The sequence below is a fragment of the Bufo bufo genome, chromosome 7 (assembly GCF_905171765.1).
Source record: "Bufo bufo chromosome 7, aBufBuf1.1, whole genome shotgun sequence".
NCBI lineage: Eukaryota > Metazoa > Chordata > Amphibia > Anura > Bufonidae > Bufo > Bufo bufo.
The window spans coordinates 214,096,762-214,165,572 of NC_053395.1; the positions used below are offsets into that span (position 1 = coordinate 214,096,762).

At 46.7% G+C, this 68,811-nt stretch overlaps 1 protein-coding gene across 1 annotated transcript; it reads right to left on the reverse strand.

The window, feature by feature from the left end:
- Positions 1–30,878: 30,878 nt before the first annotated feature.
- ARPC2 (actin related protein 2/3 complex subunit 2) lies at positions 30,879–49,826 on the reverse strand. The gene is made up of 10 exons (XM_040439350.1): positions 49,640–49,826; positions 47,232–47,266; positions 43,308–43,420; positions 38,731–38,776; positions 38,282–38,468; positions 36,659–36,752; positions 35,943–36,069; positions 33,501–33,601; positions 31,875–31,975; positions 30,879–31,214 (listed from the first exon to the last, which is right to left on the reverse strand). Exons 1-10 carry the CDS (start codon positions 49,711–49,713, stop codon positions 31,190–31,192), a joined length of 903 nt encoding a protein of 300 aa, XP_040295284.1. The 5' UTR covers positions 49,714–49,826; the 3' UTR covers positions 30,879–31,189.
- Between the last annotated feature and the right edge of the window lie 18,985 nt (positions 49,827–68,811).

Consider the following 68,811-nt stretch of genomic DNA (forward strand, 5'->3'; position numbering starts at 1 on the left):
CAGATAATACTGTGATAATTCTCTGAGTACAGAAAATGTAGTAGATGGGTGTGAGGCCCAAGAATTCAGAACACGCACAGTGTGACCTGAAGTCTGGGCCAGGATGTGGCAGGGTGGCCCAAATTCTCAATCCACCCCTCAACCCTACTGTAAAACAAATATGTGTCTAGCCATTACATACATCACTACAAAATATACAGGAGAATACAGCAGCACATACCTCATCCATCCAGTGACATCTCCAGTGATGTAGACTTTCCTCAGCGTCTTCATTCAGAGATAAGACCGCCATGACACCTTCTTTCAGCCGCGTCTCATCTCTGCAGAGTTTTATTATTATTAGTTATTATTATTATTATTATTATTTATAATGGCCCCCTCTGTATAATGGCCCCTCTGTAATATTAGGATATATAATGGGCCATTATATATCACAATAATACAAAGTAGGCCATTATATACTATAATAATACTGGGGGGTCTTTATATATAATGATTATACAGAGGCGCCATTATATACAGTTGCAAGAAAAAGTATGTGAACCCTTTGGAATGATATGGATTTCTGTGCAAATTGGTCATAAAATGTGATCTGATCTTCATCTAAGTCACAACAATAGACAATCACAGTCTGCTTAAACTAATAACACACAAAGAATTAAATGTTACCATGTTTTTATTGAACATGCAGCACGCCAGACCTGCAGGGTATTGCGATTGTGAGGTCACGGTTATGCGCAATCGAGGGTTACTCACTGTTCATAGGAGAACCCTGGGCAGGCATGCGACAGTGAAGGAGAGACTGACACAAAGTTCCTCTGGGGCACACTCTGTATGTAGAGACCTGGCCTGATGGTGGATGAGGTGCCCTGGGTGTTGCAGGTGTTTTGAGTGCCTGAGGCAAGGTCCCTTTAAGAATCGTGACGCCAGTGCCTGTAACGGTGGCACACTGGTTTCCAGTAGTAATAAGTAAGGTACACAGGTGGTATAGTGAACCAAACGTTGCTTTACTTAAAACAGTCCAACGTTGTACATCAAGATGGTAATACAGTCCCTTACATCAAGCGCTTCACAAGCAGGCTTATTTCAATACTGGCAGGTATAATCTTGGCAAGATACTCAGAGGGCAATAATAATACACACTCAGACCAGGTTGTACCTTCTCCTTAGAAATAGCGTACACTGTTCCTAGAACTCCTGGCTGGCTTTCATTCCAAGGCCCGGATGCCTAAATGCTGGCTTTTATCTTTGGTAACAATAATCTTCCTCCCGTATTTATCCTTGCATTATATTTATAATTCTTCTGCCCATCAGCTTACTTGCGTCTAGCTGGATACACTGTCTCTGCTTGGCTTGAGGGTAGTGCAGGTTTCTCCCAGGAGGCACATCTCTTCTACTGGGGTGACTTCTTCTTGTGCTATCATCTCAATAATACTTCAGGCAGGCTATGGTCCTTCACTAGCCTCCTGGTGGCAACTAGAAGCCTGGACTATCTAGCTGCATGTCAGGAGGAGGCCCTCAACATATCTCTGGCTAAGATGCCCTCTCACTTCTGTGTCCACAGACTCCTGACTACAGACTGACTCCTCCCTGTCTGGGCCTGAACATTTATACTAGGGGCTCCCTATCTCCCTCTAGTGTCTAGGATGCCTAACTACACCCTAATAGGCCTGCTATGCATGTCACAGGGGAAATATACATGAAAAAGCACATAGAAAATACATTACCATACATGGTCAAATATAATATTACTGTCCCTTAGGAGTAGGAGTAACACGTGACCCAATTGACCCTTGTGTAGTGCCCACCCCTAAGTAGTGAGACACTACATACACACCATCTAAACATTCACAGTGCAGGTGGAAAAAGTATGTGAACCCCTAGACTAATGACATCTCCAAGAGCTAATTGGAGTGAGGTGTCAGCCAACTGGAGTCCAATCAATGAGATGAGATTGGAGGTGTTGGTTACAGTTTCCCTGCCCTATAAAAAAAAACACACACCAGTTCTGGGTTTGCTTTTCACAAGAAGCATTGCCTGATGTGAATGATGCCTCGCACAAAAGAGCTCACAGAAGACCTACGATTAAGAATTGTTGACTTCATAAAGCTGGAAAGGGTTATAAAAGTATCTCCAAAAGCCTTGCTGTTCATCAGTCCACAGTAAGACAAATTGTCTATAAATAGAGAAAGTTCAGCACTGCTGCTACTCTCCCTAGGAGTGGCCGTCCTGTAAAGATGACTGCAAAAGCACAGCGCAGACTGCTCAATGAGGTGAAGAAGAATCCTAGAGTGTCAGCTAAAGACTTACAAAAGTCTCTGGCATATGCTAACATCCCTGTTAGCGAATCTACGATACGTAAAACACTAAACAATAATGGATTTCATGGGAGGATACCACAGAGGAAGCCACTGCTGTCCCAAAAAACCCATTGCTGCACGTTTACAGTTTGCACAAGAGCACCTGGATGTTCCACAGCAGTACTGGCAAAATATTCTGTGGACAGGTGAAACCAAAGTTGAGTTGTTTGGAAAGAACACACAACACTATGTGTGGAGAAAAAGAGGCACAGCACACCAACATCAAAACCTCATCCCAACTGTGAAGTATAGTGGTGGGGGCATCATGGTTTGGGGCTTCTTTGCTGCGTCAGGGCCTGGAGGGATTGCTATCATCGAAGGAAAAATTAATTCCCAAGTTTATCAAGACATTTTGCAGGATAACTTAAGGCCATCTGTCCACCAGCTGAAGCTCAACAGAAGATGGGTGTTGCAACAGGACAACGACCCAAAACATAGAAGTAAATCAACAACAGAATGGCTTAAACAGAAGAAAATAAGCCTTCTGGAGTGGCCCTGTCAGAGTCCTGACCTCAACCCGATTGAGATGCTGTGGCATGACCTCAAGAAAGCGATTCACACCAGACATCCCAAGAATATTGCTGAACTGAAACAGTTCTGTAAAGAGGAATGGTCAAGAATTACTCCTGACCGTTGTGCACGTCTGATCTGCAACTACAGGAAACGTTTAGTTGAAGTTATTGCTGCCAAAGGAGGTTCAACCTGTTATTAAATCCAAGGGTTCACATACTTTTTCCACCTGCACTGTGAATGTTTACATGGTGTGTTCAATAAAAACATGGTAACATTTAATTCTTTGTGTGTTATTAGTTTAAGCAGACTGTGATTGTCTATTGTTGTGACTTAGATGAAGATCAGATCACATTTTATGACCAATTTGTGCAGAAATCCGTATCATTCCAAAGGGTTCACATACTTTTTCTTGCAACTGCATATATGTAATAATAATACAGAGGGGGCCATTATATATCCTAATATTACAGAGGGGTCATATATAATAATTATACAGAGGGGCCATTATATATTATAATTAGAGTTGAGCGGAAACCTGGCTGTTCGGGTTCGACGGGTTCGGCCGAACTTCGGAAAAAAGTTTGAGTTCGGGACCCGAACTTGACCCCGAACCCGAACCCTGTTGAAGTCAATGGGGACCCGAACTTTTGAGCACTAAAATGGCTGTAAAAATGTCATGGAAAGGGCTAGAGGACTGCAAATGTCATCAAAATGTGGTTAAGAGCATGGCAAGTGCTCTGCAAACAAATGTGGATAGGGAAATTACTTTAAAAAATAATAATCTTGATCTAGGAGGACCAGGTCCATATGGAGTAGGAGGATGAGAAGGCGGTGGATGTGGCAGTGTAGGTGGAAGTGGCAGTGGAGGAGGAGGAGGTAGCCTACACTGCTTTTTGTTTTAAAATTTATTTTTATTTTTTTAAATTAGGGTACACCCCAAAACATTGGGAAATATAACCCTCCAGTCATGCTAAACACACGTTCAGACAATACACCGGCTGCAGTGCAGGCCAGCACCTCCAAGGCGTAAAGGGTAAGCTCAGGCCATGTGCCCAATTTGGAGACCCAGAAGTTGCAGGGTCTGACCCCTGTCAGTCAGTTCATGTAGGCGTGTGCATACTTACTGTCCCACTATGTCGCACGTCCCCGTGATGTTCACGATCCAATTTGATATCTGCTCTATCAACTTTCGATGTTCTTTTATGCTCCTACCATTGTGATTACGGATAGCGGGGAATCAGGGTTCCAGGCCGGAGAGGGAGCGTGAGAAAAAGAGACCAAATTTAAGGGAGAAAAATTTATTTTAAAAAATTAGAATCGAGAAGAAATGTGGGAAAAGTTATTGAGGCGCAAATGTTGGCCAAAAGAGTATAGCGGAAATGTGGGACAAAGTATTTAAGCTTAAATGTGGTACAACTTGTTTAAGTTTAAGCATTGCATCAAAGCGCGCATCAATTAAAGAAGCATTTCAGAAATGTTATTCCCTGTCACCTATGCAGAGCAGGGGTTTATTCACGTCTAAAATTGTATAATGTCAACCCAAGAATGTAACAGAAAAATTACAGAAATGAATTAACCTGTCTACTTGGTAGAGCAGGGGTCTATGACAGAAAACAATTGTTTATTGTCACCCGAAAATGTAAAATAAAAATTATTGAAATTGATGAATTTGACCTTGAAATGTAACAAATGTTTTTATTTTTTTTACAGGTCTACTAGGTATAGCAGTGGTATTTCACACCAAAAAATTGCTGAATTTCACTAGAAAATGTAACTGACAATTTATTTTTTGTTGCTAACCGGCCTACTAGGTAAAGCAGTGGTACTATATACCTAAAAATTGGTTAATTTCACCAGAAAATGTTAATGACAATTTTTTATTTTTTTTTAACCAGCATACTAGGTATAGCAGTGGTACTATACACCCAAAAATTGGTTAATTTCACCTGAAAATGTAAATGACTATTTTATTTTATTTTTTAACGGGCCTACTAGGTATAGCAGTGGTACTATACACCCAAAAATTGGTTAATTTCACCAGAAAATCTTAATGACGAAGTAGTGAAATGATATAAAATAAAACACGTACAAAAAAAATAAATGGATTTATGAGGTGGAGTTCCATATGGAGTAGGAGTTTGAGGAGGCGGTGGACGTAGAAGAGTAGGTGGAAGCGGCGGTGGAGGAGGACGAGATAGCCAACACAGGTTTTTGGTTTTAATTTAATTTTGTAAAATTAAGGTACACTCCAAAAGAGTGTGAAATATCCAAAATACAAACATGAGCAATTGTGCTGCAGTATAACAATGGCTGTTTAGTGCCGGTATACATGTCTATTCTGCACAAGGTACGGACAAGTCCTGAGGGATCCATGCCTGGTTCATTTTAATGAACGTGAGCTTGTCCACATTGGCTGTGGACAGGCGGCTGCGCTTGTCTGTGATGACGGCCCCTGCCGTGCTGAACACACGTTCAGATAATACACTGGCTGCAGGGCAGGCCAGCACCTCCAAGGCGTAAAGGGCAAGCTCAGGCCATGTGCCCAATTTGGAGACCCAGAAGTTGAAGGGGACAGACCCGTCATTCAGTACGTGTAGGCGTGTGCACACATACTGCTCCACCATGTAGTTAAATGCTGCCTCCTGCTAAGACGTTCCATATCAGCTGGTGGTGCTGGTTGTTGTGGCGTGCTGACAAAGCTTTTCCACATTTCGGCCATGCTAACCCTGCCTTCTAAGGTGCTGGCGGTGCCCCAGCTGCGTTGGCGACCTCTTCCTCGTCCTCTGCCTTCGCCTTGTGCTTCCACTGTGCCCCCGCTGTCAGGTGGGAATGCCACCAGCAGCGCATCTACCAGCGTGCGCTTGTACTCGCGCATCTTACGATCACGCTCCAGTAAGGGAATTAAGGACGGTACGTTGTCCTTGTAACGGGGATCCAGCAGCGTGTCCACCCAGTAATCAGCACAAGTTAGAATGTGGGCAAGAATGTGGGTAATCTCTCATGTGTGCCAGGCCGCCCAGAGGCAACGAAAAGCTGTCCTCTGTGGTAGGTGTATCGTCTTTGTCCTCTGTATCCCCCCATCCACGCACCTGTGATGGCCATGAGCTGGTCTGGGTGCCACCCTGCTGTGAACATGGTTCCTCCTCCTCCATCTCCTCCTCCTCATCCTCCACATCCTCCAGAACTGTGGCCTGGCTGGACAATTGTGTACCTTGGGTTTGTGGGTGCAGGAACCCACCCTCGGAGCCACTTGGGAATGACTGGCCGGAAACCCTACAAAATAATCCCTCTTCCTCCTCCTCCTCCTCCTGTGCCACATCCTCTTCCATCATCGCCAGGAGCGTTTTTTCAAGGGGGCATAGAAATGGGATAGTAACGCTGAGAACGGCGTTATCGGCACTGGCCATGTTAGTGGAGTACTCGAAACAGCGCAATAAGGAACACAAGTCTCGCATGGTGGCCCAGTCATTGGTGGTGAAGTGGTGCTGTTCCGCTGATGAGACGGTGAGCGGGAAGGCCGAAGTTACGCTGCAGCGCTGAACGGCGGGCAGGAGCAGGATGAGAATGCCGAAAGCCCGCACAGACGGCCCGCACTTTATGCAGCAGCTCTGACATATCGGGGTAATTTTTAAGGAATCTCTGCACCACCAAATTCAGCACATGAGCCAGGCAAGGGATGTGCGTCAAACCGAGCTGCTACTAGATTTCGCCCATTATCGCACACCACCAGGCCGGGCTTGAGGCTGACTGGCACAAACCACTCATCGGTCTGTCGTTCAAGGCCCGTCCACAGCTCCTGCGCGGTGTGGGGTTTGTCCCCCAAACAGATACGTTTTAAAACTGATAGATCATACCAGTGTACTACTGTACTGCGGCGGCAGCAGGAAGCGCACGGCGTCATAGCAACCAATGACGCCGTGCGCTCCTGCTCTCAGCAGGAATTCAGCCCGTGTTACCACGGACCGCTCACGGCCGTGAAACACGACCGTGTGCATTCAGCCTAATCCAGATGTTGTAGTTTGCCAAAAAAAATTGTGATTTGCAATGTCCCAAAAGCTCAGATGCAGTGCTGGTGCACTGAGCTTGCATAAAATGTCCGCCGCTGCCGCCACCACCCACCTAACTAACAGAATTATAAAAGTTATTTTTTTTTTGGTCAATGGCCTCAGGGCAGGGTAAAACGATTGTGCCCTGCACCCACACAGCTATTTCTAGGTAGATCGCTGAGTTAGATTCTCTCCTATGCTCTCCCTGAAATCACAAGTCCAGCAGCATCCTCTCCCTACACTTGTAACAGCAGAGTGAAGTGCAGCGCTACGTGACCCAAGCTTATATAGAGGCTGGGTCACATGCTGCTCTGGCCAATCACAGCCATGCAGGGGCGTAACTAGAAGTGACTGGGCCCCACAGCAAATATTTGTAAGGGCCCCCCCAGCGCGCTTCGCACCTCCCTCCTCCTGTGTAAACCCCACGCCTTTGGCACAGTGTAGCGGTATACTGTATATTGTGTGGCACAGTGTAGAGGTATACTGTATATTGTGTGGCACAGTGTAGCGGTATACTGTAAATTGTGTGGCACAGTGTAGAGGTATACTGTATATTGTGTGGCACAGTGTAGAGGTATACTGTATATTGTGGGGCACAGTGTAGCGGTATACTGTATATTGTGTGGCACAGTGTAGCGGTATACTGTATATTGTGTGGCACAGTGTAGCGGTATACTGTAAATTGTGTGGCACAGTGTAGAGGTATACTGTATATTGTGTGGCACAATGTAGAGGTATACTGTATATTGTGGGGCACAGTGTAGCGGTATACTGTATATTGTGTGGCACAGTGTAGAGGTATACTGTATATTGTGTGGCACAGTGTAGAGGTATACTGTATATTGTGTGGCACAGTGTAGAGGTATACTGTATATTGTGGGGCACAGTGTAGCGGTATACTGTATATTGTGTGGCACAGTGGATGCTATATGTGTATAACATAAACATATTTCATATGAAAACTTACAGTTACTTGACCCTTGGGGATCTCGGACACCACTTCCACACTTGGCCGGGGGCTCGGCAGAGCTGATGTTGTGTTTTATCCTAATGAGAAAGATTTCATAATAAGGATTTGGAGAAGAGGCAGAGGGATAGCAGAGCAGGGGGAGGCTGGTGCTGCTACTAGGGGGTCATACCATGGGGGAGTAATAAAGCCCACCATAATGCCCCCCCCCCCAGTAGTAATAATTCTCCTTATAATGTGACAGTGCAAAAATACCCCCTTGTAATGCCCCCAGTTGAGCTAATGTCCCCATAGTGCCCCCATAATGTCCCAGTATAAAATACCCCTATATAGTGCCCCCAGTAAATTCCCCCATAGTGCTCCTCTCCCCCCTTCCTGCTAGTGCCCCCCAAAATATACCAGTATAAAATGCCCCATATATAGTGCCCCAGTAGATGCCCCTCAGTGTCCGGCCTCTGATAGGCTGCCGGCCTAGTGTCCCCCATAATGCCCCCCAATAATGTGCCAGTAAGTGTCCCCATAGATGCCCCCCCCATCATGTGCCAGTATCAAGTGCCTCTCTCTCCCCCCCCCCACATGTCCCAGTATCATAGTGCCATCTCCCCCCCCCCCCAATGTGCCAGTATCAAGTGCCTGTCTCCTTCCCACCCCCCATGTGCCAGTATCATAGTGCCAAACCCCCCATGTGCCAGTATCAAGTGCCTCTCTCTTCCCCCCCCCCATGTCCCAGTATCATAGTGCCATCTCCCCCCCCAAAAAAAGTGCCAGTATCAAGTGCCTCTCTCCCCCCCCATGTGCCAGTATCATAGTGCCAAACCCACCCATGTACCAGTATCAAGTGCCAACCCCCCCCCCCACATGCCAGTATCAAGTGCCTCTCTCCTCCCCCCATGTCCCAGTATCATAGTGCCATCTCCCCCCACACAAAAAAGTGCCAGTATCAAGTGCCTCTCTCCCTCCCCCCCATGTGCCAGTTTCAGGTGCCAACCCCTCTCCCCCCCCCCCCATGTGCCAGTATTAGGTGCCTCTCCCCCCCAGGTGCCAGTATCAGGTGCCAACCCCCCTCCCCCCCCCAGGTGCCAGTATCAGGTGCCTCTCTCCCCCCATGTGCCAGTATCAGGTGCCTCTCTCCCCCCCATGTGCCAGTATCAGGTGCCAACCCCCCCTCCCCCCCAGGTGCCAGTATCAGGTGCCAACCCCTCTCCCCCCCATGTGCCAGTATCAGGTGCCTCTCTCCCCCCCCATGTGCCAGTATCAGGTGCCAACCCCCCTCCCCCCATGTGCCAGTATCAAGTGCCCCCCGCTCCCCCCATGGCAGTAACAGTCGGGTATTAAAAAAATAAAATAAACACTTCTACTTACCTCCATGTCAGCGATGCGATGCAGCCTCTTCCTGTGTCCCGCCCTGTATGTCCATATATGGAGTCAGCGCTTGTATTTCAGAAAAGTTTCTGCTGGGATTGGAACCCACGACCTTCTGTATCAGAGGCAAAGCACCTAACCACAAGACCATAAGAGATGCCTTGCTGCTGACTGAAAAAATATGAGACTTCTACTGTTATAGCTGGCTATGTGTACATCTATACACATGACAGCTGCTCATATATAGAGATATAGCAGAGCTGAGTGTGCTGGGACAGCTGTCATATAGAGATATAGCAGTGCTGGGTGTGTTGGGGCAGCTGTCATGTGTATAGATGAACACTTAGCCAGCTATAACTGTAGAAGTCTCATATTTTTTCAATCAGTTGTATTGCAGCCTTTATGGTTGTGAGGGTAAATGCTTTGCCTCTGATACATTGGAGGTTGTGGGTTTGAATCCCAGACACATCAGAAGACTTTAGGAGACAGTAAGATTAGATCACATTAGCGAGGGGGCCTGGTCAGCCGCTGCTGCTGTGAAGGGGCCCTGAACATTAAGACAAGAATCGATATTTAACTAACTTGAAAATAAACTGTCACACTTGACAGCCCTGGCCCCGAAGCAGCTGCTTCCCCGGTAGTTACGCCACTGCAGCCATGCCATTAGTAGGCATGGCTGTGATGGCCTCTTGGGGCAAGTAGTATGACGCTTGTTGATTGGCTACTGTGCAGCCTTTCAAAAAGCACCAAGAAAGCGCCGAACTTTACCGAAAATGTTCGGGTTCGGGTTCGGGTTCGGGTCCGGGGTCCAAAAATCCTAAAGTTCGGTACAACCCTAATTATAATTATACAGGGGGGCCATTAAATATAATAATTATACAGAGGGCCATTATATATTATACAGAGGGGCCATTATATATTATGATAATACTGGGGAGTCATTATATATTATACAGAGGGGCCATTATATATAATAATTATACAGGGGGGCCATTATATATTATACAGAGGGGCCATTATATATTTTAATTATGCCGAGGGGCCATTATTAATAGGCCCTCTGTATAATTATTATATATAATGGCCCCCCTGTATAATTATAATATATAATGGCCCCTCTATATAATTATTATATATAATGGTCCTCCTGTATAATTATAATATATAATGGCCCCTCTGTATAATTATTATATATAATGACCCCTCTGTATAATATAAAATGGTCCCTCTGTATAATATGTAATGGCCCCTCTGTATAATATGTAATGGCCCCCATTCTTTCCCCCACCTCCATAATGCCCCCAGTATGGCCCCTACTACTTACATAAAAAAAAATATATAATACTCACCTCTCTTCATCGCCTCTTGTAGCCTTTGCTTGGGCGTCCCGGCGCAGGCGGTCAGGAACATATCACCGTGCCCTCCTGCGCCGCGTCATTACATCATCTCGCGAGACCCGATGCAGGAGGTCACGGTGATGTAATCACGATCTCCTGCGCTATTCTACTGCTTCATAGGCTTCAGGCCTGGACTGAAGCTTATGAGGCAGAACGGAGGGGATGGGAGCCATAGGCTTCCATCACCCTCATTATACTGCCTGCTGTCCCCTACAATTTGGCGCCCGGGGCAATGGCCCCCCTGGCCCCCCCACTTTACACCACTGTATATACTATATATCTGTACACACTACATCTATTATACCTCGTACCTCACGTATTTGTACACTGCTGTATACACTATATATCTATACACACTGCATCTATTATACCACATACCTCACATTTCAGTAAACTGCTGTATATACTATATATCTGTACATATTGCATATATAATGCTGTGTAATATATGCAGTGTGTGTATATACAGTACAGACCAAAAGTTTGGACACACCTTCTCATTCAAAGAGTTTTCTTTATTTTCATGACTATGAAAATTGTAGATTCACACTGAAGGCATCAAAACTATGAATTAACAGATGTGGAATTACAGTATATACATAACAAACAAGTGTGAAACAACTGAAAAGATGTCATATTCTAGGTTCTTCAAAGTAGCCACCTTTTGCTTTGATTACTGCTTTGCACACTCTTGGCATTCTCTTGATGAGCTTCAAGAGGTAGTCACCTGAAATGGTTTTCACTTCACAGGTGTGCCCTGTCAGGTTTAATAAGTGGGATTTCTTGCCTTATAAATAGGGTTGGGACCATCAGTTGCGTTGAGGAGAAGTCAGGTGGATACACAGCTGATAGTCCTACTGAATAGACTGTTAGAATTGGTATTATGGCAAGAGAAAAGCAGCTAAGTAAAGAAAAACGAGTGGCCATCATTACTTTAAGAAATGAAGGTCAGTCAGTCAGCCGAAAAATTGGGAAAACTTTGAAAGTAAGGGCTATTTGACCATGAAGGAGAGTGATGGGGTGCTGCGCCAGATGACCTGGCCTCCACAGTCACCGGACCTGAACCAAATCGGGATGGTTTGGGGTGAGCTGGACCGCAGAGTGAAGGCAAAAGGGCCAACAAGTGCCAAGCATCTCTGGGAACTCCTTCAAGACTGTTGGAAGACCATTTCAGGGGACTACCTCTTGAAGCTCATCAAGAGAATGCCAAGAGTGTGCAAAGCAGTAAACAAAGCAAAAGGTGGCTACTTTGAAGAACCTAGAATATGACATATTTTCAGTTGTTTCACACTTGTTTGTTATGTATATAATTCCACATGTGTTAATTCATAGTTTTGATGCCGTCATAGTCATGAAAATAAAGAAAACTCTTTGAATGAGAAGGTGTGTCCAAACTTTTGGTCTGTACTGTATATATGCAGGTCCTTCTCAAAAAATTAGTATATTGTGATAAAGTTCATTTTTTTCTGTAATGTTCTGATAAACATTAGACTTTCATATATTTTAGATTCATTACACACAACTGAAGTAGTTCAAGCCTTTTCTTGTTTTAATATTGATGATTTTGGCATACAGCTCATGAAAACCCAAAATTCTTATCTCAAAAAATTAGCATATTTCATCCGACCAATATAAGAAAAGTGTTTTTAATACAAAAAAAGTCAACCTTCAAATAATTAAGTTCAGTTATGCACTCAATACTTGGTCGGGAATCCTTTTGCAGAAATGACTGCTTCAATGCGGCGTGGCATGGAGGCAATCAGCCTGTGGCACTGCTGAGGTGTTATGGAGGCCCAGGATGCTTCGATAGCGGCCTTAAGCTCATCCAGTGTGTTGGGTCTTGCGTCTCTCAACTTTCTCTTCCCAATATCCCACAGATTCTCTATAGGGTTCAGGTCAGGAGAGTTGGCAGGCCAATTGAGCACAGTAATACCATGGTCAGTAAACCATTTACCAGTGGTTTTGGCACTGTGAGCAGGTGCCAGGTCGTGCTGAAAAATAAAATCTTCATCTCCATAAATCTTTTCAGCAGATGGAAGCATGAAGTGCTCCAAAATCTCCTGATAACTAGCTGCATTGACCCTGCCCTTGATAAAACACAGTGGACCAACACCAGCAGCTGACATGGCACCCCAGACCATCACTGACTGTGGGTACTTGACACTGGACTTCAGGCATTTTGGCATTTCCCTCTCCCCAGTCTTCCTCCAGACTCTGGCACCTTGATTTCCGGATGACATGCAAAATTTGCTTTCATCCGAAAAAAGTACTTTGGACCACTGAGCAACAGTCCAGTGCTGCTTCTCTGTAGCCCAGGTCAGGCGCTTCTGCCGCTGTTTCTGGTTCAAAAGTGGCTTGACCTGGGGAATGCGGCACCTGTAGCCCATTTCCTGCACACGCCTGTACACGGTGGCTCTGGATGTTTCTACTCCAGACTCAGTCCACTGCTTCCACAGGTCCCCCAAGGTCTGGAATCGGTCCTTCTCCACAATCTTCCTCAGGGTCCGGTCACCTCTTCTCGTTGTGCAGCGTTTTCTGCCACACTTTTTCCTTCCCACTGAGGTGCCTTGATACAGCACTCTGGAAACAGCCTATTCGTTCAGAAATTTCTTTCTGTGTCTTACCCTCTTGCTTGAGGGTGTCAATGATGGCCTTCTGGACAGCAGTCAGGTCGGCAGTCTTACCCATGATTGCGGTTTTGAGTAATGAACCAGGCTGAGAGTTTTTAAAAGCCTCAGGAATCTTTTGCAGGTGTTTAGAGTTAATTAGTTGATTCAGATGATTAGGTTAATAGCTCGTTTAGAGAACCTTTTCATGATATGCTAATTTTTTGAGATAGGAATTTTGGGTTTTCATGAGCTGTATGCCAAAATCATCAATATTAAAACAAGAAAAGGCTTGAACTACTTCAGTTGTGTGTAATGAATCTAAAATATATGAAAGTCTAATGTTTATCAGTACATTACAGAAAATAATGAACTTTATCACAATATGCTAATTTTTTGAGAAGGACCTGTATATATAGAGAGAGAGCAATAATAGGTATAATAGATGCAGTGTGTACAGATATATGTGGTCAGTTATACATTATGGTCACTGTGTGTCAGGTAGGTATTGGTCACTGTAACTGTCTGAAGTATTATATATAAGTGAGCAATGAGTAAAAACAGAGCATGTGTGGGGGGAAAATGAAGAGAAAAGTGGAGGACTTCCTCTTACCACTCCATTCCAGTCTGTATGGATCAATGCAGAGCTGATGGTGAACTTCTAATACTTGCTATTAGGGGTTGAAGGACCTGTGATGATGTCATCACAGGTCCTGACAGATGCTCTGTTCTAAGCTGGGAACTACACTTTACACTGTGCAGTTCCCCTACAGGACCTGTGATTACATCATAAAAGGTCCTTTAGCTTTAGGAAGATAGACAGGAGCAATTAGGGGGCGGGGCCTCTCCTCCACTGCGGACCCCCCTTCCTCACGGGCCCCATAGCAGCTGCGTGGTCTGCCTATATGGTAGGTACGCCACTGCATGGAGGGTCTTAGTTATGAAGAAAGATTAAAAGAATTGAATTTATTTAGTCTTGAAAAGAGACGTGTAAGGGGGGACATGATTAACCTATACAAATATATTAATGGGCTATACCAAAAATACGGTGAAAAACTGTTCCATGTAAAATGCCCTCAAAAGACAAGGAGGCGCTGCCTCCGACTGGAGAGGAAAAAGTTCAGTCTCCAGAAGCGTCAAAGCTTCTTTACTGTAAGAACTGTGAAGCTGTGGAATAGACTTCCTCAGGACGTGGTCACAGCAGGAACAGGGGACAGCTTTAAAAAGGGTTTAGATGAATTCTTAAAAGTAAACAACATTAATGCTTATGAAAATGTGTAGAAATCTGAGTCTCATTTCCTTCTGGGATTCGCGCCCCCACCTATCCCTTGATTGAACTTGATGGACTTATGTCTTTTTTCAACCGTATCAACTATATAGATTAGCTTTCTGAGCAGATCTCAGTGTGGTGAAGCTATAGTACATAGTGTATATGATATGTAGATGCTAGGACACAGCTCTGCCCTCATCATGTCTAGCCCTGTCAATCAAGGGGAGGGGGAGTGTGCAGAGCACAGGGGGTGTTACAAAGCAGTACTCCAAGGATTGAGCCCCGCCTCCTAGTGCTCGAACTTCTCATTTGCATATGAATAAAAACACATATCTCTGCAGCTGTTTAGCATACAGACAAAAAAGTATGGTTTTAATCAGCATGATGAGCCCTACCAGGCAGTCTGTCTGGTTTAATAGGGTTGATCGTGGTGACAGAGCCAGTCCATTAAAGAGGTGCAATACACTTATAGGGGTTATCTGGGATTTTGATATTGAAGGCTTATTGTCACGGGGTTCCGAAGGTGCACTCGGTCCCCCATTGCCCGCAGAACTGTTGCTTAGCTTTTGGAATGAGGTTCTGTGTTTGACCTCATTCCCAGGGCGGCTTTACTAGCTGGGTGGCTCCTTGCTCCTAAGTCTGCCTTGAGCGCCGAGCTGATCACTCGGTGCTCGACTGGTTGGTCTGTCGGTCATGTGACGCTGGCCACGTCACATGACCCTCACTCCCCACTATAAATACAGGCAGCCTGCTGGCCACAGGTTGCCTGTTAATTTCTAGGTTCCTGGTATTTGTTGGACTGCTGAATACTTACCTGATCCTGTTCCTTGACCATCCTTTTGCCTGATCCTCCTGTACTGCGCATCCGTCCTGGTATTGTGTCCTCGGCTCCCACCTGACTACTCTCTTAGGACTCCTCTTGTACTTCTCTGCTCTCCTGGTATTTATGACCCCGGCTTCTCCTGACAATTCTCTGCTTGCTCCATTTGTACTTTGCAGCTTTCCTGGTATTGACTCGGTCCGTTCACGTCCTGTTGTTTGTCTGTCTGTCATCCCTGCACTTGCTCCAAGTTAGGGATTGCCGTCCAGTTGTCCCCTGTCATTAGGACTCGCGAGGCAAGTAGGCAGGGCAGGGGTAAGGGTGGAGCGCAGTGGTCACTTCCCTCCCCCCTGTGTGTGTGTGTACGCGACCGTTACAGATTAACAGGCCCAATAACCACTGTATTATGAATCCTCTGGTGACCCTGACTGACTATGTCTCTAATCTGACGCAGATGGTGCAGGAGTTAGGGGAAAAACTCAGCTCTTTTGAGTTAGGGCAAGGCTCTTCCACTCCTCAGGCCTCCAGTCCGCATTTTGAGCCCCAGATTAAGCTCCCAGAAACCTTTTCTGGAGACCGGAAGAAGTTTCTCTCTTTTAAGGAGAGTTGCAAACTTTACTTCCATTTGCGCCCCGTGTCCTCTGGCCCCGAGAGTCAATGCGTGGGCATTATCATTTCCCGATTACAGGGTGATCCCCAGGACTGGGCGTTCTCTTTACCTGCTGGCGCCAGTTGTTTGTATTCTGTGGAGGGGTTCTTTCAGGCCCTAGGTACCCTCTATGATGAACCAGACAGGGCTCTAGTAGCCGAGACGGCTCTAAAGGCACTGGTTCAGGGCAATTTACCAGCGGAGGATTATTGCACCCAATTCAGAAAGTGGTGTGTCCCCTCAGGATGGAACGAACCAGCCCTGAAGAGTCAGTTCAGGTCAGGTCTGTCTGATAAATTAAAGGATCTTCTGGTCAGTTATCAACTTCCAGAGACCTTAGAGGAGATGATGACCCTTGTTGTCCGACTTGACCGACGGGTTAGAGAGAGACGACAGGAACAACAGTTCTCTTCCCAGATGGTGGTCCAGCCAGAGGCCTATCCCAGAGACAATGCTGAGGTCTCCACCGAGGAACCCATGCAGGTTGGCATGACCCGAGGGAATCTTCGCCGCAGACGTGGAGAATGCTTTTACTGTGGAGATTCTGACCATTGGATCAACCAGTGTCCTAAGAAGGTCCTCTCTGTCAAGTCTCCTAAGGCAAGGCAACCTAAAGACCAGGTACACCCTGAATTTTCTAAATGTAAGCTTTCGGTATCCATTACGATTTTTCTGGGAGTAGATAAATGGCCGGGTAAAGCCTTTATTGATTCTGGCTCAGCGGCTAGCTTTATTGACTCTGAGTATGCTGTTAGATTGGGTATTCCTATGTTTGCCTTACCAACTCCTATCCATGTCATGGCTATTGATGCTACTCCTCTTATTGGTGGTACGGTGAGCTTATGTACCTCGGAGATTTCTCTAACCGTGGGTGTGTGCCACTCAGAGAGATGTTCACTTCTAGTCCTGGAGAACCTACCTGCTGAGGTGGTACTAGGGTTGCCTTGGCTCCGACTACATAACCCCACTATAGATTGGTCCAATGGGGAGTTGGTGAGATGGGGGCCTAAGTGTGACTCGTGCCTGTCCGTGGTACAGGCTGGGGTCTCAGTAAAGTCTGATACTTTACCCTCTGTTGTTAGAGAATATTCTGATGTATTCTCATCACCAACCCCGGAGGTTCTACCCCCCCATAGACCTTATGATTGTACCATAGAGCTAGTAGAGGGGGCCAAGTTTCCTAAAGGACGAATATATAATCTTTCTATGCCCGAACGCAAGGCCATGGAAGATTATATTAAGGAGAGCCTTGGTAAAGGGCATATTAGACCTTCTGTCTCTCCTATGGGGGCGGGGTTTTTCTTCGTTAAGAAAAAAGATGGTGGTCTTAGGCCATGTATCGATTACCGGAGATTAAATAAAATCACTGTCCAGAATAGATACTCCCTCCCATTGATTCCGGATTTATTTAACCAGGTCCTTGGGGCAACCTGGTTTTCCAAAATTGACCTGAAAGGGGCATACAATCTAATCCGAATCAAGGAGGGAGACGAATGGAAGACGGCGTTCAATACTCCGGTAGGACACTTTGAATATCAGGTGATGCCTTTTGGACTCAGCAATGCCCCAGCTGTGTTCCAAAACTTCATGAATGACATTCTTAGGGAGTTCTTAGGTAAATTTGTTATTGTCTATCTTGACGACATTTTGATATTCTCTCCTGACTTCGAATCCCATGTGTCTCATGTTAGACAAGTATTAGAGGTGTTGAGGGAGAATCAGCTATCCGCTAAACAAGAGAAATGTGTCTTTGGTGTGCAGGAGATTCTGTTTCTAGGGCATGTTCTGACTCCTCACGCCTTCAAGATGGATCCTGGTAAGGTACTAGCAATTAAGGAATGGGTAAGACCTTCATCCTTAAAGGCCTTACAACGGTTCTTAGGTTTCGCCAATTACTATCGTAAATTTATTATGAATTTTTCCGTAATTGCTAAACCGTTGACCGACCTTACTAAGAAAGGGGCGGATTTGGAGAATTGGTCTACTGAGGCCATTTCTTCATTTGAAAAATTAAAAAAGGCATTCAGTAGCGCTCCCATTCTGATCCAGCCTGATCAGGAGAAACCTTTTATTGTGGAGGTGGATGCGTCCGAGGACGGCGCAGGAGCAGTCCTTTCACAAGGTCCTGCCAGCCTCACTAATCTGAGACCATGTGCCTTCTTCTCCAGGAAATTCTCTCCCACGGAGAGAAACTACGACATAGGGAATAGGGAGCTGCTGGCCATTAAATGGGCATTTGAGGAGTGGAGGCATTTTCTGGAGGGGGCAAGGCATTGTGTAACTGTTGTCACTGACGATAAAAACCTTATGTTTCTCGAGTCTGCTAAGAGGTTGAATCCCCGTCAAGCCAGATGGGCTCTGTTTTTTACTCGTTTTGATTTTTCCATCCCGTTCAGGCCGGGAAGTAAAAATGTGAAGGCGGACGCATTATCTCGGAGCTTCCAGGCTTTTCAACCTACTGAGGTACCACCTGAATCCATCCTACCAGCAAAAATCTTCTTAGCAGCTCTTACCCAGGATATCTCGGCTCGCATTAGGTCGGAACAACATCTGGCACCGGTATCCACCCCAACAGATAAGTTGTTTGTTCCCGTACAATTTCGTCTCCAGCTGTTGGGTGAGTGTCACGATTCTGCCTTTTGTGGACATCCGGGTGTTGAGGGCACTAAGGATCTGGTTTCTAGATCTTATTGGTGGCCCACTCTAACTAGGGATGTCAAGTCCTATGTGTCAGCCTGTGAGGTTTGTGCCAGGTCCAAGACACCTAGGACTCGCCCTGCTGGTAACCTACGACCCCTACCCATTCCCAGTAGACCCTGGTCCCATATCTCGATGGACTTTATAACTGACCTACCGCTGGCGGAGGGTAAGACTGTAGTGTGGGTAGTGGTGGATAGGTTTAGCAAGATGGTCCATTTCATTCCCCTGTCTAAACTCCCGAATGCCAAAACCCTGGTGTCTATTTTTGTGAAAGAAATTGTTCGATTGCATGGTATCCCGGAAAATATTGTTTCGGACAGGGGTGTGCAGTTTGTGTCCAAATTCTGGAGGGCCTTCTGTCAAAGATGTAAAATTTTGTTGTCTTTTTCTTCCGCCTACCATCCTGAGAGTAATGGGCAGACTGAACGCCTTAATCAGTCTGTGGAACAATTCCTGAGGTTGTATGTTGCTGATGACCAGCAATTATGGGTCAAATTCCTTCCGTTGGCTGAATTTGCTCTGAATAACCATGTCAATTCTTCTGCTGGGGTCTCCCCTTTCTTTTGTAACCATGGTTTTCATCCCCGTTTTCATTCTGGGTCGTCCGTCTCCTCCTCTAACCCTGAAGCTGATAAACTCTCCTCCGAACTGTGCACAGTTTGGGCCCGGGTTCAATCGAACCTAGAAAAGGCTCAATGTTCTCAAAAACTCAAGGCCGATAGGAGACGTTCAAGGGGGGTAAACTTTCAGGTTGGGGATAAAGTATGGTTGTCCTCCAAGAATCTATCTCTCAAGGTAACTTCTAAAAAATTTGCTCCTCGATTTATTGGACCATATAAGATCACGGAAGTGATTAACCCGGTATCTTTTAGGTTGGAGCTGCCTGAGTCATTCCACATTCATAATGTGTTCCATAAATCTCTGCTTAAAAAATATTTTGAACCGGTAGTACCATCAAAAGCCTCGCCTCCGCCAGTTCTTGTTAATGATGCTGTCGAGTATGTGGTGTCTAAAATAGTGGATGTCAGGAAGGTGCGTAATTCCTTGCAGTACCTGATTCACTGGAAGGGGTATGGACCTGAAGAGAGATCTTGGGTACCTGCCAGGGAGGTTCATGCTCCTAGACTTGTTCGTAAATTTCATTTAGAACACCCTGAAAAGCCATCGCCTGAAGTCCGGTGGCCCCTCGTAAAAGGGGGGGTACTGTCACGGGGTTCCAAAGGTGCACTCGGTCCCCCATTGCCCGCAGAACTGTTGCTTAGCTTTTGGAATGAGGTTCTGTGTTTGAACTCATTCCCAGGGCGGCTTTACTAGCTGGGTGGCTCCTTGCTCCTAAGTCTGCCTTGAGCGCCGAGCTGATCACTCGGTGCTCGACTGGTTGGTCTGTCGGTCATGTGACGCTGGCCACGTCACATGACCCTCACTCCCCACTATAAATACAGGCAGCCTGCTGGCTACAGGTTGCCTGTTAATTTCTAGGTTCCTGGTATTTGTTGGACTGCTGAATACTTACCTGATCCTGTTCCCTGACCATCCTTTTGCCTGATCCTCCTGTACTGCACATCCGTCCTGGTATTGTGACCTTGGCTCCCACCTGACTACTCTCTTAGGACTCCTCTTGTACTTCTCTGCTCTCCTGGTATTTATGACCCCGGCTTCTCCTGACAATTCTCTGCTTGCTCCATTTGTACTTTGCAGCTTTCCTGGTATTGACTCGGTCCGTTCACGTTCTATTGTTTGTCTGTCTGTCATCCCTGCACTTACTCCAAGTTAGGGATTGCCGTCCAGTTGTCCCCTGTCATTAGGACTCGCGAGGCAAGTAGGCAGGGCCAGGGGTAAGGGTGGAGCGCAGTGGTCACTTCCCTCCCCCCTGTGTGTGTGTGTACGCGACCGTTACACTTATCCCCAGGATGGGTCATCAGTATCAGATCAGTGGGGGTCCGACACCCAGCACCCGCACCAATCAGCTGTTTGATAAGGCCGCTCCGCTGAGCTCCAGTGAGCGCCGCGGTCTCCTCACAGCTTACCAAGCACAGTGCCGTCCATTGGATAGTGGCTGTTCCTGGTATTGCAGCTCAGGCCCATTTACTCGAATGGGATTGAGCTGTGCCTTGGCCATGTGACCGATGAACGGTGACATCACTGGCCTAGGAAGAGGCCTAAGCAGCCATGGACTGCTCCAGCCTCTTCAAAAAGCTGATGAGCAGAGATGCCGGGACTTGCACCCCGCTGATCTGATATTGATGATCTATCCTGAGGATAGGCCATCAATATTAAAACCCCAGATAACCCCTTTAATAGTTTCAGTTGCAAACAATGCTTAAAGGGGTTCTCCTACCCTTCACAAGGATTCAAGCCATTGTCACCACAAGGCTTTCCGAAGATTCTGCTTGACATATTAGCCTTTTAATTGTGTTGCAGAATTCAATTTTCCCTGTATGTCGGAGCGCTCGGCCACAGTGTCAGTCTTTACTGTTATCTTTGCATTCTAATCATGAACCAGGAAACCCAAGATAAATATGTATTTTTAGTAAAATGACCATAATCTATATCCCCTATCTGCAGTTACAGTCTATGAGTCTTTCTGTAATTGCCTTTTAAGGAATACTCCATAGAGACGCAGGGGGAGTGTGCACTCGGTTTTATGGCGCGGGTATCCACGGTCAGCTCGTGCGGTTTGATCTTACAAGCCGCCCCGCGCTCCGCTACTGCGTTGTGCCCCAGGACTCGTACCACCTTTCAACTTGTATCTGGTTTCCTCATGTTTATGAATATGTATTTTATGTCTTATAAAGACAATTTTTTCCTTTATTTTTTTTGACCATCCAGACACAGACGACGAAAAATACAGCCCCGGGGATACACAAGCGAAGATGAGAAGTGCGGAGATCACAGGTATCTGCGGCATTGATTTAACCTACACAATAAAGTGTTCGGGAGCAACTTTGTATCCATCATTAATGGCTCGCATTGATTAATCTTTCTTTTTGGCCGCAGCACGACCGACTGTCGCTTTCGGGGGTTTTGCAATTAAATGAAGCGCTGGTGGATACATCACCTTCTAACAAACATAGAAACCATTAAAACAGGAATAACCAATCTGAATATGACATCCCGGAGTCATACATCAAAGTGGGAGGAACAGAGAGAACTCAAAGTCGAGGCGTCACTATCCGTCCCAGACGGGTTTGCCACACAAGCTGCAAATGTTCATTTGTAAAATGGAAGAAAACGCAATTGAAAGGGAAAATCTCGCCAGTCAGTTCAAAGGCGCCTTCTACGCCCTCTTATCACAGGGGCAGGCGTCGGGGCATCCCCTGAGATGACAGCAAAGTCGTTTTCAGGTTCAGGGGGCTTTAAAGTGGAAGCAATGAAAGAATTGTCTTCCCTCGTTAGCAGAGCTGGAATAACGGGGATATTATCATTTATTACAAAAATGATATAAAGTCAAGGATTTTTTTTTAATTTGCAATTTTTTTTTTGTCTCTCTGAAAGTTACAAGAAGAGATGTACAAACTTTATTGAGGAGACGGGGTCTATCTAACCTACAGGTGGGCGCAGCGCGAGGGGTAAATCCCGTCCTGAAGATTTTCATTTCCCGAAGCAGGGGTCAGCCACCTTCCTCGTAAAACTACACTTCCCAGCATGCTCCATTCATTTCTATGAGAGTAGAGGAAGTCTGCATGCTGGGAATTGTAGTTTTACAACAGCTGGAGTGCCGGAGGTTGTCTAATATGTCTACCCCTGCCCTAAAGCATTTGAAAATGGGAAGATGAATGCAGGTACATGCATGCTCAGCACATGCATTATGAACACATATGCATGCTTATATGTTTATGGAAGCACATAAAATCATGCTCACCACATACAGTACATGGATGTACCTAAAATCATGCTCACCACATACAGTACATGGATGTACCTAAAATCATGCTCACCCCATACACTGACGTACACAAAAGCATGCTCACCTCATACATGGACGTACAAAAAAGCAGGCTAACAACATACATGGATGCACGCAAAATCATGCGCACCACATACATTGACGTATACAAAGGCATGCTCACTGCAAACATGGATGCACATAATGTATGTGGTGAGCATGCCTTTAACGTACACAAAAGCATGCTCACCACATACATGGATGCATGCAAAATCATGCTCACCCCATACACTGACGTACACAAAGGCATGCTCACTGCATACATGGAGGTACACAAAGGCATGCTCGCCACATACATGGACATACACAAAATCATGCTCACCACATACATGGACGTATATAAAGGCATGCTCGCCACATACATGGACATACACAAAAGCATGCTCACTGCATACAATGTAGATGTATGTGTATAGTTTGTGTGTATATTTTCCAATAGATACATACTGAGGGTACCACCTATATAGCTAAACGGGGGCTTAAAGGGGTTATCCCACAAAATGTATTACTATGCAATGAATAGGGCATTTGGTATTACTGCAATAAACATGCAAAAAAATATATATACTTTTCTTTTGTCCACGTTCTCCTGCATTCAGTGGTGGCCTGACGTGCTCAGATGCCTCCCTGCTCCACCTCTCACAGAGAAGCAGGTAGAGTCGCATAGACATAGAAGTGTATAACGGTATCTCTCTCTCTAGACAGTGGAAGAGGAAATTGGGAGGGATGGGGGGTGGCATGATGCTATCTATCAGTGTATCGCTGGTGAGGTTTCAGAGTAGCTTTGGTGGAGGAACTGCACAGCTCCCTCCATGGAGTAGTGGACGGAGCCGGTTACTGCAGCAATGTCTCACCGGACTAAACAAAGACAACTAAATAAGCTAGATATCCTTTAATTAACACCAGCGGCAAGGAAAACCTCGCAACGCCAGATACCAGCCATTTCCTCCTGGTCCTTGAAATGAGAAAAACAATGTCTGCAGGTCATTTTTTTATTTTTTTTTAATTACGTAAAATGAGCCAGAAAAGTCATTTCTGGAGAGGAAAAAGAAAAAGAATTCTGCAGACAGCAGACTGAGAATATCTCATTTGTGAAGCGCGCCGCTCCTTCGCCAGGCAAGGGCATTGAAATCTCTCCTCTCATCCGGCCGTACATATGTTTGGGGACTGCTTATCTCTCTAATTCAGGGTAATCATACGGCTGGAACAACTTATATCATCTCTCCTGGAATAAAACTGGGAGAAGGGAGGAGGAGGAGGAGGAGGAATTGCTTCAAGGAAGACGACGCTCTTGATCGTGTTCCAGGTGATGCTTTTTTATGTGCGGCATGTTTTCTCGTGGAGGGAGAACAGTACAGGATGTGTATATCCTCGTATAACTGCCACCTAGAAACATGCCCACGTATGGTGCAATAGAGGAATTTTAATGGCCTCCACCTTAACTCTTTCTTGGGTATTGATGGATTTAAAAGGGAATTCTGGTAAGAAGTTACGGCCTATCCATTGGATAAGGTTGGAAGTGCTAAATCAGTGGAGGTCTGACCACTGGGATCCCCACCAGTCACGAGAGCAGGGGTCTTATGATTCCCATTTGGTGGTCGCACATGCACACTGCCACTGTTGGAGATAACAGCAGTTCGAACCTAGCAGCATAAAACTGGTGACGAATTGCCTTTTAGGGGAATGTCCCGTGAAAAATATTCTACATTTTTCAAACTAGCACCTGGATCTGAACACTTCTGTAATTCCATGTAATTAAACATTTAGTATAGCCTCTGAGCTATTTACTGAAATCTATTTGTATGGCGCCACCTGCTGTTTTTCCCCCCCTATTTCTCTGTCCGCCTCAGTAACAACAGTGCGGTGGTCGCACGTGCTCAGTTATATCCTTCAGCTGCCACCAGTAGGATCTTCTTTTAGAAACTGTGACAGTTAGGTCTCATGTACATAGGCCGTGTGCGTTCCGCATTTTGCGGAACAGAAAGTCCTGACATCTATAGAATAGTCCTATCCTCATCCGTAAACATGTTATATATTTTTTTTGCAGGGCTGCGGAACGGACGCAGACAGCGCACAGTGTGCTGTCCACATCTTTTGTGGCCCCATTGACATGAATGGGTCTGCATCCGACCCACAAAAAATGCCGATTGGCTGCGGACAAAAAGATAAATAAATAAATAAACACGGCCGTGTGCATGAGCTCTTACAGGGAGAGAGCTGTGGCAAAAAGGACACACACCCCTGTGCTGTGATGGGGGAAAGCTGCTGCAGAAAGGACCTGCACCCAAGAGCTGTGGCAGGGAGAGAGCTGCTGCAGAAAGGACCTGCACCCAAGAGCTGTGGCAGGGAGAGAGCTGCTGCAGAAAGGACCTGCACCCAAGAGCTGTGGCAGGGAGAGAGCTGCTGCAGAAAGGACCTGCACCCAAGAGCTGTGGCAGGGAGAGAGCTGCTGCAGAAAGGACCTGCACCCAAGAGCTGTGGCAGGGAGAGAGCTGCTGCAGAAAGAACCTGCACCCAAGAGCTGTGGCAGGGAGAGAGCTGCTGCAGAAAGGACCTGCACCCAAGGGCTGTGGCAGGGAGAGAGCTGCTGCAAAGAGGACCTGCACCCAAGAGCTGTGGCAGGGAGATAGCTGCTGCAGAGAGGACCTGCACCCAAGAGCTGTGGCAGGGAGAGAGCTGCTGCAGAGAGGACCTGCACCCAAGAGCTGTGGCAGGGAGAGAGCTGCTGCAGAAAGGACCTGCACCCAAGGGCTGTGGCAGGGAGAGAGCTGCTGCAGAGAGGACCTGCACCCAAGAGCTGTGGCAGGGAGAGAGCTGCTGCAGAAAGGACCTGCACCCAAGAGCTGTGGCAGGGACAGAGCTGCTGCAGAAAGGACCTGCACCCAAGAGCTGTGGCAGGGAGAGAGCTGCTGCAGAAAGGACCTGCACCCAAGAGCTGTGGCAGAGAGAGAGAGCTGCTGCAGAAAGGACATGCCCCCTGAGATGTCAGCTTGAAATAAATCTAGTATAGCCATGAATGGGGGATCTCTGGATCCATGTGAGGTCCAGGGCTGGTTCTAGCTTTGTTAGAAATAGATTGTCATGTATTATATGATGTCTGATTTTCCTTTTTTTTTTTTTACAGCAGTCAAGGAATAACCTCTTTAAGCAAACACAAAAACATCCAATTTGTTGCGCTTTGCTGTAAATCTTATGCATGTTAGTGCCCATAATATGCCTAAATACAGGTTGCTCTATTGCTAGGGCAATTAGGGAACAGCAGATGTAGAAAAGTCTGGCAAATAGTAGTTGCCATACAGGAAGACCAAGCTGGCTCCATACTGTCACCGTAAGAAGCTCTTGTGGTCAATGTGGTCTTTTATTGATCAATCATAGATCGCTATACAGTATTTTGGCCCTGACAATGGAACCATTGCCAACTTCTAACATGCTGGCACAGTACAATATTATATTGCATACACCAGGGGTTCGCTCAGCTTCATTACAGCAGACCACTGATAGGATGTCCAATACAGTAGACCCTAGGAAACCAGGAGGGCACCATGTCATCTGCTCTTCACTCCTGGGCGCCATATTAAACAATGTCCTGATGCCAGCTGCAGGATAAGAACAGGGAAAAGGTGAGCAGCCTCATCTGGGGTCTGTATTAGTTTAGTGGTGTTAATGAGAGGGGTGGTCATATGTACTTTTTGGGATTGTAATGTCGTAGGTTTGTGAACATGGGTAGGGAGATGCAGGCAAAACACGCCCTTTCAGAATCTCCTTGATATCCCTTAATAGTTGGAAAGTATGAGAAAAGGAGCAATGATTTCTGTGGCCCTAAATGACGGGATCCCCACCGACCACGAGATCAATGAAAATGCAACTGCTGGGATGGATCACCAATCCTAGTTCTTCTAAATGGATGGACTTCTGTCAACGCTGAATGCTGTGAACACTGCGTCACAGATTCCTGCTCTGAAGGCTTCAGTCAACCAAAAGAACATCTCAGGCCCTTGGCGAAGTAATGCAATCAGGGTTATTATCAGAAGCTATAAATGACCTGTTCACTTTAGGCCTCCTGCACACGACCGTTGTGTGCACCCGTGGCCGTTGTGCCGTTTTTTTTCGCGGACCCATTGACTTTCAATGGGTCCGTGGAAAAATCGGAAAATGCACCGTTTTGCAGCTGCATCCGTGATCCGTGTTTCCTGGCCGTGAAAAAAATATGACCTGTCCTATTTTTTTCACGGCCAACGGTTCACGGACTTATTCAAGTCAATGGGTCCGTGAAAGAACACGGATGCACACAAGATTGGCATCCGTGTCCGTGATCCGTGGCCGTAGGTTAGTTTTTATACAGACGGATCCGAAGATCCGTCTGCATAAAAGCTTTTTCATAGCTGAGTTTTCACTTCGTGAAAACTCAGGTCCGACAGTATATTCTAACACAGAGGCGTTCCCATTGTGGTGGGGATGCTTCAGGTTAGAATATACTAAAAGAACTGTGTACATGGTGCTGCCAGGCAGCAGGGGCCAGCCCCCCCCCCCCCCTGTAGTTAACACATTGGTGGCCAGTGCGGCCGGTCCCCCCTCCCTCCCCTGTAGTTAACTCATTGGTGGCCAGTGGGCCCCCCCCTGTAGTTAACACATTGGTGGCCAGTGCGGCCGCCCCCCCCCCCTCCCTCCCCATAGTTAACTCATTGGTGGCCAGTGGGCCCCCATCCCTCCCCTGTAGTTAACTCATTGGTGGCCAGTGCAGCCGGCCCCCCTCCCTCCCCTGTAGTTAACTCGTTGGTGGCCAGTGGGCCTTCTCCCCTCCCTCCCCCTCCTAATTAAAATCTCCCCCCTATCATTGGTGGCAGCGGAGTGTACCGATCGGAGTCCCAGTTTAATCGCTGGGGCTCCGATCGGTAACCATGGCAACCAGGACGCTACTGCAGTCCCGGTTGCCATGGTTACTTAGCAATTTGTAGAACCATTATCCTTACCTGTGAGCTGCGATGTCTGCGTCCGGCCGGGAGCTCCTCCTACTGGTAACTGACGTCCGGCCAGGAGCTCCTCCTACTGGTAAGTGACATGACCTGTCAATGGGGACGGATCCGTTTGAAATTGCACCATATTGTGTCAACGTCAAACGGATCCGTCCCCATTGACTTGCATTGTAATTCAGGACGGATCCGTTTGGCTCCGCACGGCCAGGCGGACACCAAAACAACTTTTTTTTCATGTCCGTGGATCCTCCAAAAATCAAGGAAGACCCACGGATCATGGCAAAACGGATCCCGTTTTTGCGGACCGCAAAAAAATACGGTCGTGTGCAGGAGGCCTTATTCTGCTGTTATGTACAATTATGGCGATACCACATTTAAAGAAATTATGTTTTTCTACTTTCGCTCAATAAAGACACTTGTTAGAAAAAAAGTTTGTTGTATGCTTTTATTCTTCATCAACCAAAGCTGGGCGAGAGCCTTTTATTTTTTTTTCTGCAGGACGTAGTTTTTTGGGTTACCACCAGGACTGGTGCAAGGATTTTTGCCACCCTAGGAGAAAGCAAATTTTGCCGCCACCCCCTTGACTCAGCCCATTGACCACGCCCTTTGACCCGCCCCTTTTTTGTCAGCCACCTATTTAATGATTGTTGCATGCAACATTTTACTTGACCAGCTAATTTTAGATATTCTAGATATTCTTGGTGGTCATCTGTGCCATTTTGGCCTCAAAACATTACATGACCCTCTACACTACACCATTGACAACTGTAAGATTTTACCTTGACTGGTGGTGGCCTAGGTGTGTTTATTAGCAGGTCTGCTCCAGTCACTGTTATGGAGGGGGATCTGTGGATGACACTGTTATGGAGGGGGATCTGTGGGTGACACTTATGGAGGGGGATCTGTGGGTGACACTGTTATGGAGGGGGATCTGTGGGTGACACTGTTATGGAGGGGGATCTGTGGGTGACACTGTTATGGAGGGGGATCTGTGGGTGACACTGTTATGGAGGGGGATCTGTGGGTGACACTGTTATGGAGGGGGATCTGTGGGTGACACTGTTATGGAGGGGGATCTGTGGGTGACACTGTTATGGAGGGGGATCTGTGGGTGACACTGTTATGGAGGGGGATCTGTGGGTGACACTGTTATGGAGGGGGATCTGTGGGTGACACTGTTATGGAGGGGGATCTGTGGGTGACACTGTTATGGAGGGGGATCTGTGGGTGACACTGTTATGGAGGGGGATCTGTGGGTGACACTGTTATGGAGGGGGATCTGTGGGTGACACTGTTATGGAGGGGGATCTGTGGGTGACACTGTTATGGAGGGGGATCTGTGGGTGACACTGTTATGGAGGGGGATCTGTGGGTGACACTGTTATGGAGGGGGATCTGTGGGTGACACTGTTATGGAGGGGGATCTGTGGGTGACACTGTTATGGAGGGGGATCTGTGGGTGACACTGTTATGGAGGGGGATCTGTGGGTGACACTGTTATGGAGGGGGATCTGTGGATGACACTGTTATGGAGGGGGATCTGTGGGTGACACTGTTATGGAGGGGGATCTGTGGGTGACACTGTTATGGAGGGGGATCTGTGGGTGACACTGTTATGGAGGGGGATCTGTGGGTGACACTGTTATGGAGGGGGATCTGTGGGTGACACTGTTATGGAGGGGGATCTGTGGGTGACACTGTTATGGAGGGGGATCTGTGGGTGACACTGTTATGGAGGGGGATCTGTGGGTGACACTGTTATGGAGGGGGATCTGTGGATGACACTGTTATGGAGAGGGATCTGTGGATGACACTGTTATGGAGAGGGATCTGTGGATGTCATTAGGCTGAAAAACACAACAAACCCATCAGAGAGATAACAAATACATTAGACGTCTCTGTCACAGAGTAGATCAGGTTGTTGATTGTGGCCTGTGGAATGTTTGTCCACTCCTCTGTGCGAGGTTGCAGAATATTTCCAGGAATTGTGTACAGATCCTTGTAATATGGGGCCGTGCATTATCATGCTGCAACATGAGGTGATGGTCGTGGATGAATGGCACAACAATGGGCCTCAGGATCTCGTCACGGTATCTCTGTGCATTCAAAATACTATCAATAAAATGCACCTGTGTTTGTTGTCCATAACATACGCCTGCCCATACCATAACAGCACCGCCACCATGGGCCACTCGATCCACAACGTTGACGTCAGCAAACCGCTCACCCACACGACGCCACACACGCTGCCTGCCATCTGCCCTGAACAGTAAAAACCGGGACTCATCCGTGAACAGAACGCCTCTCCAATGTGCCAGACGCCATCGAATGTGAGCATTTGTCCACTCAAGTCAAACTGCAGTCAGGTCCAGACCCCGATGACGAGCATGCAGATGAGCTTCCCCGAGGCGGTTTCTGACAGTTTGTGCAGAAATTATTTGGTTATGCAAACAGATTGTTGCTGCAGCTGTCCGGGTGGCTGGTCTCAGACGATCATAGAGGTGAACATGCTGGATGTGGAGGTCCTGGGCTGGTGTGGGTACACGTGGTCTATGGATGTACTGCCAAATTCTCTGAAACGCCTTTGGAGACGGCTTATGGTAGAGAAATGAACATTCATTGTGCGGGCAATAGCTCTGGTAGACATTCCTGCAGTCAGCATGCCAAATGCTCCCTCCCTCAAACGTTGCGACATCTGTGGCATTGTGCTGTGTGATCAAACTGCACATTTCAGAGTGGCCTTTTATTGTGGGCAGTCTAAGGCACACCTGTGCAATATTCATGCTGTCTAATCAGCACCTTGATATGCCACACCTGTGAGGTGGGATGGATTATCTCGGCAAAGGAGAAGTGCTCACTAACACAGATTTAGACAGATTTGTGAACAATATTTGAGAGTAATGGGTCTTTTGTGTATCTAGAAAAAGGTTTCTGATCTTTGAGTTCAGCTCATGCAAAAATGGGAGCAAAACCGAAAGTGTTGCGTTTATATTTTTGCTCAGTGTATGTTCTATTGGAAGGCAGCATTTTTATTTTTGGGGTTGATCGTGTACATGTGGGATACATAAGTTAATTTTATCGCATGGGTTTTTGCAGATGTGGCGATGCCAATTAGGTCTTTAAGTTTTATATGAAAAAAAAAAAAGATCTTTTTTGTTCAGATTTTTTTCAAATTTTCAAAGCCTTTTTTTGAGGTGTTCTTAAGAGTTTAATTCCTTTGCTACGACGTCCATGTTACACAATAGTAGAATAAAAAAACAACTGCAAAATAGGATAGAAAGATTTAATAATTCCAAAAAAACATTCATTGCACAATGTATTTTCACCAAGATTTTTTTCTTCTTTTTTATAAGAAACAAGTACGTAAAGCAGAATATGGCGCACAGTAGAGGGACATGACGAAAGCAGAAAGTCTCACTCTTCTGTTTACTCGACTTCGGTCTTGGCAAAGCAAAGCTTCAAATACACTGATTTTCACGGAACTGTTCCCCAGGGTCACTCTGGAACCGTTCCAACTGGAATTTTGACACCTGGGGCGATTGGTGCTTTTGAACGGTATTGACTTGGCATCAGCCATGGGTCAACGAGTGGCAAAGGTCTTGCCCCTAAAAATAAAAATTGGAAATTCCCTTTATCTGGCATATGATAACCCAGCACTTCCAAAACACAATATAAAGTTTAATTTCACAAAAGAGGATGAATTCTTGAAGGTTCTGTAGATTTAGCTGCTGGATTATTGGAAGGTCTTGCCGATAACATGTCCCATTACTAATGGATTACATTTTAGTGTAAATTTCCCCATCTGCTCAGTCAGACTGAGTATACATCCCCCTGCTGACAAGGAAAATGATTGCACCAAGCTGTCAATTTCATCATGAGTTCTAAGAAATGATGCTGCATGATTGCTATCTTATGAGGAATACAAGTGTTTTCTAAAACAGACAGCCAACAGGTTCTCTGCCAAAGATGCATCTCGCAAGTCCTGGCAGGGACGCACTTCAGTAGTCAAAGACGTGCAAGATACATAATGGCTTTGTCTATAGCAGCTGGAGATGCAAGCCAGGTCTTGGCGAGATACAGACAGAAATAGAGCCCGGTGAAGTGGGAGCTGCATATACCTGTCATGATCATTGGGGGTCCCTGCGGTCAGCCCCCTAGAGATCACACTGTTATCACCTATCTTGTGGACAGGTGATAAAAGTCGTTCATAGTCCAACTCTTTTAAGCTTTATTTCCATGATCTAGGTCCCTACAGATCTACTTACGACATGGTCTTCATCTCCTTTCTCTCTGCGTCAGGACGAGCTCTGTTCAGAACCTTGAGGAAGTCTGATGTTTTTGCCCTCATGCGAGTATGGATGTAAGCCTTTTGGAAAGGACAGAAAGATGCATGAAATACAACACCTTGCATTTCAGATCGTAAATCAGACATCAATGACTGCAAAGTGGTATTTAAAAAGGAGGCGTCATAATTAAAAGGGTTGTCTCACTACAACAAATGTCTTATTGTGTAGAGAAAGATAATACAAGGCTCTTACTAATGTATTGTCATTCTCCATATTGTCTCCTTTGCTGGTTTGATTCATTTTCCACCACATTATACACGGCTCGTTTCTAGGGGTTACGACCACCCTGAAATTCAGCACCGGTGGTCGTGATTGCACAGTATAGAAATTAGTGCTGGCCTCTCAGGTGGGAGTACGTATAAGCATGCATTTGCAGCAGAGGTGTACGGGGCCTCCTAGGTCCGTCGTTGGATTAATACTGTACGGAGATCACATGGCTCAATGAGGCGGTCAGTTATTTGCGAAGTCTCGCAAGACTTCTGTGAATAACTTCGGTATTCGATTTGTAAAGTGGAAAAACACTTTAAACTTGGATCTGACTGGTACCTTGAAACCAAAGCAGAGTTTTAAAGTGTTTTTCCGCGAATAACTGACTTCGCCTAATTGGTGTCCGTTCCATTTTTCTTTTTGCAGACCGTATGCGGAACAATTCATTTTAATGGGTTCGAGCGAAAAAACTAAAAAATAAAATAATTACTCCGTGTGCATTCTGTTTCCGTATATCCGTTCCACAAAGATATAGAACACGTCCTCCTATTATTGTCCGCATTATGGACAGTTCGGACTGTTCTATTAGGGGCCAGCTGTTCCGTAAAATACAGAATGCACAAGGACGTCATCCATATTTTTTAGGGATCTGTTTTTTTGTGGACTGCAAAATACATACGGCCGTGTGCTTGAGCACTTATTGTGTAGTCACTGAAGGAAAACCTTAATCTAAAATGTAGCTTTTATTAGGTCATTTAAAAAACATTACCCACAAAAATAGAATGTATAAAAAGACATGTAAGGCAGGAAATCTCATCAATACAAATAGGTTGTCACCATGTGGTCACTCACGGTTTCTGGGTGACGATAATCAGGTTTGGTCCTCCAGTTCAAGGTCCTGGCATTAATTCCAGTCTTGGGCTCTCTTAGTCATACAGGTTGGCATAGGGGAGGGGAATCCCTGGGAAAGGGAGGATGTGTCCCCCAATTTCCCTGCCATGGCATCTATCCCTAAAGTTAGGTTCCTGCCTCCTCTCAACCTGTCCGGACGCGTTTCCCCTGTTCTATTTGTTGAACAGGTTCATCAGGGAACATAAACAGATATTGGGCACGGTGGCTCATTTGGATAGTACAGCATTAATGCAAAATTTTGAGTGAAGCGACTTCGGATCTAGGATCCGAAGCTCGCTTCGCTCATCACTAAATACAAATGTAATACTAAAACCACTGCTAGGCTTGGAAGTTTTTTTTTTATGGGATATCGTAGTAAAAGGACACGATCTGAGGACACAATGTGGTCATGTTCTCTCCAGGACCCTTAATGGGTGGAGAACTCACCTTGGAGCACTTGATGTGGTAGTGCAGGTAATCCCGGAATGTGTGGATCAGATTGATGGTGTTGTCCCGTGCGTTGGCATTGGTGTGACGTGGAAAAAGCACTGACGGTAAAAAAAAAACAAAAAAAAAAAAAAAAACAGACATTAGCCGATACAGGAGAAAATTAAAAGTGTACTTAACCCTCTTCAGAACCGAGCATATTTTGGAGCTAAGGACCGATGTTTGAACGTCAACTTAAAGTTTAAAAGGTGTGGACATTTATGGTGTATCCAAATTTGCTGTGCTATAAATGGCTGATGCATGTCCAGGTCTCTTCTTTCACTTCTATGGAACTTCTGAAAATAGCCAAAGAAAAGGATGCTATTTTTTTTAATTTTTTGTAGTCCCATAATGGTGAAAGTAGAAAGCTGGGCATGCATAGCCCCCTCTCTATTCCCGGCGGCACAAGAAGGGCCCTGCACAAATACAGTATTAGGCATCATGCACATGAATGTATTTGGTTTCCGTAATCATTCAGTTTTTTGGTTTATTTTGCGGGTTGGATGCAGACCCATTCATTTCAATTGGTCCGCAAAAAATGCGGACAGCACACAGTGTGCTGTCTGCATCCGTATGTCTGTTCCATAGCCCTGCAAAAAAATAAAAAAAATAGAGCATGCCCTATTCTTGTCCATTTTGCAGATAAGGATAGGCATTGTTACAATGGATCCGAAAAAAAAAAAAAACATGCAATATGGATGTCAAATGGACGTCATTGTATTTTTTTTGCGGATCAGTGTTTTGCAGACCACAAAACACATACGGTCGTGTGAATGTAGCCTTACTATGTATACAACATAAATATTCAGATAGGACAAACCCTGTAAGGGTGCTTTCACACACGATACCTTTTAGAACCACCACTTACTGCCAAAACCAGGAGTGGATTGGAAAATAATAGAAAATCTAATGGAAAGAATTACACATACAGCCATGGCAGGTTTAGCAGCCCCTTTGTAGATGCATTCACCATTGATTGCAGCATCTATCGAGTTAAAGGGGTATTGCAGTTATCCCCTAGGGCAGGGATGCTCAACCTGCGGCCCTCCAGCTGTTGTAAAACTACAACTCCCACCATGCCCTGCTGTAGGCCGACAGATGTAGGCTGCTGGGGCATGTTGGGATTTGTAGTTTTGCAGCAGCTGGAGGGCCAAAGGTTGGGCACCCCTGCCCTAGGGGATAGGAGAAATCTATTAGATGGGTGGGGGTCCTACCACCGGGCCACCCACCGTCCTCAAGTACACTGTGGAGCATGCCTGAAATGAACAGAGCGGCTGTTCGGGCATGCATGCAGGTGATCCATTAATCTTTCTGGGAGTTCCGGAGATACTGAGTAAAGCACTCAGCTATCTCTGGAACGCCCATATATATGAATGGAGAGCCTGCATGAACGGCCGCTCTGTTCAGTTCGGGGGGCTCCTTGGGGTACAGGGCGCCTGTTCTTGTGATCAGTGAGGGCCTAGCAGTAGGACTCACAATCATCTAAAAGTTATCCTCTATTCTGTGGATAGCGTAGAAGTAACATCCATTCTTTGAGGAACCCAAAAACAACCTGTGCACTGGTGTAGGGCTGAAACGATTACTCGATTAAACTGAGTAATTCGACACACAAAAAAAAAAAACTCCTTTTTTGCATCAAAGATTCGTTTGTGTCATGTGACCACAGAGCAGGAGTGAAGCGCTTGCCATTACTCCGTGGTCTCCCGCTGCGCTTGGAATACTCACCTTTCCAGCAAGAGGCCTCCGGACACTTCACAGCACGTCCATGGTCCCTCGCTGCACTGAACTCCTGACGTACGCACGCAATGACCTGACGCAGTGTGTGAGGTCAGGCGCAGAGCAGCGCGGAACGATGGAGTGTCGGCGGTGCCCCTGCTGGGAAGGAAAGTTGGCGAAACCGAGGGGGTGGGGGCGCGACTAAGGCGGTATGCCTAGAGTGCACAGCGTCATAGCAACCATTGACTCTGTGCGATCCGGGTGTCAGGAGGAGCAGGACAGCAGAGACTATGGCACTGGGGTGGGGGAGGGAGAGGAGCTAATGGCACTGGGGTGAACTGATGCACTTGGGCTGATCGCACAGTGGGGAACGAAGGGTGTTGTGGACTAATGGCAGGGGGGGTCTTATGAGTTTTTATAAAGGAAAACGGTCTATTAAATCATTTTTTTCTTATTAGATTACTCGATTAATCGTAAAAAATAATCTATAGAATACTCGATTACTGAAATAATCGTAGACTCTAGCATTCCCATGACTCTCCCTTGAGCGTTAAAAAGGCTGCAAAGGACCTTGCGAGCACTAGGGAAAAAAAAATTATATATTTTTTGCAACTTTTCCAGAGTCGTTTGCAACTTCCTTTCCCATATGGACACAATAAGCTATGGTACAGCCGGATCCCTACTCACCGAATGTGATGTAACCAATGTTATCTCCCACTGCTGCGTCCGTGTCCTTCAACTCTAGGGGAGGCTCCCGATGGCTGAACAGAACCTGAGGTGCGGTGTGACTGGCGCGGCGTCCCTCCTTAAACTCCTGCAAGCAAAGGCTTGATGAGACACATTCCCACACCGATCAAGAGCTCATCTCAACTACTGCGACTGGTAAACATGAAGCAGTCATCTCACGGGTCGGGGGTGCTTCTTGGACAGATGCTCCCGACATGGATGTCTGGATGTAGAAGGACCATGAAGCGACTCACTACACGCTACACTGCTCTACAAGAGATGGTAATGATGCAATCCTGACTGAGCAAAACTCACCAATATGTAGTACACACAAGTGCTGGAGCATAGTGTGTAGGGAGGCCCTGTCCCCTCATCCCACTAGGCAGCTCTGCAAGCGGTGGCAACCAGTCCTGCTCGCCAACCTAAGACCGGTTGCTGGCGGCCATTTTAAATCATTCCCGAAGAACCCCTTTAAGATCACCAGTATTGGTCTTGTACAATGGTAAATACACTGGTACAGAATCCAGTGAATCCGCTTAATAAAGTTGGATTTTTCACTTTACCTGTTTAACATTTCGCTGCGGACTGGTAAATATACCAAGAGTGCAACCACCAACCAGTCCTTTCACTGGGTCAGATCCCTGTGCAGTAAAACCTATAGTACTACGGCAACTTACCTGCATGAACACTTTCCCTAAAACGACATCATCATCGTCCTTAAATACAGTGCTGAAGACCACAGTCACACGATCCTTCTTGGCTTCCACATACCTACAAAAATACATAGGTGAACTCAGAATAAAATGCCAGGCAATAACATAAGTTTAGTGGTTATCGGAAAACATCTGGAAAATATGCAATTTCTAGTAAGAGGTCTTCGTACAGCTATTCCAAAAATGTTTTATTCAGGTACATAGGAGGCAGTATTATAGTAGTTATATTCTTGTACATAGGAGCAGTATTATAGTAGTTATATTCTTGTACATAGGAGCAGTATTATAGTAGTTATATTCTTGTACATATGAGCAGTATTATAGTAGTTATATTCTTGTATATAGGAGCAGTATTATAGTAGTTATATTCTTGTACAGAGGAGCAGTATTATAGTAGTTATATTCTTGTACATAGGAGGCCGTATTATAGTAGTTATATTCCTGTACATAGGAGGCAGTATTATAGTAGTTATATTCCTGTACATAGAAGCAGTATTATAGTAGTTATATTCTTGTACATAGCAGCAGTATTATAGTAGTTATATTCTTGTACATAGGAGCAGTATTATAGTAGTTATATTCTTGTACATAGGAACAGTATTATAGTAGTTATATTCTTGTACATAGGAGCAGTATTATAGTAGTTATATTCTTGTACATAGGAGGCAGTATTATAGTAGTTATATTCTTACACATAGGAGGCAGTATTATAGTAGTTATATTCTTGTACATAGGAGGCAGTATTATAGTAGTTATATTCTTGTACATAGGAGCAGTATTATAGTAGTTATATTCTTGTACATAGGAGGCAGTATTATAGTAGTTATATTCTTGTACATAGGAGGCAGTATTATAGTAGTTATATTCTTGTACATAGGAGCAGTATTATAGTAGTTATATTCTTGTACATAGGAGGCAGTATTATAGTAGTTATATTCTTGTACATAGGAGCAGTATTATAGTAGTTATATTCTTGTACATAGGAGCAGTATTATAGTAGATATATTCTTGTACATAGGAGCAGTATTATAGTAGATATATTCTTGTACATAGGAGCAGTATTATAGTAGTTATATTCCTGTACATAGGAGGCAGTATTATAGTAGTTATATTCTTGTACATAGGAGGCAGTATTATAGTAGTTATACTCTTGTACATAGGAGCAGTATTATAGTAGTTATATTCTTGTACATAGGAGCAGTATTATAGTAGATATGTTCTTGTACATAGGAGCAGTATTATAGTAGTTATATTCTTGTACATAGGAGCAGTATTATAATAGTTATATTCTTGTACATAGGAGCAGTATTATAGTAGATATGTTCTTGTACATAGGAGGCAGTATTATAGTAGTTATATTCTTGTACATAGGAGCAGTATTATAGTAGTTATATGATGGGATGACTTGGCAGTTGTTGTCAATGAGTACAAAGCTTCTCCCACAAGTAGAATGAAAAACATGGGCTTCAACATGACGTCAAGGATATTCTCACAATAAATTTACTTTGATCAGGAGTAATTAAAAAATGTTGACTCCTGTTCAAATATTCACTTTCAATATTCCAGGGCTGGACATGAAGGACTTACATGGTCTCATCCTCCCGGTAGTGAATGACGGCTCTCTCTTCTCCATCTCTGCCCTCTTCCTGGAACCTGAAGTACTTCTCAAACACCGACGCGAAGCAGTTCCTCTTGAGCATACCGGCCTGGTGGATGACGGAGTCACGGTTGGGAGGAAGGTTTTCCAAGTCGTAGAGTAAAGACACATTGTAACCTGGCGGGGAAGCGATTTCTCATATTATATTGTGATGCTAGAAGCCTGTTAAAATGACTACATTATATAGAAATATCACACATTGAGACTTGTGTCTTAGACCAGGTGCATATAGCACGGTTGTCATACATTTTACACTAACCTAAAGAGGGAAATGTATGTTCACAAACTTAACGCAGTCACAAAGGGATGGAGGTGCTGCCATAAAAAGCCCGACACTACAGGAATGCAATGCAAAAAGACATAATATATAAAATCATACCAGATTCTGGAGAGACTAGATAATCTCCGTAGAGTTTCTTAAGAATCTGTGAATGTGAAAAAAAAAGAGAACACGTTTAGATCATTGGCCTCTACTTTTTCAGTGATCTCTAACCTACGTCTATCCGGCTGTTGCGAAACTACAACTCCCAGCATGTCCTGCAGGTACAGAGGTTGGGGTATGACCAATTATATAATTGTCGCTACCTATATTAGTGGTCAGCGGCCTGTAACTCCCATCATACTGAGCCTGCAACATTTCATTTTGAGCATGCATTAAGACTGAGGATGAGCCTTGTCATAAATTTGGTGCACCTGTCGGCAGCCCGTGCACCAGGCATAAAAACTGCAACTACTACAAATACTGTCGCACAGGCGTTTTGAAAAGTTGAAGAAAACATCCTTGCGTCCTCCAAAAAGTTTAATATTGAGGGATGACCTGGCCCTATACCCAGTGCAAGCAATTGGCGACGCCTGCTCAGATTTCTATGGTCAGTAAACTATTTGCAGCTGTACGCCATGAAATATGCAGAAAGCTGGAGTCAGCGCTGGGATCACTGAATAAACATGGCCGGCGGTGGACAGAGCTGCAGTGATGTTTGCTGAGCAGAGTGACTCAGAACGTCTGACACATTTCCTGCCTGCACCGCACACACATTACTCAAGACACTTGTATTCTGCCATAAAAGGAGCTGCAGCGTGCTACGATATATATATTACAGTAAAGTGCACGGTAGAGGTCCATTACAGGTTCCCTGGCCCCAGGTGAGGCGCCCGCTGGGTTAGGCTACTTTTACACTAGCGTTATAGCTTTCCGTTTGCGAGATCCGTCATGGGCTCTCACAAGCGGTCCAAAAAGGATCAGTTTTGCCCTAATGCATTCTGAATGGAAAAGGATCTACTTGCAGCGTTTTGGTGTCCGTCTGATGAAACTGAGCCAAACGGATCCGTCCTGGCAATGGGGACGGATGCATTTTCTATGACACAATATGGCACAGGAGAAACAGATCCGTCCTCCATTGACTTTCAATAGTGTTCAAGACGGATCCGTCCTGGCTATGTTAAAGATAATACAAACGGATCCGTTCTGAACGGATGCAGGCGGTTGTATTATCTGAACGGATCCGTCTGTGCAGATCCATGACGGATTCGCACCAAACGCGAGTGTGAAAGTAGCCTTAACGAAGCTGGGATAAATCAACTCTCTGTGCATGAGTCTTGGGGGAGAGAGGAAGTGACCCTAGAGAGAGGGGGGGGGAGGGGGAAGCCTGGGGGGTTTCTGTGGTCACAGCCAGGAGGGCTGCTAGACCGTGCGGCATAGCCGGATCTCTGCCCTGGACTTATGTTTGTTGAGCCTGAGACCCTGTGGGTAAACTACGCTTTAGAGGCGAGTCAGGGAGAAGACCTCTGTATTAGATAGGGCCCAGACCAGGCAGGAGTTTATTTTGGTTTGGATTCAGGTTTGTGCTGGCCCTAAAGTGCCAAAATAAAGCACCATTTGGACTTGAACCCCGTTGTCAGAGGACAAGTCTGTGATTGCGACCCCCTGTGAGAGAGCGATCTCTTACAAACAAAAAACATATCTATATATAGGAGCAGGCAGTATAATAGGGTATATGCTGCGGGATAAAAAAGCATGTCAATGGCTTCCCTCCTTGAATACAGATGATAATGTAGGCTCCAGCAGAACGTAACCAAACAGGAGCCGGGCAACCCCTACAAATGGAATGTGTCATCAGAAAATAATCGCTCAAATCATTTTTATTTTTATTTTGGCGATTTAAATTTTTTTATTTTCCTCATCACTATACACATTCTATATTTAAAAATCTGGCTTCAAAATTCTGTTAAAGGGATCTGTCCCCAGAAAATTCACTGTTAGACCAGGCACAATCTCAGCTGGATGGACCTTTCACTCTCACTTTTAACCCACATGCAAATTAGCAGTTACGTGCAACTAAAGCGGGCCCAGACCACTCTGTGGACACTTGCTCCTCCTGCTTCCTCTGATTAACGTGGCAGGGTTCTTAGCTAGTCACCTGGCCTGACCCCATCAATCAGCCCCACAAGGCCCTGGCGCCAGTTTAAGAATTAATTTCCTGATGAGCTTTAAATGCAGCCAAGGCAAGATGGCTGCCCCCATAACCATGTACAAAAAAAAAAATAGCGTGATGCAATCAGACAAATTCGCCTATTGGGCCGCTGTGCATGCCAGACCGGCAACGCAACACAAAGTACCACTAAACCTATTGACCGCACTGGTCCTGCCTCTGAACTATCCTCACAAGTACCTGCCATTTTACTTTGTGATCCCTTGTTCGCAGATGTGACTCCCATGGCTCCGGTTAGCAGGAAGAGCTGCGGTGGGCACACTGAGATTTTTCGCAAAAGCCCTGAGCGGTATTGTGTCCGCACTGTGCAATCTGATCAGGGGGGGATGCATCATCACTTACTTACACACTGGTTTACTAAGGCTACTTTCACACTTGCGTTTTTTTTCTTTTCCGGCATAGAGTTCCGTCACAGGGGCTCTATACCGTTAGAATCCTGATCAGTTTTATCCCCATGCATTCTGAATGGAGAGTAATCCGTTCAGTTTGCATCAGGAAGTCTTCAGTTCAGTCGTTTTGACTGATCAGGACAAAGATAAAACCACAGCATGCTACGGTTTTATCTCCGGCGAAAAAAACTGAAGACTTACCTAGATGCCGGATCCGGCATTTTTTACCATAGGAATGTATTAATGCCGGATCCGTCCTTCCGGTCTGCGCATGCGCAGATTGAAAAAAAAAAAAAAAAAAGTGAAAAAAATAAATGCCGGATCCGTTTTGCCGGATGACACTGGAAAGACTGATCCTGCATTTCAATGGATTTTTTCGACTGATCAGGCATTTTTAAGACTGATCAGTCTTACTAATGCCATAAGTTGGCATACGTTTTGCCTGATCCGGCAAGCAGTTCCGGCGACGGAACTGCTTGCCGGATCTCTCTGCCGCAAGTGTGAAAGTAGCCTTACAATACAGTTATAACCCCATGGAGCACCATGCTCTTTTCAATTACTGACACTCTGTCCACGTAACGCACAGACACAGATGCCAGCAAAAATCCCGAAGGAAATAGGGGAGTTCTGCCCCTCCCCCCACCTCAATTACGTCCATTTGCCCTTTATGGTAAAAGGAGTCTTTCATGGGAAAAATCGGTACCAGTCCCCAATGTGTAACACTCAAGCTTTGGGATACAAAGGGCAGCCTGATGCATATTACGGCGTGTTATAAACCTACTTATTGAGGCGCAGGACACGTGAAGTCAGGATGAGAGGGGTTTCTCTGACGACAATCACATCCAGATGTCAGAGTTTTGTTTCATCAAAAGCAACTGCGGCGTTTGAGAACAGAGGTCTCTTTTCTGTAATCAATCACAAGGCGATCGTGGGCTGATGGCGGGGTTGTCACATCAGTCGGGGGACAATAAAGGCCCCCCGGTTCCATCATCTTAGTATTCATTCCTATTACCCCCTGCCACTCACAGTGAGGTCACTGGCACAATAAACAGCAACGAACTGCAGTGTATTGTACAAGCAATTGCAAAGAAAAATCCCCTCGGCAGGAGAGGCTAAAAGGAACCCTTTCAGTCCTGGAGTTTTGTCGTTTTTCACACTCTGCCTTTCCGGAGCCATACATTTTCCGTCCACGTAGCCGTATAATGGCTTGTTGTTTGCGGGACAAGTTGCACTTGCTAATTCCAACATTTAATATTGCATACAATGCAGCGGAGAGCTGGAAAAAAAATTCCAATTGGGGTGAAATTGAAAAAAAAAAAAAAAAAAAGCCCAATTCCACAACAGTTTTATGGGTTTTGTTTTTTTGGCGTACCGTATACAGTAAGACTTCATTCTCTAGGTCAGGACGGTTACGGCGACACTACATACGTATGGTTTGTTTTTCATTTTAATACCTCCTATAACTTTTTTGTAGTTATTGTGTATGGAGCTGCGTGACCGATCATTTGAGGAGCAATCTGAACTTTTCATGGATACCATTTTGGGTTGTGTAAGACCTTTTTGATAATTTATTAAAAAAAAATATTTTGTCCCGGATGCCTCTTTAGAACAGCAGTCACCAGGCTGCTATGGCGCCCATCACTCTCACAAGCAGGGGTAATTTTCTGGTGCTGGTTGGCAAGGGGTTAAAGGGCATCTGTCAGAAGATTTGTGCTTATGAAACTGGCTGACCCGTTGCATGTACGCTTGGCAGCTGAAGGCATTTAGGTTGGCGTGATGACATTTTCACTGCCCGGCCCTGTCAAAGTGCAGAGGCAGCGACAGTTGCAGAGAGAGCAGAGCCTCTAGGTGTAATGGTAACGCCCCCGTTGCTCCTAGAGGCTCATTTGCATATCGTAATACATCATTTTTCATAGCAATGTGAACACATATGGACATGGGACCAACACAGATGCCTTCAGCTGCCAAGTGCACATGTAACAGGTCAGCCAGTGTCATAGGTATAACAGGTGGGCTTTAAAAATTACACACAAAAAATTATTCCCCCAAGAACGTAACCCCCTCACACACACACACACCTCGTCGGCTCCGTGATCCTGCAGCTCCTTGTAGAACTTTAGGGCGAGGCTGATCTGGATCTTCGCCTTGTCTCCATTTGGGTTAGAGATGTGATTCAGGACGCCATCAAAGTCTGGAGAAAAATGACAGGACAGAATCATGAAACTGGTGACAAAGCGAAGTTATTAAAATATCTACTCAACCAGTGCATTTCCCCCCCTGGGAAAGCTGGGTGAATATAAATTATATTGGGCAAACACTCAATCAGCGAACATCTCTCTTTACCGAACCTCTGCTTATTCTCCTCAAATAGAGAGTAGTGATGAGCGGCAGGGGTCATATTCGAATTCACAATATTTTGCGAATATTCGTTATATTCTACGATTTTTTTTACTCGAAAAGTCAACAAAGTAATAATCGCGTAATATGCAAATTTCCGTAATGCGAATTTTTATCTCAAATTTTTCAATTGCCGAGCAAAAACATTATTCCTCCCTGCTTCTTACTTGTGGGCCAATGAGTCATAGCACTATATCGAATATATTAGTTTTTTTCGAATATTCGTAATATTCTAAAACAAGAATATATAGCAATATAGCGAATATTTGGAAAAAAAAACAAAACGAATGTAGAGCAATTTAGCTAATATAGTGCAAAATTCTTTTTTTAAATGAAATTTAGACGAGAAAAAAATTACAACTATTAGACAAAGAAGATTATTGCACTATATTAGCTAAATTGCTCTACATTTGTTTTTTTTCTTCAAATATTCGCTATATATTCTTGTTTTAGAATATTACGAATATTCGAAAAAAACAAATATATGCGATATAATGCTATATATTCGTTCTTTTAGAATATTCATCATTTTTCCCATCTAAAGTCATGATTCCAGTGACTCATTGGCACAGAAGCAAGAAGCAGGGAGGAATCATGTTTTCACTCGGCATCTGAAAGATTTGCGATAAAAAAAAAATCTCGAATATTCGAAATTATGAATATATATCACTATATTCGAAATATTCGCGAATTTTCGAAGTAGCTATATTCACGATAAAAATTCGCATTTCGAATATTCGTGATCAACACTAAGAGGGGAAAAAGATGGTGCCGGACTCCTCTGGCCATGGCTCATCTCCTGAGAACAAAAGGATTGGGCATGCTGAAATGCAACTGCCCGCCCCTTCTCTCAAGGGAGAGTCAGGAGGCCCCATACCACACATTAGATGGTCAGTCAGTTCTGCCAAAATCCATATGTGCGTGGTCTGCTTACCAGTATGAGGCCATTTAGGCCCCCAAAGGGTTTGTCTCCCACTTATTTCTTGCATCCTTTGTTAACATACAATTAGGCATATATGTCATTCTGGCCGCAGGGGGGGGGGGGGGGGGGGGGGGGGTGTCCCAGCAAACACTGAGGGATATCTTCTATTGTCTAAGAATAAACCCTGTAGATGTCAGATTCGGGGTAAATGCACACGTTGTGCAGAGAACCCGTCCTGAAATCCGCAGAGAAATCCGTGTGGACAATCGACATCAATTGGTGCAGATTTGATGCGGATTTTACTCTCCACATTGAAGTGAATGGAGAAATTCCGGTCAGGAAAATAAAAACAAATTGACATGCTGTGCACCGCGGGTCAAAATCCGCACAGAATATCTGCATCGTGTACGTATTTCAAATTATCACAGAACACAATGTGCATGACCTACGATGCGGATTTTCTGCACACAAAATCCTGATCGTGGGCATTTAGCCTTTGTGTTTTCGAACATCCAGTAAATTCTGTGCCACTTCAGCAGGTAACACCAGCCCCATTTTCTCTACACAAACATCCACAGCGCGGAGCCCGCTGCGCAGCAGCTTGCGATATCGCTCCGCCCTGATAAGCAGCAGTTAAAGGATTTGTCCAGTGCTATGTAAAATCTAAGAGCAACTTCCTAACAGACTCTGGGGAGGAAACGATCAAAGGCTTCATGGCACTTTAATGGAGTAGGACATATCTGCACTGTAATTTGTGTCTTTGCACATCTGTCACTAGTCTATAAAGGGGGGGGGGGGGGGGGGGGCAGGGGTGTGGAATTCGTATCGCCCGAAGCCCGGGACATGCAGTTCTGGGCGCCGGGCAGGTAGTGTGTTCAGTAGCTTAGCCCTGCTGTGTATACAGAGGATATATATATTATATTTATATATATATATATATATATATAATATATATATATATATATATATATATATATATATATATATACATACATACAACCGGCCGCGATGTAGTGCATTCTGGACAGAATCATCTGATGTGAACGAGGACTAAACTTAGTCATTTCACACCACAAAGACTGGAACGCAAGCCAGCCGCCTCCCTGCATAAGGAAGCGTGGCGGTGCATTTAAATATGGTTTTGATTTAAAATTACTTTTTGTATCAGGACAAGTAGATCGAGCCCCCGCTTTAGTCCTTCGACAAGTATTTATTTATTTTTTGTATTCCCACACCTCTGGCCACGGGACCCGAGACACTTTGACAATAAGTATGTATTTTTGTACCGTATTTTGTGCCCAATAAGATGCACTTCGGCTCCCCTTAAGGTGGGGGAAAAATGTCAGTGTGTCTTATGGGGTGAATACTAATGAGCACATCCATTATGAAAGCGTTCATTAGTACAGGAGGACTGGAAAGAGGCAAATGTAGCGCTCCCCGGGCTCTGACACCTCATGCTGTACGGCACAGCATGCGTCAGGAAGAAGAGGAGAGCTGGAGCCTAGAGGTGGCGGCAGCGTCCAGAGCAGTAGAGGTAAGGCTACTTTCACACTCGCGTTTGGTGCGGATCCGTCATGGACAGATCCAGTCAGATAATACATCCGTCTGCATCCGTTCAGAACGGATCCGTTTGTATTATCTGTAACATAGCCAAGACGGATCCGTCTTGAACACCATTGAAAGTCAGTGGAGGACGGATCCGTTTTCTATTGTGCCAGATTGTGTCATAGAAAACGGATCCGTCCCCATTGACTTACATTCTGTGTCAAGACGGATCCCTTTGGCTCAGTTTTGTCAGACGGACACCAAAACGCTGTAAGCAGCCTCCAAAGCAGAATTAAGACGGATCGGAGGCAAACTGACGCATCCTGAGCGGATCCTTTTCCATTCAGAATGCATTAGGGCAAAACTGATCCGTTTTGGAACCGCTTGTGAGAGACCTGAACGGATCTCACAAACGGAAAGCCAAAACGCCAGTGTGAAAGAGCCGAAGATGATTTTATTTTATTGGCTCTGATCTGAGGTCTAGGGGTCATTCACACTGGGGTCGGATCTGAGCTCTGAAAAGGAGAGGGGGGTCTTATTCAGATTGGAGCTCTTATTTGAGTTCTGGGGATCATTAAAATTGGGAGTTTGATCTGTGGTTTGAATAGGGGGGGGGGGGGGGGAGTCTTATTCATATTGGGGTTCTGATCTGAGGTCCTATTAACATTGGGGCTCTGATGAATATTGGGGGTCAGACTGGTGGTCTGATCTGAGATCTAATGAAAAATAATTTTTTTCTTATTCTCCTCCTCTAAAACCTAGGTGCGTCTTATAGGCATACGGTATATATATTTATTTATTTTTACACAGGTCCGAAACTTAGCATTGGGTCCCAGTCACTGTTTTAATCATGCAATTGAACGGAGCCGCGCTGCAGTTCCCTCACACAGTAGGAGGCCGGGCTGCGACTGGGCGGGGAAAAACACTGAAAGGGATGCAGAACTAGGTTATCACTGCAGCCACGTCTCGGTGCCACCAATTCCATCCTAGCGATACCCAATAGCTTTAGAAGATGAGAATACTGCTCTAACTGAGCTGCCCAGAATTTATACAAGTCACGCTTCCCCTTCCCTCTGGGACTCCTAACAGTACACAATCTCCTTATGAGTACCCCTTTAAGATGTTACTAAAATGTTACCTGCAAATGTCACCTCCACAGCCTCTGGCTTGTTCCTAGGAGAGAAAAGAAGCAAAGCGTTAGCGGCAGAAGTGGACCCGGAGGTAGCGCCAGGGGCAGAAGTGGACCCGGAGGTAGCGCCAGGGGCAGAAGTGGACCCGGAGGTAGCGCCAGGGGCAGAAGTGGACCCGGAGTCCAAAATCAGCTCATCTGCCTGACCCAGGGTGCAACATACTCCCATACTGGGGGCCGACTGTCTATCAGAGTGAATGGACATGACTGGGAAAACTGGATCCTGGAGGGATGTGACATATACAAGTCATCCTTGTCCGTGTGCCTGCGGTGGGACCGCCAAGAGTCGAAGCCTTGCCAATCCGATAGTAAGGCCTCGTACGGTACATTAAATAGTGCCAATAACCCCTTCGTGACCAGCCCAATTTTGTAAACAGTATTTTCAATTTTTTCTTGTCACCTTCCAAGAGCCACAACTTTTTATTTTTCTGTGGACGTAGCAGTACGAGGGGAATTTTACCGTTTACTGGCACCGTTTAATGTTCCATACAATGTACTGCAAATACATGAAAGAGAAAGAAATTGCAATACCACCATTTTATTTGAATCAGTATGATTACAGCAACGCCAAATCTATATTTGTTTTACTACTTTAACCCCTTCACGACATCCACTGTACATGTACGGGCCGATGTGGGGACTTTTATAGACTGTGCCCGCCATAGCTAGCCGGTCACTGCCGTTTCATACATCAGACACCCAGCGGTAATGCTGATCACAGACATTTAACCTCTCAGATGCCGTGGTTAAATGTGACCACAGCCTCTGAAAAGCCAGAAACCTGGAACGCAGAGATCGGGGAAGGCGTTCATTCAAAGTAATGAGCCAGAGCCTGTGTCGGGCTTCCAGGCTCATTACTTGTATATTACAGTTCACTGACTGAGGACGACCTTCAGTTACATTGTTTCAAAAAGCCCTGGTAGTAGGGACACAGGGACGGTAACAGAAAAAGTTACAGCTCTTAGGATGTGTGTGGGGGGGGGGAGGAATAAAAAAAAAAAAACTAAAACTTTTTGTTTTGAGAAAAAGGATCAAATTAAATAAACTAAGAGGAAGACTCAAGGACTTCCATTTACTGGGAATGCAGTCAGTAACTGGTAGCACTGGGACTCCGCAGTCCTGCATTACTGAAGGCTTGTAGCAGCACGACTCCGGGGAAGAGCGCAGACACGATGGGGCTTGTGCTGAAATGCAGGCGAGATGAGGAAGTAACGCGGAAGATTTCACCCTTCACTTCCTCACAGCAGCTCAAATATATACACTGTATACGCACACTTATAGTGTAGTGTAATATATATATATATACACACACATACAGTATGTATGCACACACTAATAGTATATAAATACACATACCATATATATACACTGTATACGCACACTTATATATACATATATACACACACACTCCCCTATACATAGAATACATGTGTCTGATTGTTGGGGGTCCAGACACTGGGACCCCCACTGATCACAATAGGGTTCTGTGCCCCCCTGCTGAGCACACGCACAGCCGCTCCATTCATCTCGTTAGGACGGGGATGGCGAAGTGCAGCGCTCATATCTCCCTCAGTGACAAGGAAATGAATGGAGCTGCACATGCATGCCCGACCAGCGCAGCACCGTGCATACAAGTGGGCACCAGACCCCCATGGTCACAACACTGATCCCCTATCCACAGAAGAGGGGAACAGCTTCAGCTTTAGAACAACCCTTACCGGAAAATATTCAGCAGCCTTACCCTTTTCAGGATCTCTGCTTGCCGTCAGTGGACAGTAACATCCTGGCTTACAGCTGCAGACCTTACACTTCTCGCAGCTGAGAGTCTGTTACAATTGCATCCAGCCTGCACAGTCCTCTGGGAGGGAAACCAGCAGCTCCAGTCCAGACCGCTCGTCAGTGTGCGGCAGTCTGGAGTGGTCTAGACTGCATACAAATGCACCAAACCTCCAGCTCTGAGGAGTATTAATGCAGAACGGGTTTACATTTTTCATAGACATGAATGTCACCATTTCACTGACAGCAAGCAGAGATCTTACATACCACAAGAAACTGAAAGGCAAAGCAAATTAGAGGTTTGCAGAACTCATCACCATGAGCTCTCAGCTATAAGTAGTAAGAGGGCATAATATCTCTGCTTGCTGTCAGGCTGCTGACCATAAACATCTCAGGGCTGAGGGTTTGTTACAATAGCACCCAGTATTGGGGGTCAGTGGTAGCCAGTTATCTCTACCAGGTCACATTTTAGGGGGGCCCTTGTTGTAACCCAGAGAACACTGTAAGGCCCCTTCTCCCACCCTCATTCACATCCACTTCCTAGGGCCCGGAGGCCTCTGCCGCCTCCCTCCTCCACTCACCCGGCCGCCGCATTCTCGAACTTGAGGCTGAGGGTCTCCTCGATGATGCGGTTGTTCACCTCCAGCAGGATCATGGCGGCTCCCGGGTGCGGCTCACCTCACGGAGGGTTCAGGGCTGTGACTCGGTATCGGTCAGTGACAGGCCGCCGCTCCCCGCTTCCGCACTGCTAGGGGGGTGGTGTGTACGGGAGGACACGTGATCGCACAGGAAGGGGCGGGGCTTAGTCAGGCTGGAGCAGAGAATGAGAGGCGGAGACACGGGGAGCAGTCTATGTGTGAGAGAGGGGGAGACACGGGGAGCAGTCTATGTGAGAGAGGGGGAGACACGGGGAGCAGTCTATGTGAGAGAGGGGGAGACACGGGGAGCAGTCTATGTGTGAGAGAGGGGGAGACACGGGGAACAGTCTATGTGTGAGAGAGGGGGAGACACTGGGAGCAGTCTATGTGTGAGAGAGGGGGAGACACTGGGAGCAGTCTATGTGTGAGAGAGGGGGAGACACCGGGAGCAGTCTATGTGTGAGAGAGGGGGAGACACCGGGAGCAGTCTATGTGTGAGAGAGGGGGAGACACCGGGAGCAGTCTATGTGTGTGAGAGAGGGGGAGACACCGGGAGCAGTCTATGTGTGAGAGAGGGGGAGACACTGAGAGCAGTCTATGTGTGAGAGAGGGGGAGACACTGGGAGCAGTCTATGTGTGAGAGAGGGGGAGACACTGGGAGCAGTCTATGTGTGAGAGAGGGGGAGACACCGGGAGCAGTCTATGTGTGACAGAGGGGGAGACACGGGGAGCAGTCTATGTGAGGGAGGGGGAGACACTGGGAGCAGTCTATGTGTGTCAGAGGGGGAGACACTGGGAGCAGTCTATGTGTGTCAGAGGGGGAGACACTGGGAGCAGTCTATGTGTGAGAGAGGGGGAGACACGGGGAGCAGTCTATGTGTGAGAGAGGGGGAGACACGGGGAACAGTCTATGTGTGAGAGAGGGGGAGACACTGGGAGCAGTCTATGTGTGAGAGAGGGGGAGACACTGGGAGCAGTCTATGTGTGAGAGAGGGGGAGACACCGGGAGCAGTCTATGTGTGAGAGAGGGGGAGACACCGGGAGCAGTCTATGTGTGAGAGAGGGGGAGACACCGGGAGCAGTCTATGTGTGTGAGAGAGGGGGAGACACCGGGAGCAGTCTATGTGTGAGAGAGGGGGAGACACTGAGAGCAGTCTATGTGTGAGAGAGGGGGAGACACTGGGAGCAGTCTATGTGTGAGAGAGGGGGAGACACTGGGAGCAGTCTATGTGTGAGAGAGGGGGAGACACCGGGAGCAGTCTATGTGTGACAGAGGGGGAGACACGGGGAGCAGTCTATGTGAGGGAGGGGGAGACACTGGGAGCAGTCTATGTGTGTCAGAGGGGGAGACACTGGGAGCAGTCTATGTGTGTCAGAGGGGGAGACACTGGGAGCAGTCTATGTGTGAGAGAGGGGGAGACACTGGGAGCAGTCTATGTGTGTGAGAGAGGGGGAGACACGGGGAACAGTCTATGTGTGAGAGAAGGAGACACTGGGAGCAGTCTGTGTGTGAGAGAGGGGGAGACACGCAGTCTATGTGTGAGAGAGGGGGAGACATCGGGAGCAGTCTATGTGTGAGAGAGGGGGAGACACGGTGAGCAGTCTATGTGAGAGAGGGGGAGACACTGGGAGCAGTCTATGTGTGAGAGAGGGGGAGACACGGGGAGCAGTCTATGTGTGAGAGAGGGGGAGACACGGTGAGCAGTCTATGTGAGAGAGGGGGAGAGACTGGGAGCAGTCTATGTGTGAGAGAGGGGTGACACCGGGAGCAGTCTATGTGTGAGAGAGGGGGAGACACCGGGAGCAGTCTATGTGTGAGAGAGAGGGGGAGACACGGGGAGCTGTCTATGTGTGAGAGAGAGGGGGAGACACGGGGAGCTGTCTGTGTGAGAGAGAGGGGGAGACACGGGGAGCAGTCTATGTGTGAGAGAGGGGGAGACATCGGGAGCAGTCTATGTGTGAGAGAGGGGGAGACACGGGGAGCAGTCTATGTGTGAGAGAGAGGGAGACACAGGGAGCAGTCTATGTGTGAGAGAGGGGGAGACATCGGGAGCAGTCTATGTGTGAGAGAGGGGGAGACACGGGGAGCAGTCTATGTGTGAGAGAGGGGGAGACACTGGGAGCAGTCTATGTGTGTCAGAGGGGGAGACACGGGGAGCAGTCTATGTGTGAGAGAGAGGGAGACACAGGGAGCAGTCTATATGTGAGGGAGACACCGGGAGCAGTCTATGTGTGTCAGAGGGGGAGACACAGGGAGCAGTCTATGTGTGTCAGAGGGGGAGACACGGGGAGCAGTCTATGTGTGAGAGAGAGGGAGACACAGGGAGCAGTCTATATGTGAGAGAGAGGGAGACACTGGGAGCAGTCTATGTGTGTCAGAGGGGGAGACACGGGGAGCAGTCTATGTGTGAGAGAGAGGGAGACACAGGGAGCAGTCTATGTGTGAGAGAGAGGGAGACACCGGGAGCAGTCTATGTGTGACAGAGGGGGAGACACGGGGAGCAGTCTATGTGAGGGAGGGGGAGACACTGGGAGCAGTCTATGTGTGTCAGAGGGGAAGACACTGGGAGCAGTCTATGTGTGTCAGAGGGGGAGACACTGGGAGCAGTCTATGTGTGAGAGAGGGGGAGACACTGGGAGCAGTCTATGTGTGTGAGAGAGGGGGAGACATCGGGAGCAGTCTATGTGTGAGAGAGAGGGGAGAGACTGGGAGCAGTCTATGTGTGAGAGAGGGGTGACACCGGGAGCAGTCTATGTGTGAGAGAGGGGGAGACACCGGGAGCAGTCTATGTGTGAGAGAGAGGGGGAGACACGGGGAGCAGTCTATGTGAGGGAGGGGGAGACACTGGGAGCAGTCTATGTGTGAGAGAGGGGGAGACACCGGGAGCAGTCTATGTGTGAGAGAGGGGGAGACACCGGGAGCAGTCTATGTGTGACAGAGGGGGAGACACGGGGAGCAGTCTATGTGAGGGAGGGGGAGACACTGGGAGCAGTCTATGTGTGTCAGAGGGGGAGACACTGGGAGCAGTCTATGTGTGTCAGAGGGGGAGACACTGGGAGCAGTCTATGTGTGAGAGAGGGGGAGACACTGGGAGCAGTCTATGTGTGTGAGAGAGGGGGAGACACGGGGAACAGTCTATGTGTGAGAGAAGGAGACACTGGGAGCAGTCTGTGTGTGAGAGAGAGGGAGACACTGGGAGCAGTCTATGTGTGAGAGGGGGAGACACCGGGAGCAGTCTATGTGTGAGAGAGGGGGAGACACCGGGAGCAGTCTATGTGTGAGAGAGGGGGAGACACCGGGAGCAGTCTATGTGTGAGAGAGGGGGAGACATCGGGAGCAGTCTATGTGTGAGAGAGGGGGAGACACGGTGAGCAGTCTATGTGAGAGAGGGGGAGACACTGGGAGCAGTCTATGTGTGAGAGAGGGGGAGACACGGGGAGCAGTCTATGTGTGAGAGAGGGGGAGACACGGTGAGCAGTCTATGTGAGAGAGGGGGAGAGACTGGGAGCAGTCTATGTGTGAGAGAGGGGTGACACCGGGAGCAGTCTATGTGTGAGAGAGGGGGAGACACCGGGAGCAGTCTATGTGTGAGAGAGAGGGGGAGACACGGGGAGCAGTCTATGTGAGGGAGGGGGAGACACTGGGAGCAGTCTATGTGTGAGAGAGGGGGAGACACCGGGAGCAGTCTATGTGTGAGAGAGGGGGAGACACCGGGAGCAGTCTATGTGTGACAGAGGGGGAGACACGGGGAGCAGTCTATGTGAGGGAGGGGGAGACACTGGGAGCAGTCTATGTGTGTCAGAGGGGGAGACACTGGGAGCAGTCTATGTGTGTCAGAGGGGGAGACACTGGGAGCAGTCTATGTGTGAGAGAGGGGGAGACACTGGGAGCAGTCTATGTGTGTGAGAGAGGGGGAGACACGGGGAACAGTCTATGTGTGAGAGAAGGAGACACTGGGAGCAGTCTGTGTGTGAGAGAGAGGGAGACACTGGGAGCAGTCTATGTGTGAGAGGGGGAGACACCGGGAGCAGTCTATGTGTGAGAGAGGGGGAGACACTGGGAGCAGTCTATGTGTGAGAGAGGGGGAGACACGCAGTCTATGTGTGAGAGAGGGGGAGACATCGGGAGCAGTCTATGTGTGAGAGAGGGGGAGACACGGTGAGCAGTCTATGTGAGAGAGGGGGAGACACTGGGAGCAGTCTATGTGTGAGAGAGGGGGAGACACGGGGAGCAGTCTATGTGTGAGAGAGGGGGAGACACGGTGAGCAGTCTATGTGAGAGAGGGGGAGAGACTGGGAGCAGTCTATGTGTGAGAGAGGGGTGACACCGGGAGCAGTCTATGTGTGAGAGAGGGGGAGACACCGGGAGCAGTCTATGTGTGAGAGAGAGGGGGAGACACGGGGAGCTGTCTGTGTGAGAGAGAGGGGGAGACACGGGGAGCAGTCTATGTGTGAGAGAGGGGGAGACATCGGGAGCAGTCTATGTGTGAGAGAGGGGGAGACACGGGGAGCAGTCTATGTGTGAGAGAGAGGGAGACACAGGGAGCAGTCTATGTGTGAGAGAGGGGGAGACATCGGGAGCAGTCTATGTGTGAGAGAGGGGGAGACACGGGGAGCAGTCTATGTGTGAGAGGGGGAGACACTGGGAGCAGTCTATGTGTGTCAGAGGGGGAGACACGGGGAGCAGTCTATGTGTGAGAGAGAGGGAGACACAGGGAGCAGTCTATATGTGAGGGAGACACCGGGAGCAGTCTATGTGTGTCAGAGGGGGAGACACGGGGAGCAGTCTATGTGTGTCAGAGGGGGAGACACGGGGAGCAGTCTATGTGTGAGAGAGAGGGAGACACAGGGAGCAGTCTATGTGTGAGAGAGGGGGAGACACTGGGAGCAGTCTATGTGTGAGGGAGGGGGAGACACTGGGAGCAGTCTATGTGTGTCAGAGGGGGAGACACTGGGAGCAGTCTATGTGTGTCAGAGGGGGAGACACTGGGAGCAGTCTATGTGTGAGAGAGGGGGAGACACTGGGAGCAGTCTATGTGTGTGAGAGAGGGGGAGACATGGGGAACAGTCTATGTGTGAGAGAAGGAGACACTGGGAGCAGTCTGTGTGTGAGAGAGAGGGAGACACGGGGAGCAGTCTATGTGTGAGAGGGGGAGACACCGGGAGCAGTCTATGTGTGAGAGAGGGGGAGACACTGGGAGCAGTCTATGTGTGAGGGAGACACCGGGAGCAGTCTATGTGTGTCAGAGGGGGAGACACCGGGAGCAGTCTATGTGTGAGGGAGACACCGGGAGCAGTCTATGTGTGTCAGAGGGGGAGACACGGGGAGCAGTCTATGTGTGTCAGAGGGGGAGACACGGGGAGCAGTCTATATGTGAGAGAGAGGGAGACACTGGGAGCAGTCTATATGTGAGAGAGAGGGAGACACTGGGAGCAGTCTATGTGTGTCAGAGGGGGAGACACGGGGAGCAGTCTATGTGTGAGAGAGGGGGAGACACTGGGAGCAGTCTATGTGTGAGGGAGACACCGGGAGCAGTCTATGTGTGTCAGAGGGGGAGACACTGGGAGCAGTCTATGTGTGAGGGAGACACCGGGAGCAGTCTATGTGTGTCAGAGGGGGAGACACGGGGAGCAGTCTATGTGTGTCAGAGGGGGAGACACGGGGAGCAGTCTATATGTGAGAGAGAGGGAGACACTGGGAGCAGTCTATATGTGAGAGAGAGGGAGACACTGGGAGCAGTCTATGTGTGTCAGAGGGGGAGACACGGGGAGCAGTCTATGTGTGAGAGAGGGTGAGACACCGGGAGCAGTCTATGTGTGAGAGAGGGGGAGACACAGGGAGCAGTCTATGTGTGAGAGAGAGGGAGACACAGGGAGCAGTCTATATGTGAGGGAGACACAGGGAGCAGTCTATGTGTGAGAGAGGGGGAGACACGGGGAGCAGTCTATATGTGAGAGAGAGGGAGACACCGGGAGCAGTCTGAGTCCAGAGAGTGATGGCTCAAAACTGTGTCAAGTAGGGACATGTACCATCCTGTCACGGAAAGTGCACTGAATGTGGATACTCTTCGGTCGGATCCGCAGCTGATTCGACAGCAAATACATGTTGGATTTCTCTAACGTGTATTTTCAGCGCCTGGACATGCCCTTAAAGGGGTTGTCCAGGAATACCAAACTTTTACCTGATGCAGTCAGCCTGCCCCTGCTAGGATTCATACTTACCTGCTCTCCCCCGATCCGGTCCTGCATGTCCATCATCCGATCCGCGGCTTTACTTCCTCCTGAGCATGGGCAGATGTGTCCACAAGAAATATGTCGCCGTTGAATCACACGTAAAGACAGTGAGGAGTTAGATTTGTGAAGTCAATCATTCTGTGGAATAACATGCACCTTATTTGAAGAGGCTCTGTCTAGAGATGAGCGAATTTTATATTTAGAAATTCGGTCACGCTTCGTTTGGTGGTAAAAGCAGAATTGCGTTATGGATTCCGTTACCACGGACCATAACGCAATTCTATGACGGAATGCCTTTAGAGGCATTCTGGTATTAATTCCGTCATAATAGAAGTCTATGGGCTGCAAAACGGATCCGCCCCGTTTCTGTTATGCAGGGGAGGGACTCTAAAGGCATTCCATCATAGAATTGCGTTATGGTCCGTGGTAACGGAATCCATAACTCTATTCATCTTTTACCAGTAAACGAAGTGTGAACGAATTTCATAATCAGAAATTCGCTCATCTCTAGCTGTGTCATCAGGATCAACCCTATTAAACCAGACTGCCTGATGGGGCTCATCATGCTGATTCAAACTATACCTTTCTTATGTCTATGATAAACAGCTACAGAGATATCAGCGGTTTTATTCATATGCAAATGAGCATTTTGAGCACCAGGAGGCGGGGCTGAATATTCTGAGCACTGAATGTAACACCCCCTGTGCTCTGCACACTTCCCCCCTCCCATTGACTGACAGGGCTAGACATTGTGTCCTAGAGCTGGGTGCTAGCATGAAAATATCACATACACTATAGCTTCACTACACTCGGATCTGCTCAGAAAGCTAATCTACATATTACTGCTATCCAGGCATAATATATATATATAATAATATATGATTAAGACATCAGTAATATGGCTTAGCTTATAAGCATAGAAAAGACAAGCATCTTTCTGTGGTAAAGTTATAGCTTGGTGGTTAACCCTTTAAGGACCTCCGCTGTACATGTACGGCGGAGGGCCGGTCCCCAAACATGGTGCCCGCTTGCACATGCCATAGCCGCCGGGTTTCTGCTATTTTAAATAGCAGAGATTCGTGGCACATGTATGTGATCAGCCATAAGGCTGATCGCATACATTTTCCCTTTCAGAAGCTGTGGTCAAATGTGACCACAGCATCTGCGCAGTCTGGAAGCGGAAGTCGCGCACTTCCACTCCGGTAACAGCGTTCCCCGGCAGAGATCGGGGAACCTGTTACCTTGCACTAATAGGCTGAAGCCCCAAGCAGGCTTCAGAGCCTATTAGATGATTATACACTGCTCAAAAAAAATAAAGGGAACACAAAAATAACACATCCTAGATCTGAATTCATTAAATATTCTTCTGAAATACTTTGTTCTTTACATAGTTGAATGTGCTGACAACAAAATCACACAAAAATAAAAATCATTTTTTTTTTTGGAGGTCTGGATTTGGAGTCGCACTCAAAATGAAAGTGGAAAAACACACTACAGGCTGATCCAACTTTGATGTAATGTCCTTAAAACAAGTCAAAATGAGGCTCAGTAGTGTGTGTGGCCTCCACGTGCCTGTATGACCTCCCTACAACGCCTGTGCATGCTCCTGATGAGGTGGCGGACGGTCTCCTGAGGGATCTCCTCCCAGACCTGGACTAAAGCATCTGCCAACTCCTGGACAGTCTGTGGTGCAACGTGACGTTGGTGGATAGAGCGAGACATGATGTCCCAGATGTGCTCAATTGGATTCAGGTCTGGGGAACGGGCGGGCCAGTCCATAGCATCAATGCCTTCGTCTTGCCGGAACTGCTGACACACTCCAGCCACATGAGGTCTAGCATTGTCTTGCATTAGGAGGAACCCAGGGCCAACCGCACCAGCATATGGTCTCACAAGGGGTCTGAGGATCTCATCTCGGTACCTAATGGCAGTCAGGCTACCTCTGGCGAGCACATGGAGGGCTGTGCGGCCCTCCAAAGAAATGCCACCCCACACCATTACTGACCCAATGCCAAACCGGTCATGCTGGAGGATGTTGCAGGCAGCAGAACGTTCTCCACGGCGTCTCAAGACTCTGTCACGTCTGTCACATGTGCTCAGTGTGAACCTGCTTTCATCTGTGAAGAGCACAGGGCGCCAGTGGCAAATTTGCCAATCTTGGTGTTCTCTGGCAAATGGCAAACGTCCTGCACGGTGTTGGGCTGTAAGCACAACCCCCACCTGTGGACGTCGGGCCCTCATGGAGTCTGTTTCTGACCGTTTGAGCAGACACATGCACATTTGTGGCCTGCTGGAGGTCATTTTGCAGGGCTCTGGCAGTGCTCCTCCTGTTCCTCCTTGCACAAAGGCGGAGTTAGCGGTCCTGCTGCTGGGTTGTTGCCCTCCTACGACCTCCTCCACGTCTCCTGATGTACTGGCCTGTCTCCTGGTAGCGCCTCCATGCTCTGGACACTACACTGACAGACACAGCAAACCTTCTTGCCACAGCTCGCATTGATGTGCCATCCTGGATAAGCTGCACTACCTGAGCCACTTGTGTGGGTTATAGACTCCGTCTCATGCTACCACTAGAGTGAAAGCACCGCCAGCATTCAAAAGTGACCAAAACATCAGCCAGGAAGCATAGGAACTGAGAAGTGGTCTGTGGTCACCACCTGTAGAACCACTCCTTTATTGGGGGTGTCTTGCTAATTGCCTATAATTTCCACCTGTTGTCTATCCCATTTGCACAACAGCATGTGAAATTGATTGTCACTCAGTGTTGCTTCCTAAGTGGACAGTTTGATTTCACAGAAGTGTGAATGACTTGAAGTTACATTGTGTTGTTTAAGTGTTCCCTTTATTTTTTTTGAGCAGTGTACAAATACAGGCCAGCATTGTATTGGTATAGTGCAAATGAAGTGTTCAGTGATGTCTATATAGACATCAATGAACACAATAGGCAATCTAATGATTGCCAGTTATAGTCACCCAAGGTAAAAAATAAAAATAAAAAAGTTTTTACAAATATAAAAAACAAAAAGTTAAAATCACCCCCCTTTTCTTAAAATAAAAATACTTAAACAATAAAAAAATAAACATCATGGGCATCGCCGCGTGCGAAAATGCCCATGCAATTAAAATATAACAATATTAATGGCATACGGCAAATGGCGGAACGGGGAAAAAAATAAACTGCCAATTTGCCATTTTTTGTCACTTCAACTACCCAATAATTTTATTTATAAAAAGTGATCAAAAAGTTGCACACACTTCAAATTGGTATCACTGAAAAGAACAGATCGTCCCACAAAAATGACCCCTCACACAGCCCCTACACATAGCTACAAAAAAGTGGGTCAGAATATGGTTATAAAAATTGTTTTTTTCCCCCTCAAAGGTTTTAATTTTAAGTGTGGTATCGTTGTAACCATACTGACCTGGAGAATGAAGATACCGCATAGTGTACAGTGTAAAAAAATAGAAACCTTTATCAGAATTGCGTTTTTTCCCAATTCAACCCCATTTGGAATTTTTTTCCTGCTTCCTACTACATGGTATGCAACCGTAAATGGTGCCATTAGAAAGAACAACTTGTGCCGCAAAAAATAAGCTCTCATAAGGCTATGTGAATGGAAAAATAAAAAAGTTAGGACTATGGGAAGGCGGGGAGTAAAAAACAAAAATGGAAAATCCCAGGGTCCTTAAGGGGTTAAGTGATTGGTTTATGTATGTAGAGATCCCTGGTTTGAATCTTGGGAAAAACATCAAATATTTTTCTTCCACATTTATCCCATAAGAAAAGTCTATGTCCTTATCATATTGAGAATAATGTTTTGTTTTTAGAAAGCCAATAAATATTTCTGCTTTCTTCATAATCATATATTATTTCTGTGAATAAACCAGCAATAGGTTTTAGCAAAAAAAAAACACTTTTCTCAATATAGTAAGGCCTTATTATTATATGATTATATATTATTTATTATAGTATAGCCTTTTAATATGGTTTTGAATAAAAGTAAAAAAAATAACAGAAAATTGTATATCTCTTCTGGGATTTGAACCTTCGAGCGCTACATGCAGAGTAAACCACTATACCACTAAGCTATACTGTTACCTCATAGAGATACATGGTGTTTCTATGCTTAGATGCTAACACATATTACTAGGGTCTGTATAATCATATATTGTGCTTGTGAATAAAGCAGTAATATGTAGATTAGCTTTCTGAGTAGTTCTCAGTGTGGTGCAGCTGTAGTGTATGGAATATATGATATTTACATGCTAGTGCACAGCTCTGTATACAAACTATAGATTGGTATGGTAAGGTAGGAGGGTGGCAAATATTGCACATGTTGGTTATAGTGCATTTCCTTCTGAAATACTGGGGGGCAATGGCTCATTCCAGACATTGTCCTAATGAAGAATATACTTTGTTAAAGTTGATTGGAGAGGCAAAACCATACAGAGAAGTGCAACAAATTCTAGGCCGCTCAGCTAAAATACCGTATTTTTCGCCCTAAAGGACTCACCGGCCCATAAGATGCAACTAGGTTTTAGAAGAGGACAATAAGAAAAAAATATTTTTCATTACACCGCAGGTCAGACCACCAATCAAACCCCCAATGTTAATCAGACCTCAGATGACAGCCCCAATCAGACCCCCAATGTTAACAAGACCTCAGATCAGACCCCCAATCAGACATAAGCTCAGACCCCAATGTAAATGACCCCCAATCAGACTTGAAATAAGAGCCCCATGCCTTTTATCAGCCTTTATGCCTCTCATCAGCCCCTATGCCTCTCATCACCCCCAATTTAGCCCCTATGCCTCTTATCAGCCCCCATTATCAGCCTTACGCCTCTCATCATCCCCTATTATCAGCCCTTATGCCTCTCATCAGTCCCCATTGCAGCCCCTCCATATCAGATCAGCCCCAAGCAGCCTCATGTTTTATAAAATAAAAAAACACTTACCTCTCCTGCTCCTGGATGCCGCCGCTCCTCACCACCCGTGATCTTCTTCCTCTTGCTGTCCGCTGTGCTGTGAACTGGCGCAAACAGCGTGAGGTCACAGAGTGCCCTCACGCTGTGCGCAGCCACTGCACAGCCGAGGACCAGGAAGCGGTCAGTACAGAGCCTTCACCAATTCCTGGTCCTCCAGGACTAATGAGCGCTTCCATAATGGAAGCGGTCATTAGTATTCGCCCCATAAGACCCAGGGCATTTTCCCCCACTTTTGGGGGAAAAAATGTGTCTTATGGGGAGAAAAACTGGGTATATTCAACCTGATCCATGATTGTATGCAATAAATAGGCACAACACCATGAAAAGCATCCCCATATCAGGTTTTCTCTTCCACCATGATTTACTGTCTTCACCGTGTACTGTAGCTTGAATTCAGTGCTCGGGGGTCGACTGACACACTGCGGCCACTAGACTGAAAAGGAACAATTTTGCTTTCATCAGTCCACTGTTTCTCTTTGGGCCGGTCAGTGTGTTCCTTAGCAAATTTTAACCTACTCAGGACGTGTCTTTTTTTTGCGGGGAGTTCTTACTGGTAACTTGGCTTCACTTCATCGTCTTCTGGTTGTAGCAGGACTCATTGGTAACTCTAGATCTTCTTTCATCTTTCTGGAAGTGATCATTGGCTGAGACTTTGCCATTTTGGCTATTCTCCATTTGAACAGTAGTTCCCCACTTGCTTCTCCATCTTTCAGGTTTTGGTTGTCACTTTAAGACATTTGAGATTACCGTATTTTTCATCCCATAAGACTCATTTTTCCCCTTAAAAATGGGGAGAAAATGCCCCTGCGTCTTATGGGTCGAATACTAATAATCGCTTCTACAGGGAGTGCAGAATTATTAGGCAAGTTGTATTTTTGAGGATTAATTTTATTATTGAACAACAACCATGTTCTTAATGAATCCAAAAAACTCATTAATATCAAAGCTGAATATTTTTGGAAGTAGTTTTTAGTTTGTTTTTAGTTTTAGCTATTTTAGAGGGATATCTGTGTGTGCAGGTGACTTACTGTGCATAATTATTAGGCAACTTAACAAAAAACAAATATATACCCATTTCAATTATTTATTTTTACCAGTGAAACCAATATAACATCTCAACATTCACAAATATACATTTCTGACATTCAAAAACAAATCAGTGACCAATATAGCCACCTTTCTTTGCAAGGACACTCAAAAGCCTGCCATCCATGGATTCTGTCAGTGTTTTGATCTGTTCACCATCAACATTGCGTGCAGCAGCAACCACAGCCTCCCAGACACTGTTCAGAAAGGTGTACTGTTTTCCCTCCTTGTAAATCTCACATTTGATGATGGACCACAGGTTCTCAATGGGGTTCAGATCAGGTGAACAAGGAGGCCATGTCATTAGATTTTCTTCTCTTATACCCTTTCTTGCCAGCCACGCTGTGGAGTACTTGGACGCGTGTGATGGAGCATTGTCCTGCATGAAAATCATGTTTTTCTTGAAGGATGCAGACTTCTTCCTGTACCACTGCTTGAAGAAGGTGTCTGCCAGAAACTGGCAGTAGGACTGGGAGTTGAGCTTGACTCCATCCTCAACCCGAAAAGGCCCCACAAGCTCATCTTTGATGATACCAGCCCAAACCAGTACTCCACCTCCACCTTGCTGGCGTCTGAGTCGGACTGGAGCTCTCTGCCCTTTACCAATCCAGCCACGGGCCCATCCATCTGGCCCATCAAGACTCTCATTTCATCAGTCCATAAAACCTTAGAAAAATCAGTCTTGAGATATTTCTTGGCCCAGTCTTGACGTTTCAGCTTGTGTGTCTTGTTCAGCGGTGGTCGTCTTTCAGCCTTTCTTACCTTGGCCATGTCTCTGAGTATTGCACACCTTGTGCTTTTGGGCACTCCAGTGATGTTGCAGCTCTGAAATATGGCCAAACTGGTGGCAAGTGGCATCTTGGCAGCTGCACGCTTGACTTTTCTCAGTTCATGGGCAGTTATTTTGCGCCTTGGTTTTTCCACAAGCTTCTCGCGACCCTGTTGACTATTTTGAATGAAACGCTTGATTGTTCGATGATCACGCTTCAGAAGCTTTGCAATTTTAAGAGTGCTGCATCCCTCTGCAAGATATCTCACTATTTTTGACTTTTCTGAGCCTGTCAAGTCCTTCTTTTGACCCATAATAATTATGCACACCTAATATAGGGTGTTGATGTCATTAGACCACACCCCTTCTCATTACAGAGATGCACATCACCTAATATGCTTAATTGGTAGTAGGCTTTCGAGCCTATACAGCTTGGAGTAAGACAACATGCATAAAGAGGATGATGTGGTCAAAATACTCATTTGCCTAATAATTCTGCACGCAGTGTATTATAGAAGCGCTTATTAGTACCGGAGGACCAGGAAGCGGTGAAGGCTCTGTACTCACCGCTTCCTGGTCATTGGCTGTCGGCTGTGCAGTGCCAGTTCACAGCACAGCCGACAGCAGGAGGAAGAAGATCGCGGGTGGTGAGGAGCGGAGGCGTCAAGGAGCAGGAGAGGTAAGTGTTTTTTTATTTTATAAAACATGGGGCTAATCTGATATTGGGGGCTGATGAGATGCATAAGGGATGATAATGGGCGATGATGAGAGGCGTAGGGCAGATAAGAGGCTTAACGACTGATATGGGGGCTAATGAGAGGCATAGGGGCTGATGAGAGGCATGGAGGCTGATGAAAGGCATGGGGCTCTTATTTGAGGTCTGATTGGGGGTCATTTACATTGGGGTCTGAGCTGATGTCTGATTGGAGGTCTGATCTGAGATCTTATTTTCGTCTTATTAACATTGGGGGTCTGAATCGGGCTGTCAGCTGAGGTCTGATTAATATTGAGTGTTTGATTGGTGGTCTGACCTGTGGTGTAATGAAAAATATTTTTTTCTTATTGTCCTCCTCTAAAACCTAGGTGCGTCTTATAGGGCGAAAAATACGGTATATAAAAAAAATATGAGGAGTTCATGTAGCCTTATGCTGAAGAAGAAATGGTTGTTGCAACGCGACAATGACCCAGAACATTCTAATAGGTGAGCAATATCTTGGTTACAGACAAACAGGACAGATGTAATAGAGTGGCCAGCCCAATTCCCTGACCTCTATCCCATAGAGAACATGAGGCAAACCCCCAAAATGCAAGAGAACAGAGGTCAGAAGTCGGTCGACTTTACAGACCCAAAAGTCCTTCTCAGAACTATTATGTGTGGCAGCAATATCTATTTTAAACGCATCCTGCGCTAAATAGTGTATAATAGTTAGGCCGCTGCAGACAGCGACATTAGCTGCTCCCCATCTCCAGTGTAAAGTGTGTGCATCCAAAAACAATCTGTGACATCCAGTGTACTTTTACCGTAGACGGTGTCCGCTGTGGACAGTGACATTAGCTGCGCCACATCTCCAGTGTAAAGTGAGCGCATCCAAAAAATATCTGACAACCAGTGTACCTTTTCCGTAGACTGTGTCCCCACTGCGGACAGTGACATTAGCTGCGCCATATCTCCAGTGTAAAGTGTGCGCATCCAAAAAATATCTGTGACATCCAGTGTACTTTTTCCGTAGACGGTGTCTGCTGTGGACAGTGACATTAGTTGAGCCACATCTCCTGTGTAAAGTGTGCACATCCAAAAAATATCTGTGACATACAGTGTAATTTTTCAATAGACGGTGTCCGCTTCTGACAGTGACATTACCAGGGCCGCATCTGCAGTGTAAGGTGTACACTTAAAAAATGTATCTGTGACATCCAGTGTACATTTTCCATAGACGGTGGTCAGTTGGATTGCAGCAGATAATGCTTCCAGTCAGCACCACCCTGTCTTCCACCAAGTCCAGTCTCAGTAGTCAAGAGTCTGCTCAACCCAATCCTCACCCTAATCCTCCTTCCTCTCACCATGGAGAGTTTGGGCAAACAAGTGATTCCACACTTGGATATTCCGAGGAGCTCTTTTCAGCGCCATTCCTTGATTTGGCCCTCTCGCCAAGCACGCTTGAAGAGGGACAAATCTTGTGCCCTGATTCCCAAACTCTTGAGCATCCACAATCACAAGATGATGACGGTGGGAAACGGCAATTACTGTTTAATGAGGTTGATGATGATGAGACACAGTTGCCAATAACTCAACGGCAGTTACTGTCTCAAGAGGTTGATGAAGAGGATGAGACACAGTTGCCAATCACTGAGGTAGTGGTTAGGTCAACAAGTCAGGGGGATGAGCAGAGTGAGGAGGTGGTGGATGATGAAGGCACTGACCCAACCTGGGAAGTTGGAAAGCCAAGCGAGGACAGCAGTACAGAGGGGGAGGGATCTGCTGCACCACAACTGGGTGGAAGAGGCAGTGGGCTGGTAAAAGGAAGAAGGCGGGCCGCACCAAACAGGCCCGCAACTGTTCCCCCGGAGAACACCCTTGCGGAAATCTCCCTTTCTAAGGGCTAGGTGTTACGCAGTCTGGCGCTTTTTTGAGGAATGTGCGGACGACAAAAGAATTGTAATTTGCAACCTGTGCCATACAAAAATGAGCAGGGGCGTGAACACTAGCAACCTCACCACCACCAGCATGATCCGCCACATGGCATCAAAGCACCATAATAGGTGGGCTGAACGCCTGGGTCCACAATCTGTCTGCGCGTCACACCACTGCCTCCGCTTCCCCTGTCAAAGACGTAGGCTCGGATGCCTCCTGCCCTGCACCTGGACCTTCGCAAGCACCATCAGCAACCACATCCACTTCTGTGTCCCAGCGCAGCGTACAAATGTCCTTACCCTAGGCATTTGAACGCAAGCACAAATACCCAGCCACCCACAAGCCATAGCACTAAATGCGCAGCTTTCCAAATTACTGGCCCTGGAAATGTTGCCATTTAGGCTTGTGGACACTAACGCCTTCCTCATCCTGATGTCAGCGGCCGTCCCACGTTACGCAGTCCCCAGCTGCCACTATTTTTCAAGGTGTGCCGTGCCCGCTTTACACCAACATGTGTCCCGTAACATCACACGTGCCCTGACCATTGCAGTTACTGGGACGGTCCACTTAACCATGGACAAGTGCATTCGGCCAGGGACGCTACATTTCCCTGACGGCACACTGGGTGAATGTTGTGGAGGCTGGGAGCGAGTCGTACCCTGGGATGGAAAAGGTGCTACCAGCGCCAAGGAATGCGGGCCCTACTTCGATCAAGGTTTCCGCCAGCAACTACGTTAGTGGCTCCAACCCCCACTTCTCCTCCTCCACTTCCATCTCCGAATTATCCGCGTGCAGCACCAGTCAGTCATCAGTCGGTAGCTGGAAGCAGTGTAGCACTGCAGTGGGGAAGCAGCAACAGGTCGTGCTGAAGCTGATATGCTTAGTGGACAAACAGCACACCGCCGCAGACTGTGGCAGGGGATAAGAGACCAGACTGAGCTATGGCTCTCGCCACTCAACCTAGAACCAGGCATGGTTGTGTCTGATAATGGCGGTAACTTGGTGGCGGCTTTGGAGCTCGGCAAGCTCAGACACATCCCATGCCTAGCTCACGTCTTAAACTTAGTGGTTCAGCGGTTTCTCAAAACCTACCCCAATTTTCCTGAGCGCCGCTTGTGTGCACATTTCCGCAAGTCATCGACAGCTTTAGCCGGTCTGTCAACGCTGCAGCAGCGCTTGAAATTGCCAGCTCACTGACTGTTATGCGACATGAGCACGCACTGGAACACGACGTTCCACATGTTGTCCAGGCTTTGTGAGCAGCAGAGGGCAGTAGTGGAATACCAGCTGCAACATGGTCATCGCCTTTCCAGTCAGCTTCCGCTATTCACAAGAGAGGAGTGGGCATGGATGTCTGACCTCTGTGAGGTTTTAAGAAACTTTGAGGAATCAACACAGATGGTGAGCGGTGATAATGCTAATATCAGCGTAACCATCCCACTTCTTTGTCTACTCTTACGCTCGCTGCTCACAATTAAGGACGACGCTTTGCATGTGGAAGAGGTGGAAATGGGGAAAGACATTACACAGGGTGATAGCCAGACCACCCTCAGTTCGTCTTCTCAGCGCGAATTGGACGATGAAGAGGAGGAGGAGCAGGAGACGGTTGCCTCCACTACAGAGGGTAGTACCCATGGAAGTTTAATTCCATCTGTTCAGCGTGGGTGGGCAGAAGAGGATGAGGAGATTGAGAGTGATCCTCCTGATGACGACAGCGAAGTTTAGCCTGTTGGTCCTCTGGCACACATGGCTGACTTCATGTTAGGCTGCCTTTCCCGCGTCTCGCCCGTTATACGCATTTTAGACAACACGGATTACTGGTTGTTCACCCTTCTCGACCCCCGCTACAAAGAGAACTTCTCATCTCTCATTCCTCTGGTGGAGAGGATGAGCAAAACGGTACAATACCAGAATATCCTTGTTACAAAAATGGATCCAAAATTATCCATCTGACAACGCTGGCGGCAGAGTCCTCACTTCCTTGGCCAACCGAAGAGGCTAGACAAGGGGAACACACAGCAGTTCCAACAAAGGCAGGGCAACACTCTCTAAAGCCTGGGACAGTTTCATGACACCCCGCCAGCACCCTCACCTCGATGTGTGGCCTAGTGTCACAAATAGGGAAAAATTTTGGAAGATGGTTGTTAGGCCAGCAGTCTGTGCCGGCGCCGCTGCCCCTAACCGCAGGCACGGGTGGCGGGCTCCCTCTTTTTCCTCCTGTTGTCCTGCTGACAAACATGGGCTGCAACTTGCTTAACTCTGCTATATATGTTCCATGCCAGAGTTTCCTTCCTGCTGGAGACTTACATTAGTGTTGAAGCTTGCATGGGTGTGTCTCTCTTCAGCTAAGAGGCAACACATCTCGCCCTCTGTCTCAGCAGCCTATGGCTGGATTGCAGCAGGTATTTAAAGGCACTTCCTACTACAGGAAGTTGCCTGAGCAACCTCAGTGTCTAGTCCCTGTGCAAAGGTGTTTATCTTGTCTGCCTTCCTGTGTACCGAATCCTGCTATTGTACTCCTGGACTTTGCTTTCTGCCACCTGCCTCTGACCTCGGACTTCGTTTATGGACTTTGCCTGTTTGCCGCCTGCCCCTGACCTTGGATCTTGTTTGCTGACTTTACTTGATTGCTGCCTGTCCTGACCCGTACCTCCAGGCCTCGTACGTCCCCTTGGTGCTTGCATCGAGCACGCTGACCCCCTGGTCAGCTGCCACTGACTTGGGGACTACTCTGGAGTGGCACCTGGCAGCTACCCTACGGCCCAAGCCTATCCCCACCATCAGGGGCTCTAGTGAATACCAGGTAGCTGCTTAGTTACGCCCCTCCGGAGTATACCCAGTCAGTGGCGCAGTGGGTCCACACCTGCTTGCATAACAATGGTGAAGGAGTACATAGCAGACCGTGTCGGTGTCCTCAATGATCTCTCTGTGCCTTACAACTACTGGGTCTGGCACAATAGAAAACGGATCCGTCTCCCATTGACTTTCAATAGAGTTCAAGACGGATCCGTCATGGCTATAGAAGACATAATACAACCGGATCCGTTCATGACGGATGCATGCAGTTGTATTATTGTAACGGAAGCGCTTTTGCAGATCCATGACTGATCCGCAAAAAAAACACTAGTGTGAAAGTAGGCTAACTGATGCTGCAGGGGCCCCTCTTATAGCTCTCCATGGAAGTTCCTGTCCTGATTGGGAGGAGTTCTCTTAAGGGTGCTGTCATGGGCTCATGGAAAAGCGATTACCGGTAAGTGTAATCCAATATTTTTTTCAACGTTTTTATTTGTTTTAGTGTTAAAACACAAGAAAAACTGTATAAATGTGGTATGGTTGTAATCGTACTGATCCAGATAATTAAGAGCAAAGGTCAGTTTTACCACATAGGGAACGCCATAGAGATAAAAC

Coding starts and splice junctions, on each gene's coding strand:
- ARPC2 (XM_040439350.1), bottom strand. CDS start 49,713: ATGATCCTGCTGGAGGTGAACAACCGCATCATCGAGGAGACCCTCAGC. Junction 38,777..43,307: donor AGGATCACGGAGCCGACGAG/GTGTGTGTGTGT, acceptor TCACATTCACAG/ATTCTTAAGAAACTCTACGG. Junction 31,215..31,874: donor AAGGAGATGAAGACCATGTC/GTAAGTAGATCT, acceptor TTTTATTTTTAG/GGGCAAGACCTTTGCCACTC.